At 40.1% G+C, this 60948-nt stretch overlaps 2 protein-coding genes across 5 annotated transcripts; both read right to left on the bottom strand.

Annotated features, from left to right (window-relative positions):
* Positions 1–3806: 3806 nt before the first annotated feature.
* LOC110147455 (cyclin-dependent kinase inhibitor 2A-like) lies at positions 3807–29267 on the bottom strand. Of its 4 annotated transcripts, none has more exons than XM_070480741.1 (3): positions 28865–28951; positions 6706–7012; positions 3807–4082 (listed from the first exon to the last, which is right to left on the bottom strand). In XM_070480741.1, the coding sequence occupies exons 2-3, from the start codon at positions 7007–7009 to the stop codon at positions 4057–4059; spliced, it is 330 nt and encodes a 109-aa protein (XP_070336842.1). In that variant the 5' UTR covers positions 7010–7012; positions 28865–28951; the 3' UTR covers positions 3807–4056. The 4 variants fall into 4 exon arrangements, with proteins under 4 accessions (XP_070336842.1, XP_070336843.1, XP_020764590.1 ...); XM_070480742.1 differs by lacking the exon at positions 28865–28951 and adding an exon at positions 28769–28858; XM_020908931.2 differs by lacking the exon at positions 28865–28951 and adding an exon at positions 10433–10593.
* A 9754-nt stretch (positions 29268–39021) lies between these two features.
* Positions 39022–43936, bottom strand: CDKN2B (cyclin dependent kinase inhibitor 2B). The gene is made up of 2 exons (XM_020908899.2): positions 43391–43936; positions 39022–41049 (listed from the first exon to the last, which is right to left on the bottom strand). Exons 1-2 carry the CDS (start codon positions 43523–43525, stop codon positions 40789–40791), a joined length of 396 nt encoding a protein of 131 aa, XP_020764558.1. The 5' UTR covers positions 43526–43936; the 3' UTR covers positions 39022–40788.
* Positions 43937–60948: the final 17012 nt, after the last annotated feature.

Genomic DNA, 60948 nt, shown 5'->3' with positions numbered 1-60948 from the left:
CCATGACCAGATGATATTTATCTCACAAGGGGTTCCACAAATAAGAACCAATTATAATATACCATATTAAAAGAATGAAAGAAAATATAATAATCTTCAATTGATGCAGAAAAAGAATTTTACAAAATCCATCACTTTTTCATGATAAAAACATTAAACAAGCTAGGAATAAAGAGAACTTCCTCAATCTGATTAAGAGCATTTGTGGAAACAAACAAACCCTACAACTGACATCAATAGTGAAAGACTGAAAGAGTCACCCCTAAGATCAGGAACAACAACAATGCCTACTTTCACTGCTTCTATTCAAAATTGTATAAGAAACATTGTCCTATAAGTTAAAACTTGAGCAATATGTCAAGAAAAAGGAAATAAGAGACATCCAAATTGAAAAGAAACAAGTAAAACTATCCCTCTTTGCAGATGACATGATCATATATGGAAAATAAAGAATACACACACACACACACACACACACACAAAAGAAAACTATTAGAGCTAATAAATTCAGCTGTATTTCTAAACACTAGCAACAATCCAGATAAGGAATTGAGAAAATTCAATTTTAAGTAGCACCAAAAAAAATAAAATATTTAGAAATAAATTTAGCCAAATAGGTGCAATTAAAGAAGACGTAAATGAATGGAAAGACACCCTGTGTTCATAAATTAGAAGACTTAATAGTGTCAAGATGGCAGTAGTACCTAAGGTAATCTACATATCCAGTGTATGGATAAATCTACATATCCAGTGGGATGAAAATCCCAATGTGCATCTTTCTTTTTTTGGTAGAAATGAAAAAGCTGATCCTGAAACATACATGGAATTGCAAGGGACCCCAGATACAAACTTGAAACAGATCAAGATACTTTTGAAAAGAAGAACAGAAATAGAATATTTATTTACTTCTCAATTTCAAAACATACTGCAAAGCTAAAGTAATAAAAACAGTGTGGAGCAGATATTAAAAATACATATATATCTCAGTAGAATATAATTGAGAATACAGAAATAAACCAATACATCTATACTCAGTGATTTTTTAAATTTACTTAAAAAATTTTTTTATTGCACTGGGTCATCATTGTTGTGCACAGGCCTTCTCTAGTTGTGGTTAGCAGAGGCTTCTCTTCATTGAAGTGTGCAGGCTCCTCAAAGTGGTGGAGAATGTTGCAGAGCACAGGTTCTAGGGACACAGGCTTCAGTAGTTGCAGTCAATTGATTTTTGACAAGAATCCCAGACCATTCAATTGACAAATAACAGTCTCATTAACAAATGGTGTCAGACAATTGGATATCCACTTGAAAGGGAAGATAGAACCGTACATTACACCACATGCAAAAAAAAAAAAAAAACACATCAAAATGCATCAAAGACTTAAGTAAGAGATATAAAACTCTAAAAGTCATAGAAGAAAGTATAAAGGTAAGTCTTCAATAAGGACCTACTGTATAGTAAAGGGAACTCTGCTCAATATTATGCAGTAATCTAAATGGGAGAAGACTTTGAAAAAGAATAGAGTTATGTATATGTATAACTAAATCACTTTGGTGTACACCTGAAACTAATACAACAACTGTAATCAACTATACTTCAATATGAAATAAAAAGTAAAAAAGAAAACATAGAGGTAAATCTTTGTCACCTTGGATTTGGTAATGGAATCTTAGATATGACACCAAAAGCATAAACAGCAAACATAAAGCAAAATTAATTAGACCTCATCAAAACTAAAATGTTTTGTGCATGGGAACACTATTAAGAAAGTCATATGACTGCAGATAGAATGAAAGAAAATATTTATAAATCACATATTTGATAAGAATCTAGTATCTATAATATACAAAGAGTTCTTACAACTTCACAGCAAAAAGAAAAGTAACCCAATTTTAACATGGGCAAAGGACTTGAAAAGACATTTCTCCTTTGAAAACATACAAGCAATCAATAAACACATGAAAAGATACTCAACATCTGCACTCATTAAGGAAATATAAATCAAACCCACAATGAGTTATATTTAATGCTCAATAGGATGCCTTCTTAAAACACACACAGACACACACAGAGAGAAAATAAGGAGGATGTGGAGGTGTTGGAATTCTTGTACATTGCTGGTAGGAATATCTAATGGTGCAGTTGCTGTGGATAACAGTTTGGCAGTTCCACAAAAGGTTAAGTAGTATAACCTAGCAATTCCACTCCTAGGCATATACCCCAAAGAATTGAAAACAAGTATTCAAAACAAATACTTGTATACAAATGTTCACAGCACTATTCACAAAAGCCAAAATGTGGAAACAACGCAAATGTTCATTACCATATGACCAGATAAACAATGGACTATTATTCAACCATGAAAAGGAGTGAAGTACTGACACATGCTGCAACATGGATGAACCTCAAAAGCATTATGCTAAGTGAAAGACAGACACAAAGGACAACATATTGTATGACCTCACTTATCACCAAGTGTCCAGAATAGGTAAATCCACAAAGACGACAAGAGGTTAGCGGTTGCTAAGGGTCTGGGAACAGGGAGAGTCTAGGAACAGGGAGGGTCTAGTGAATGTGCTTATTGGGTATGGGGGTCTCCTATGGAGATGATGAAAATATTTTGGAACTGGATAAATGGTGATGCTGCACAACATTGTGAGTGTACTAATACCACGTTAGTGGATTATAAAATTTATAATTGTTGATCTTGTGTGAATTGCACCTCAATAAAAAGTGAATAAGCCAGGGAGGCCAAGGCAGCCCTAGCTGAAGTTGGAGCCACGTTCCTGCAGAACCCTTGCTCTGGCAGAGAAGGCCGAGCCGGTTTTGGCTTGGGTGGCGCTCGGAGCAACAGATTCACGCCCCAGCCCCGCCAATCCCAGAGCACTGGGCGGGCCCTGAGGGCCCTCTCACGCAGGTCCCCTGCCCGCTGTGAGTCACCTTCTGCTGGCTTCGCCACCTATTGGCTGTAACACTTTGTGCAAAATACCCAAAACCTTACCGGACTCGGATTCCGGGGCCGGGTAAGTAAGGGAACTCTCGATCTGAGGTCTCCCCTGGAGTTTCCATTTATCAATTTTTAACCCCATTTCATTAACCTAAATTTGCCGCTTTGGCGATTTCGTCATCCGAAATCCGGATTTTTTATTGATCTATGGTGTCATGGCAACCCACTCCAGTATTCGGTGCCAGGAAAAATGCTACGGACAGAGGAGTTCATGGGGTGGCCAAGGGTCCGACACGACTGAAGGGCCTGAGCGGTGCACACACACGTACACACACACTATTAACTGCAGCGGTGCGTGAAACAATGGTGAATGTCGGAAACAATGCTGTATCTACGATTCAATGAAATAGGCCTTAAAATTTCTAGTTATGTCTTGTGTGCTTATTATCTGATGTCTGTCTCGCCTCCCTTCCCATCTATACGCCTGGCAAGGTGCCATAATAGGTGCTTAATAAATGTTGGCTGAACTGAAAGAACATATTTGTTTTTTTTTTTTTTTTTTTAATCCTTGGCTCCACCCCTCACAGGCAGTTTGACACAAGTGGAGTCATGTAATCCATTTAAGCTTCGTTTTCCTAGTTCACTAAATGGCCGTAATAAACCCAGAGCCTGGCGAGTGCGAGGTTTGAAAGAGGAAGTGTCCTTTTTAGACGTATTCCCAGCTCACGAGTACTCCCACCATAAAACTCCAACCCGATAAAAAGACAAGAACGGTGTCAGTTTTTTTTTTAAGAAAACTTTTATAGCAAAATGTATATGAGAAATTTAAGGGAAGGTAAAGGAAAATCGAAGCCGTTCCAATTTTTTTTTTTTTTAAAAGCTTTATTTGATGCATGTCTGCTAAGTCGCTTCAGTCTTGTCCGACTCTTTGCGACCCCATGGACCGTAGCCCGCGAGACTACTCAGTCCATGGGGATTCTCTAGGCAAGCAAGGATACTGGAGTGGACTGCAATGCCCTCTTCCAGGGGATCTTCCCAACCGAGGGAACTGGCATTAAGACAGCTGGGAAGAATTGGGGGTGGGTGATTTCTTTCTCTTATTCCAATGATTTCAATGATTCTTTAGGTCCGAGCTGTCTGTAGATGGCAGAGAGAGAGAGAGAGAAAAGACGTTAGAAAACGGAAGTCAAAGACTGTAACACCTCCCTCCTCCTCTCTGCCCCCACTCCCCACCCCCGGCAATGCTGACGCCGTATCCAACCCTCAGTACAGGGTCTGTCTAGGGCGTTTGGACGGGCCCAGCCGCCGCGGCACTCACTAGCCTCCGAATTTCGCAGCGCGTCCGCTGCCAGGCTGGGCTGCTCCCGCTCCCGACGCGCCCCACGAAGGCAGGGAGACAGCGGTGGAACAGCCCGCGGGGTTGAGAGAACAAAGAGGGTCTATTACCAGTGCCAAGTTGTTTACCACACATAACTCCAGGCGCCTGGAGGCGAAAGTGTCGCCGCCTTGCCCTTCGAACGTCCCCAGGTATCTCTTGCATCTAACTCAGAGCGATTCGGCCAACTGGCATAACCAGAGAGGTCAGGGGTTCTCGGGCTCAGGGGTGCTCGGGCTCAGGGGTGCTCCGCAGTATGAGAAACTTCGGTTCCAGTCCCTTTGTCTTTTTTTCCCAGACACCCCTTTCCCTAAGCGGCTAATCGCTTCCTAACGTTTCTAGAATAAAATCTGTGTGTGTGTTTTAATATTTATTTGGTGCCCAGGGTCTTAGCTGTGACGTGTGGGATCTTTCATCTTCACTGTGGCATGCGAACTCAGTTGTGGCATATGGAATATAGTTCCCTGACCAGGGATGGATCAAACTCGGGTGTCTTGCATTAGGAGTAAGAAGTCTCAGCCAATGGAAGACCAGGTTGATCTAATAACCTTTTTTGGACTTACTGGGCCACTACCTTATCTGGTCTCTACCCTTCTCTTTGATCTCTGCGTGCTTTCCCCACCCGGCCTTTCCATCTTCTTAACCTGCCAGGTTCTTTTTGGAGTAAGTCTTTGCACTTGAGAGTTTCTCTGCCTCCAGTGGCTAATCTCTTCTCATAAGTCTGGTTATCTGACCACTCTTAAGATAGCCTCGCCTCCTACTCACTGTTCGAAATACCCTGTTATGTTGCTTAAAAGTCTAGTTCCCCGGAATATAAGCTCAATGAGGGCAAGACTCTTGTTTTGTTCATTTCTGTGTCCGACCTAGAATGGGGCTGATCACACACTAGGAACTTTGAAAAAGAAAAGAAAGAAGGCTGGGAAGAAGGGGTCGTGGAAGGGAGAGAGGAAGGAAGCATCATTCGTACTTGGGTTAAATATCTTAGGTTTGATTATTCATTTGCCTGTGGCCCAATTTCTTCGCCTAAACCCTTCTCCTCTTCAGCTCCTCCCAGTTCTTGCTCCGCCCAACTGCCCTCTGATTGGCTCCTGATCCTATGCCTTCCCTGGACTCCCCTGGTGGCTCAGACGGTAAAGCGTCTGCCTACAATGCTGGAGACCCGGGTTCAATCATCCAGATCTCCTGGAGAAGGAAATGGCAATCCACTTCGTGCTCTTGCTTGGAATGGAAATCCCATGAATGGAGGAGACTGGTAGGCTTGGAAATCCCACGAACAGAGGAGCCTGGTAGGCTACAGTCCATGGGGTCACAAAGAGTCAGACAAGACTAAGCGACTTCACTTTCTATTCACTTTCCTATGCCACCGCCTTCCGCAAGCTTAAATTCCAGGAGAGAGAGAGTGGCAGACTAAAGATGTGCGTGCCTCTCATACCCAAGGCGCAGCGCTCAAGACATCTCCCCAAAATCCAGAGCTAGCCTCTCCACTCCGTCCTCCTAAGCTCCCCTAGTGCATGAGGAGCCTAGTACCCCAGTTCTGAGCCAAAACAGGATAGGTTTCAGTCTCTTTGAAGTTACGGTTTACCTTAAATTTTCGTGTAATTTCGTATTGGTATATGCTTTTTAGATAGATAAAACAATTCTGTCTTCAGAAAACTAAGAGTAAAGTTGATATATTAGGCAGGTAGGAATGAGGCGGGGGAAAGGGGGCCAAGGGAAAAGAAGTTCTTGTGGTTGTAGAAAAAGGCAAGAAGGACCACATTCCCATCATAACAGAATGCTCAAGGGAGGGAAAAGCTTAAGAGAGTGTTTCTCATAGACTGCAGCAAATCCCAGTGTGCAGACTGCGAGAGTTGGGGAGGTCTCCGCTCCAGTTGCCCTGAGAACCCATTGGGGGAGCTCCGGAAAACTCCACCGCATTTGGCAACAGTCGGGAATGACAGGTCTCTGTCAGATGATGCCACGCGAAGCTGACTTTGGAAATCCCAGGGTGGTTCAGCGATCTTGGTAAACTAACGGGAAAACTGAGAGCCACTGAATGGATGCGGCTGCAGCTCATGTGCAGGAAGAGGGGCCACTAGACCTGTAGCCTCCGGAGTGTTCAGTTCTACTCAATCTAGTCTAGTTGTGCAGTGAGTGTTTAGGGGAAGGGCGGCACGGTTTCTGCGTTGGGCGACGGGCTTTATCGTGCAGAAATCCATCTTGAGATATCCCCGTCCGCAACCCTAACGTGGTGGCGCGATCAGAGACTGGGGTTGTCCCACGGGTTGGCAGGGTGAGCTAACACCAAATAGCCTACTATCCTGAGTCCAACTTTCTCTTCTGAAAAGTGAATACTCTGGGATGCGGAAGTTCTCTGAGTTCAAACTCGTGGATCCACCACCTCACCTGCCGGACCTTCCGCGGGGTCTGCGCGGGCCTGACTACCGCCTTCCGTGCCCTCTGCGGCCGCGCGCAGGTACCCGGCGATGTCGCGGTGGCCTCGCTCTTCAGCCAGGTCCACGGGCAGGCGGCCCCACGCATCGCGCACATCCAGCCGCGCCCCGGCTCGGTGCAGGGCCACCAGCGTGTCCAGGAAGCCCTCCCTGGCGGCGTCGTGCACCGGTCGGGTGAGCGTGGCGGGGTCCGCGCAGTTGGGGTCCGCGCCGTGGAGCAGCAGCAGCTCGGCTACTCGGGCGCTGCCCATCATCATCACCTGCCGGAGAGAGCAGAGTGGTCAGGACAGGTGGGATCAGGGGCAGGATTAAAGAAACTACTTGTACAACCCCTACTTCCTGCAGATGCGCTTACAATCCACAACTGTGTAGTTACTACTTTTTTTTCAGTTACCGACTTCCTTAGCCAGTTCTCCTACCTATTCCTTTTTTTTTTCTGTACACACTGTTATATTCTTCAACATTTTGCGGGGTTCCAGCCACGAACAGAACACTATCAAGAGTCATCAGTTCAGTTCAGTTCAGTCGCTCAGTCGTGTCCGACTCTTTGGGACCCCATGAACCTCAGCACGCCAGGCCTCCCTGTCCATCACCAACTCCCGGAGTTTACTCAAACTCATGTCCATCGAGCCGGTGATGCCATCCAGCCATCTCATCCTCTGTCGTCCCCTTCTCCTCCTGCCCCCAATCCCTCCCAGCATCAGGGTCTTTTCCAATGACTCAACTCTTCGCATGAGGTGGCCAGAGTCATAGATAACAGCAAAAGGGTGAGGAACAAACTGACTTCTACTACAGCCTAACCTCCTGTATTTTCTTATTTTGATATGAAATTATGCCAGGCCCAGAGACTTTGTATGGTTCACTGCTTTATGTCCAAGCCCAGAACGTGGTAATAGCAAAAATGAAAAAACAAACACAAAAACTTATTTCTTGTAAAACTTTAAGCTACCCTTGATTTCCCTGAACGTTAAACTTCAATTTCTTGAAGAATAAAATGAAAAAATTTGTCTAACCAGTCCTAAAATTCCTTCTTCTTGTAAGCTAAATAATGTCCCCCAAAGATGTCCACTTCCTGATACTCAAAAGCTGTTAACATATCACCTTTTATGAAAAAAGGGACTTTGCAGATGTGATTAAATTAAGGATTTTGAGGGCAATCACCATGTATTGTCAGGGTGGGCACAATTTAATTACAAGTTTCCTTATAAAAAGATCACAGTCAGAGAGAAGATATAAGAATGGAAGCGGAGGTTAGAGAGAAAATGCCAGGGCCAACAGCCAAGGAATGTTGACTGTCACTAAATGTTGGGAGAGGCAAGGAAATGGATTCTTCCTTAGAGCTCCCAAAGGGAATGCAACCCTGTGGACCCATTTTAGAATTCTGATTTACAGAACCATAAGATAATAAATTTATGTTGATACTAAATTTGTAGTAATTTGTTATAGCAGAAATAGGAAGGCACTTTCCAAGATCACACTCTGAGACTTCATTAAAGAGGAACCTCATTTGGTTCCTAAATAATCATTGATGATACAAGACCATTACCAAAGGGGAATTTTGAAATACTGTTCACAATCACAGCAACTTTACAATTTGAGTGTTATATGGTGGATGGTGGTGATAGACCATACTTTTTAGGGTAACCATTATTTGGTTACATTAGCTACACCATATTGAGGAATTATTTATTTTCAGTTGAATTATGTATTAAACTCGAATTAATTTGTCAAAACCAAGGTATCTTAACAAGTTATACTATGCTTGTTGAGTTCAGTCCTGGAGAAAGTGAAACTGATTTAATTTTCATAAAAACACAGAGAAAATTTAAGTGAACCAACTTGCAGCTACAAAAAGAAAGAAAAACTAACAGTACATTAGAAGAAAGAATTGTTTTAAAAAACGGCAAATTTACACTATTAGATTTCTAATGGATTATGAATTAATTTCCAAAACAAAGGGGCCACACCCAAGGATACCATAATCTTTTGGAAGCTCTACTACAAGTGCCAGAGCTCATAGTATGTCTACTTCCATGCTTGTATATAACACAGGTGAAAATATATTAGATGAGTTGGATAAATGAAGTCCTTGGTCTTAATCATAAAATTGGTTAAAGGTTTTATTATATGCTACAGTATTAAAGTGTGAAAAGTAACATAATATTTAAATATTTAAATCATAGTAGCAATCCAAAGCAAAAAGAAAATTAATCATTCAAATGAATATTTCTAGGGTACTTAAGTCAAATTGAAGATATAAATTTAATTTAGTAATTAAAATTTTTCTATAAGCTAAGTATTTTTAAACACAAATTTGGTTAGGGTTCAAAACTAAAATCATATCCCTTTTGTCGATGCCCTTATCCTATTTAAAAATAATTTAAAATTAATTATCTAATTTTCTTTTTGTATTTAAACAATAAGGTCTACTATAACATCTTCCAGAACTAGAAGGCTGTAATGCCCAGTCTGCAAACTGCTGGCAAAACTTTTGAGATATCAAATTATGAATCATGCATACATTTTTTAAAAAAGAACTCATGCTTCTCTTCTACAACCATTCAACCTTTTTATCTCCAAATTTCTCTACATTTCAAAACCCAAATAATTTCAAATTTGAGGATATTTTATTTTTATTTTTGTATCTAAAAGTATATAAAATATATCTCTTCTATGTAGCATAGTTTGAGGAGAGGAGGATTCACTTGTGAAACTTATGAAGTTCCAAGTTGAGTTACTTTTCCTTTGTCTTTTTATGCTGGAGTTTTTGCAGTGTGCATTTCATATAAATTTTATTTTTCAGGATCAGAAATCACTGTCGAAACCTGGAGTAAAACTGGAGTGACGGCCAGGAAGAATTCATTTTTAGCCTCAGATTCAGGAAGTTACTGAAGGCAAAAACAAAAAACAACAGAAAAACGAACTCACAACGCATCCTCACACATACAAAACTGCAGTGGGGAGAGGAGAAATGACATTTTTAAACTATGAAGAACTGAAAACTCCCCAATAAATTAATCTATACCAAGTAAGTTTAAAATATCCCAAAAGGTAAGAGACACTCAAGTGGTAACTAAATTGGCAGCATTATTTCAGGCATAATTGCACTAATTTTTTCCCCCATATATGTCTATTTCCTAAACAATCATATATGTTCCTTACTCGGTTAAAAAAAATAATAAACACGATATGTAGTTGCTTCTGAATAATTTCAATCGACCTTTATTCCAACTTACACAGCAGTAGATTTCCACTGAAATCTCCCTTCCCACACCGCCCCCCCCCCCCCCCCCCACAAAGAAGTCGGTCAGCTGCATTCACAATTCTTTAAGTTCGGGGGTAAGAGGTCCAGCAAGTCTTACATGTCTTTATGCTCGTAGTCCAGACGTTCGTCGATTTCTCATCTCGGTCTATATTAACATACATAAGTTCTCCCCCTCTAGATCTTCACACCATTTTAGAGATCTGAACCCCACGCGCCTTCTCAGCCAACTCCGCGGGGTGGGGGGGCTTAGTCCCCTGAGAGGTCTCCGATCCCGAACTCGGTCTGAAAAGTCTCCCCTTCACCAAGAAACCCTTACCTGGTTCCGACTCACTGGCGGACCTCGTCCTCCAAAGCCTCTCGCCATCCTCCGCGCCCCCCACCCGCCCACCTTTCCGCCGCAGACCTGCTGACCCACCTGAATCGCGCTTCGACCGTAACGGTTCGGCGCGTTGGCCGACACCCCCGCCTCAAGCAGCGCCCGCACCTCGTCAGCCCGGCCCCGCGCGGCGGCGGCGGCCAGCGAGTCGGCCGAGGTCTCCATGCTGCTCCCCAACGCGCGCCCCTCTCTCCCTCCCTTCCTCCCGCCTGCGTCGAGCGCGGGCGGCCCGCCCAGGCAGCTCGTGAGCAGCCAGCCCCTCCTCTCTCCTCCTCCCGGGCTGGCGGAAGCGGCCCCCAGACTCGGCCCCTCGACTCCTCCCGAGGAGTCTTTCCACCCGCGGAGCGCCCTCCACGCGCTGTTCCAGGAGGCGCCCTTTGCTCCCAACCAATGAAACATCTCTGAAGTCCTCCCGCGCCGCGCCTCCTCGGTACAGGTCCGCCGCCCACGCGACCCGAGGCACCGGCCGGAAGCTCTCAGCTCCGGGAGCGCGGCGGGACCGCGAAAGGAGGGCGCCCTGGGCCCTCCTCCCTGCCCCCTCCCCGCGTCCTCGCGGCGGGTCTCTGCGCGCAGCGGGCCCCGACTCCCTTCTGAGGCGCAGGCGCGGCTCCGAGCGAGTTCACTCCAGCCAAGTGAAAATTCCTCGCGTATACACCCTGCGTGGCAGGAGACAACTGCACAGGACTCCTAACTGCCAAGTTCGAACCACTGTGTTTGGTGTCATAGGCGAAGTGTTGCTTCCTCTTTTAATCAGAAGCAGCAGCCAGCTTGTCCTGGCGCTGAGAGCCCAGGATAGGTATCAGCCATTCCACCATGAGGCTTTCCTTCTCGGAGAGGACACATTCCCCCTCCAACGCTCAGCACCTGGTTTTCGAGCGCGGGCTCAATTGTGCCAGAAATTCTGGCTCAGACGTCCCTTCTGGAGAGCTGGCTCACACGCCAGCCTGTGCCTCCCTCCCTCCACGCACATGTAAAACGGATGTCGGGGAGAGCGTTTCCTAGGCTTGCACAATGCCTGGTACTAGTGCCCAGCATACGGGCTGGCTCCAAGCAGATGAGGTCAATTTAAAAGGGATGGTGGAGATTTCCACCTAAAAACAGATAGGAAAGTGGCAAGGGTGTCCCTGGGCTTAACAGGCTCTGTTCTCAATAATTCCTCCTACACCAGAAAACATGCTCATTACGCTAGGGACTGGGCTGCATTCAGAGATGATTCAGAAAGCAGGCTCACACACTGTCTTGGTGCCACTTCTGTCCACCTTTGCTTCCTATTAGAAAAACCTTACACTTTTCTTAGTTATAAAATGGGGAGTGGGGGGGGTAAGAGTCGTCCCTACTTCCTAGGACTGTTTTGAGTTTTAAATGAATTGATACACACATAAGCATTTAGAACAGTATCACACATCCTAAGTTAATGCCTGTTAGCTCTTAAATTATTCATTTTGAAGATTTTCTTGCAATCTAGGAGACAAAGAAGGAAATGGTTTGGGTAGAATTATCAATATTACATATAAAAGGACAGACAAGAAAACCTTAATCACTGGAACAATGATGGCCATCTTCCAACAACTGACATATTTAATGAAAAGTTAATGCTTAATCTGTCTGCTAGATAACCCAGCTCTGTTTTAAAAGTTATATTTCAATTCCTACTTGACTCCTGTTGAAGATCCAGAAAAACTGACTATACTTTCAGTGTTAGCTTAGGCAACACGAAGTTTTAAATAATGCCAATTAAAACACTTATGGGATGTCAAATCCATTATAAAATCCACAATGCATCACTGTGTTATTTATATTTTCCTCCAGGCATGGCTCAATTACTAGAGCAACAATGATGTGGAAAATTCAAACTGTGGTAGCACATAATGTAAAAAGTCTTCTAATGTAGCTTAAGGTATTGTATGATGGGGGAGGGGAAAACAGCGGTTGTGGTAATGAGATGGAGGGGACAGATTTCCCTTGTAACATATCTGGCTTTTAAAATTAGTTCTCATCATTAAAATAATGGTTCTTAGTCTTAGGGCAGGGAGAATAGGCCCTTTGGAGAACCTGTTGAAAGCTATATATACCTTCTGCTCCAAAAATAAAATATGCAATTTTATTTAAAAAGTGTGTTCGCTGGGACATATAACTTTTAGGGAATTCAGAAATTCCTCTAAAATTCAACTATAGATTCCTACATCAGGAACTCTTTAAACTCTCATGCAACATATCAGACTATTGATGAAGGAAATGGGCGATAGAACAGTATAAAAAAATCCACTGGATGCATTATGTATAGACATAGAAGTTGATTTTCTTCAAGAGCAGGCTGTAGACATGGATGCACTAGCTTCAACACTTACAGTAGAGTTGGCTAAAGACTATGGCATCCTTGAGTGTGGCCCCTTTGTTCTAAAAATCGACCCCACACTCAGTCAGAAATCTTGTATAAATCACTTAGTCATTTCCAACTCTTTGCAACCCCATGGACTGTACCTACCAGGCTCCTCCAGCAATGGAATTCTCCAGGCAAGAATACTGGAGTGGGTTGCCATTTCCTTCTCCAGGGGATCTTCCTGACTCAGGGATCGAACCTGGGTCTCCCACACTGCAGGCAGGGGCTTTAACCGCTGAGCCACCAGGGAAGCCCATAATAGTACGAAAGATTGCCTAGTTTTCTTTTAAAGAACCACCAAACTCTCAGTTTACTCATGTATATTAGATCAGACATGAGGGGAAAAATCTCAGAAGAAATAAATATAAAACCCAGGGTCCTGGTGCTGGTTATGCTAGTCTCAGATTCCCCATGTGTAAAATGGAGTCATATTTTATGGATTGATAAAATAAGATGATACATGTCAAAGAGCTTCAGAAATTCTAAAGTTTGTTGGTTGCTGTTATTACCCTTCTCAAACTTCCTTCTCTTCCCTAAGAATGACATGGCTTTCTTTAGGTTTGCGCTGTTGGCAGTTTTGAAAATCTACACTATGAAATAAAAATTCTGTCTCAATTCTGATCATTTTTTTTTTCTTCATGATTACTCATCTCTAAAAATGAATGCTCATTCAACAAGCTCAGAGGTTAAGGGTAGAGCAGTGAGTGTGGCAGGAGGAGGAAAGATGTTAAATATATGGGGCTTGAGTTAGAATGCCTGGGTTCAAACCTAGACTTTTCACTTAATCGCTCTATAACAAAGTAACTTAATGTACTCGGAGCTCAGTTGTTTCATGTGTATAACTGGAATAATAGTACTTGCCTCAAACAGTTGGAGGGATTAAATGAGGTACTATATGTAATATGTGTAGAAGAGCAAAGAGAAGCAGAGGATGACACAAGAAAATGAAAACAGAACCAAGCTCATTCTGTGGCTTAAGCAAAGATTCCATGGATGCTGAAAGCTCATCTGAGTCTTAAAACATGTGAGTATAAAGGTATAAAAGTATAAGGGACTTCCCTTAGTCCAGTGGCTAAGACTGTGCTCCCCATACAGGTAGCCCAGGTTCAATCCCTGGTCAGGGAACTAGATCCCACATGCTGTAACTAAGACCTGGCACAGCCAAACAAGTAAATAAATAAGATAAATATTTTTTAAAAAAAGATATAAAAGTATAAAGATGTTCCAGGCAGAAGTGAATGCAAAGAGGTTTGGGAAAACTGAGAGTAATTTACTGGGGTGCATGTGGGAAGCTGGAAAAATAAACTCCTGAAAGAAAAGCCTGCAAAGGAGTCTGCTAAGTGCTGCTTACATGGATCAGAAGGAAAACCAAGAGTGAACGGGATGTCAAGGAAGTGGGGACACTGTGTGTAGGCTACTCTGTCACAGGTTAGCTGTGATAGTTCCAGGCAACGCGTGGTAAGATGAGGCAGAAGGAAGGTGGAAGAGGCCTGCGCACACATGTACCCTAAAGGAAAAGGGCCAGGTGACAGGAAGAAGTGTTAGAAGGAAAAAAGAGACAGAGAGAGAGAAATTGAGGACACAGGCAAGATAGGGTATTTCTGAGGACCTGAGGCACCTAAAAAGTCAGGCAGAAATGGAGAACAAGGCACAGGGAGTGGTCATAAATTTGATGCAGGAGATTCAGCTAGATGTGGAAAGGGAGAAAAGGTCAGGGCAGGGAGGAAGTTGAAACACTTCCTTCGGGTGAACAAAGAAGCCTGGCTTGCTTACAGTGGTGATAAGATGGTGGGTTAGGAAGTGAGAGTGGTGAAGATTTAGGATATCTGTTAGGAAGAAAAGAGGGATGGGCTAAGACAGACTTAGAAACTGAGAAGCCTTTCCTTCAGCCTGGAGAACCCAGCTGAGGGTAGGTAACACTACTAGAGGAGTATGTGACTCTTTTATTTTAATTAAAGGAAGCCTTGTGATGATGGTGCTCCTATGACCCTACAAATCAAAGAATAGTAATTCTAGATATGAATATTAATTCAACACATCACCAGAAAGAGAAAGAAAGACATTTGAGAAGGTGTTAATAGTATTCTGAAATTAGGTTCTGGTTCTTACAAGCCACTCCAGGATTCACAGGGTATGATATGCATGATATGCAAACTCATCATTTGAAATCATTATTTTATCAGGAAAATAGAGGGTACTGGATACATAACTCTGACTTGGTGACAGGACTGTCTGATAACTGACAGTCTTGATTTCACTATCTGACATGTTTTTAAAAATTATTTTTAATTGGGGGATAATTGCTTTATAATATTGTATTGGTTTTTGCCATTTAACAACATGAATCAGCCATAGGTATACATATGTACCCTCCCTCTTGAACTTACTTCCCACCTCCCACCCCAACCCACCCCTCTAGGTCACAGAGCACCTGATTTGAGCTCCCTGTATCATATAGCAAATTTTCACTGGCTACCTAATTTTACATATGGTAATCTATGTTTCAATGCTCCTCTCTCAATTCATCCCACCGTCTCCTTCCCCTACTGTGTCCACAAGTCTGTTCTCTATGTCTATGTAATAACATGCTTTTCCACTGTGAAATCTTTTGAGACTACTCTTAGCTTCAACGTCCACATTTTTAAAATGGATTCTATCTTGCTCTACCTTTCTATCTCATGAGATTGTTATATCAAGTGAGGCAATATACATGAAAGCATACACCTCTTTACTGTATTTAATATTAGTATTGTTATAAAAGAACCATTCAATATATAGCTTGAGGTTAAAAATTAAAAATATATAGAATACCTCTGGACAGAAACAAAGAAGCCTGTTAACTGTGGGGAGAAGAAAAGGGGTATGAGGATAGGCATGTGATTTTCTTTTCATATTCTATGACTTATATAGAGTTGGAATTTTGTACTATACCCATATATTAACCATCTAATTAAGTAAACAGTATATTTTATTAGACAAATAAAAGTTGTTTTTCTGAAAGCCATCATTCATAATGTTATTTGACAAAGATTAACTGAGTTCATACAATATGCCAGGCACTTGGCTTTAAATTGTAGATACAAAAAAAAGAAGGGTCCTTAGTCAAGAGGGTAAATTGGTAACAACCATCAACATGTTTGATTCTCTGGAGGAGAAAGGTGGTCTGGAATTGGGATGTACCCTTTAAAGGAGCCTACATTAACAGTATAGAAGGAAGACACACTCTGATCTGTGCACGTCAGGGTACACACTTTAGCGTGGTAATACACTTCAGACCTGTGTCATCAGGAAAAAGACGTTGTGTTTCAGGGCCTGGAGAGGTTCCAATAATTAAGGGGATCTCCTTAGGAAACAGCTTATCAGAACAGGTATGCTCAGTCAACAGTGCTTCTAGACATATCTGGGTTGAGCCTGAATAAATGGGCTCTAGGGTTGAACGAATGCAGATGGTGACTGCAGCCATGAAATTAAAAGACGCTTACTCCTTGGAAGTAGAGTTATGACCAACCTAGACAGCATATTAAAAAGCAAAGACATTACTTTGCCAACAAAGGTCCACTTTGCCAACAAAGGTCCATCTAGTCAAGGCTACAGTTTTTCCAGTAGTCATGTATGGATGTGAGAGTTGGACTATAAAGAAAGCTGAGCACCGAAGAATTGATGCTTTTGAACTGTGGTGTTGGAGAGGACTCTTGAGAGTCCCTTGCAATGCATGGAAATCCAACCAATCCATCCTAAAGGAGATCAGTCCTGAGTGTTCATTGGAACAACTAATGCTGAAGTTGAAATTCCAATACTTTGGCCACCTGATGCGAGTAACTGACTCACTTGAAAAGACCCTGATGCTGGGAAAGATTGAAGGTAGGAGGAGAAGGGGACGACAGAGGATGAGATGGTTGGATGGCATCACCGACTCAATGAACATGAGTTTGAGTAAACGCCGGGAGTTGGTGATGGACAGGGAGGCCTGGCATGCTGTGGTTCATGGGCTCACAAAGAGTCGGACACGACTGAGTGACTGAACTGAACCGAACTGAAAGCAATGGAAGAATACTTTCAGGCACCCCTTTAAATACAGAAAGAGATCGTAAAGTAAAGAAGAGTCCAGGCCTAGCTCCATCACCAACTTTATCACCTTGAGAAGGTAATACTTTATTCTGGCTTCGATATCTTCAAAGTGGGCACAGTAACAGTTGTACCTCAAGAGACTTGTTCAGCCAAGAAAACTGCCCCTCAAAGTGCCCCTGAGTAAGAATTCTAAGAGCTTAGTGCCCAAGCTTGGCATTTTAAATGGGAAAGAAGAACTTTCTTGGGTAAAAAATGACAAAGAACACAAGGTTTTCCTTTAATTATTTATTGATTTTCCCACAGGGAAAAAAGGTAACTTTAGTAGAAGGGGCAATCTCTGAGAAACAAAGCAGATCTATGTAACAGGTTATTTAAAAAAGGGGACTGTGCCCCCAGAAATTATATCTTTGGAAAATTTAAGATGGAGGCATGTTTTCTCCACCCCCCCTTTATTAAACTATTCTCTAATTAAATTCAATATAGCACAATTACTGAGTATCTGTTATGAATAGGGCACTCTTTCAGGGACTCTATGATTTTTCACTTGCACCCCGAATTATTGTAAAATTTATCTTCCTGTTCAAACAGGATGTGGGCAAAGAGCACAAAACAAATTCTTTTTAACTTATTATAAACCCGATGCATAATTACAGATAAGTCCCAATTTCTCAGTCTTGGTTTTCAAAGTATTAATTGGGTGTAGAATATGCAGTACCTATCATCATCTTCCCAAGATGATTTTGAGGATAACTTGTAAGTATATGTTATACAGCAGCTGTCTTTTCCAAAGTGTGTGCAAAACATATGTGATTTAAAATCTATGTAAAGAGTTTACTACTAAAACTATTTTGAGGGGACTCTTGTGAAATAAGGACTCTATAAATCATGCAAATGATTAATCTCTAACTAAATTGTTTTGTAAATGTCTGTTTTTGTTTGTTGATAAGTTTCTTCTGTTGAATTACTTATGCTTATCGGTGGCTACTTATCAAACTGAAAAAACTGAAAGGTAGCACTGTATGTGTATGTATGTGTGTCTCTTTATATATATAGTATGTGTATATATAAATATATAATATGTATTTGTGTGCATACATGAATAATTTGTTTATATGCACAGAATGGAGAATTAGAATTAGCCTCATCTTCAGGGACAAAATAAGTAAAGCATATAATCAGAAGACAGAGAAAGACAGAAGGAAATAGAAATGAGAAAATTTGTTCCAAGTTGCTAAGAAAATCATAATGGCTACCATTATTGAACCCCAACTATGTGATAAGCATTAAGCAGCTTTAGACACATCATTTCTAATCCCACCACTATCCTGTGGGATAGAGAGTATTATCCTTCCTTCATAAATCAGAAAAAAATAAACCCAGAGTGCCTAAGTGACAATGCACAAGGAGATGCAGTTCAAGCTCAAGGTTCCCAGTCTCATTGGAGAGGTGTACACTCTCCCCACTAGGTCTCCCCGCTGATTGAGTTGTACCGGATGTAGAGGACAGCTCAGCAGAGTGCTTTCTCTTCTTTGAGAACTGTGCCATCAGGCAGGTTGTGAATTCTGGACCAAGGTGACAGGATCTCCACTTTTGGGAATTACCATGCTTCTGTGTAATTATTCCTGGCTAATAATACACATGGTGACAGAAATTTGGATCTTGAAGTCCCCTCAAAGTCACTTAATCTAGTCCTCTCATTTTTGAATGACTTTTTCACATATGCAAAAAAAGTAAGAAATGAGCCTTATAAAGAAAATGAAAAATTATACTACGTAGAAACAAGAACACCATTTTGAAATATTTCCTTCCTGTCTTTTATTCTTGCTCAGTTCTTGTGGATATAACACAGTTTTGAAATGAGCTTTTCCTCTTACTCATCGTTAGAGCATTTTCCCAAATTCTCCAAAATCACTTTATAAACACTACTTTTAATTTGCTGCAACATACTCTACTTGGGGGAAAATGTTTACCTACTGATGCCCCTGTTGTCAGATATTTAAGGTGTTTCAAATTTTTGCAATAAATAGTATTGCAGGTTTTCAAAAAGTATAAGTCTTGTGACACATATTAAAAAATTGTTTTTCAAAAAGTTACCCCTTTGATTTATAAGTGGAGGGGTAGCGCACTGCCATGGTTACTCAGCAAGCAAATGTTTCCTGCAGATCTTAAACCCAATCCTCCTTCACGTTCTTTCTTGGGCCACAGTAACTTACTCTGACCGTGACAAATGTGGTTGGTGAGGATGTCAACCACACCCTTAAATAATGATTTTGGAGAAGACACAAATGCAACATGGGTAATGGGACAATCTTAGTCTTTATACTCAGGTAGCCGTCATCTCTCATTGACCAGTTCTGTGGACTTGAATTAATGACATAAACTTTCTGAGCCTCTATTTCCTTACCTCCCAAAGTGGGGAATAAAACATATCTCACAGGGTTATTATAAAGAATATATAATGTCAGATATAGAAAAATCCAGGTACACAGTAGGTTCTCAAAAAATGGAACTTATTTTCTTTTTTTTTTTTAAAGGATACATTTACTATCATCTTATTCATTTAGGCCATCTGTCAAATTATTTTTTTCTCATTACTGTACATTCTGGCAGGTATCTGGATTGAACAAGCAAACTCCTTTCCAAAAGGTGTGATTAATTCTGTCCTCTTTGAATTCTAATCCCATGAAAACAGAGCTTCTTTGTAATCATGTTGGCTGTATTATAGTAAAAGTACTTCCACAAAATCTTTCATTAAATCATGGGAAGTAACAAAGGAGTGTGTCACTATGTTCATTCAATGTTTTCTCTGCATTCATTGCCACCCACCACCATTCCTTGAATTGCAGTTCAAGTAGAAAGTACAATGGAGAAACTATAGGCAAAATTGTAAAGTTTACCTTCTCTAAGCTTCTATTCCCAACCTCCCTCTATTTCCTCCTTGATGGGTTAGATTTTCTCCTTTCAAACATGTGTTGCTGTCTTAATTGCTAACCTTGAAGACATATAGTACACTGATGCCTGTATGTGCTAGTATCAACTTGAGAAAGTGAAACTCACAGAGAAGTAACATTGTGTTTAGTTTTTACTCTTGATGGAAGTTGAGTGTTCATGGTTGATCAATAGGGTTTAACGATGATTTAGGATACGCTAATTTCCAGTAGCCTAATACTTGAGTATTCTAATACATCTATATTGAAGCTTTCCTCTTCAAAGGGAGACCTAGTTACCACCCTCCCCACAACTATCCTTTAAGAGCAGACTCTCTTCTTGGGGCTCTAGAGTCTGTTATCTTCATTTTTTTTTTCCCCCTTTGCTGGACTTCTGAAAATTCTGAAGCCAAACTATCTGCTGATATTGTAAAAGATCATAAGAAAATTTTCTGTGTTGGATCACTCTTCCTGGAGTCACATTCTTTACTGACTATGGGATTAAACTCCTCTGGAAGGAATCAACTTCATGATCACACACGTCAATTCCGAATAAATCATAAAATGCTTTCTATTCATGTTTTAGCACCTTTAACTTACAGATTTAACATTCCCACTTATGTTTTTCCCTTGAGACTCTAGATTGAAGGTATACTTTTATTGTTCTCTATCTTATGGTTAAGATGATAACTCTCAGACTTCATTTTTCAAAAAAAATGATAACAGAATATTTTTTATGTTTACTCTGCACTAATTTTATATACCTACATCAATTTTTCCCAAGGAGGTATATTCAATATATTTTGTCTCTTTGATATCCTACTAAATGTGAATAAGAATAGTTGGAGGTTATCTTCTAAGGCAGACATTTTGAAGGTTTTGAGGATGGCTTTAATGCTTCTTCCCCACTTTCCGTCTAGCACACACACAACGTCCCCCCCACACACACACACAGATATGCTCAAATACACACACACACTCACACACACAACCCTATTCATGCACATTTTTTACCAAAGAACTTTTAGGAAAATCTGTGCAAAAATTATTGATTCAGATACACTGCAGCAACCTTTCCAAAGGAATCAAGAACCCATTATGTGTGTTCCCTCCAAAAATTATTATTTGGGGTTATTGAATTTTTTGATAAGTTAAAGGTAAGTTAATAACTTTTTTCAATTTTCTAAAACCAATTTAATTCCTTATTTTAGAAAAAATAATTATGAGTACTAGAAAAGTTTGGGATCACACTACAAAGGACATCATGTAGGGCTTCTGTAAAACTTTATACTGATTTTCTGCACAAACTTACCTGACACTTTGGAATACATCAGGGATTTGAATAAATAAATATATGTTTATTATGATAGGCATATTCTTTAAAATGGAGTTCAGGAATCCCTATCTACTCTAAATACTTATAGTTAAGAAGGCATTTACTGTAGAAGTAAACTAATGTGCTTTTAAGGATGTAGTTTAATTAGGCACTTTAATAATAACTGACAAATGTATGTGATGGGCTGAAAGTTTACAATGCCTCTTTACAGATGCTATGTGTGTATGTACTACTTCTTACTGGATGGCTACTAGAGGGTACCACCTCAGGGTTACAGATGAGAAAATGGAAGCGCTGAGAGCTTTAAGTATTTAGTTCTAATACCACACAGCTAGTAAGTGAAAGAAATGGAAACTAATCACAGACCACATATTCCAAGAAAGTGACATTTCTACTTTGTGCTTCAAGTGATCCCTATGCTGGTGCATAGGTTTCCTATTTACTGATCTTAACACTAAAGTGGAAGTGAGTAATTTAATTTATAAGGAAGTTTTGAGTTAGTTTATTCTGGGCAAGATTCAAATTTCTAAAACAAGTTAATCTTCTTGTTTTATTATGAGATTCAATGGCTTTTAAAGCCTAGAAGGGACTTCAGTTATTAAACTGCCTTATTTTTCAGAGCTTTTTCATTCACCTAATCAATATATATTTGCTAGAATATATGTAGCTGATGCTGAATAAAATGTAGATCCAAGAGAGTTAAGCAATTTACAAAATAACAACTAACTATGAGATGGAACTGAAACTACATGTATACATTTATATATAATTATAATATATAATTACATGTATTACAGTACTACATGTATTATATTACATGTATTATAATTACATGTATTTTCTATATATAATACATATAATTATATATAATACACATATATAGTTATATATAACATGTATATATATATAAAACATGTATTCACTCAAGAGGCAGTTACAAAGGGCTAAGTTAGGGCATTTGGGGCTAGAAGCACACCTAGTTGAATTTGGCATGTTACTAGTCAATGACTTTTGACAGACCATTTGCAACCCAGTCTATGAAATGAGAGAATAAAACCCCCAAAACAAAAGGAAAATGTGACAATTAAATAAAATAATATAAGTTGATGTGCTCTATTACTGTTAATAATCTCCTTATAATTATTATGAGGGAAAAGGGAAAGCAAACTTGACCATATACTTTTAGAAGAAAGTTTCAACAAGTTTCTTTTCAAAAATTACATTACATAATATAAATTCAGTTTCAACTATTCAGTATGTAAATTGAATGGAGTAAAATTCAAAGAGTCCATGTTGCATGTACATGTAGCAATTATTTTAGAGTTAAAATATACTGCCAATTCTATAGGTTGGTAAAGATTTACAACTGGGGGATACACTGTTTTGGGATAGTTGCTGTTTCTTTAAATTGGGTGAAAGAGTTGTACAATTGCTGAGTCAGATGATCTGGCAGCCTGAGAGATTCAGAGCAAGAAAATGGTGGCACTCAAAAAAAGAAAGTAAAACGTAAGTTTCCCCCCCACCCCAATAAACCAGCAAACTAATAGGTGTAACATTAGAAAAATGTAGTTTAAAAGCAGAAAAATTACTACTACAATTGGGAAAGCATAATATTGTAGTTTTACTTATAATTGCTAATTCTTTTTAAGCTTACATTATTTTATAAATATATTTTCTCCTCACCAAAGTGTTTTTACAGACACAAAGACCCATCATTTTATCTATAAGTGCTTTATTCTGTTATGTGTACATTTTACTGTAATTTGCCTTGATCATAAATAAATATAATTTAAACCTGTAAAATACTTCTATGTTTTCTTTTCCTTCTCTTACATAATTTTAGTGTGTTATGTTTACTGCTTGGTTTCTGATTTGGAAAATAAAATAAAATGAAAAAAAAATCCCTTATTACTTATTACTCTATCTAGCACTATCCAACCTATGTAAACAACAGTAAGTGTATATAGTGCTTCAAAAAGATATCATTAATGTCTTTTGTGGAAATTTTCTGTCTAGTGCTACAAAATTTAATGCACACGTATATCTTATTACACCCTTTGCCCCCAAATGTGTTCTGATTGTAGAGACCTGGCATCTAAGAGTCGATCTTTTCCAAGTCATATGAAGAATCACATAATACTAATAAAGGGTCCCCTTCATGTGGTAAAATAGCTCCTCCAATGATTTATTCAGATTCTCAGTGTCCTACCTGGGACCCAAAGTGTGATTCTAAAGTTTTAAATCTTATCTAAAAGCTTGCATCTCAATTTAAAAGTAAATAACCAAAAATAAGTTAAAAAAAAATGTTGGCCATATTTGTCCCAAGGAGCCATCTTTTAACAGAATCCCCCCTAAATGCTTTAAAATGCAGGTTCTTGGGACTCCACCGCAAATCTGCTCAGTTAGACATTCTGAGAGTGAGCTCCAGAAATATGTATTTTAAAGAGCAGTCCAGGTAATGATGCTGCTGATAACTTCTGCCTTACTTCTTTAACTTCCCTGATTATTCTCATGCTTAATTGAAGAAAAGGCATATTTATTTACACCACTCTGATGGCATAGATTTGTTAGTTTCAATTTGTTTAAGAGATTACATATCTTTGTTCATACAGTTCTGAACCTCTACAATCTACAAAACTTCTCTTCGTTGAGGAAAAGACACTTACTGGCTTTGCAACCATTTAAATAAATTCTGAGATTTTCTTTTTAAAGGTAAAGGGGGAAACTGAGAGCTAGTTGAAGAAGAATTAAAAAGTCATTTGTAATAAAAAATTTTAAATCAACTTATTCTTTTCCAAAGGACCTCTGAGGCACTGTAATTTTAAATCTTGTAGTTGACACTTTAATTCTTTCTTTTCTATTACTTCTTTCTGATTATGTAGTCCTGCCCAACTGCAACGATCACTCAGGTTTTATGAAATATAAAACTGCACTGAGAAGCAGAGATTATCTTCAATCCTTCTTTCTTTAAAAAGCAAATGTTATTGACATATAGTTAAGTTCAACAATTGTCAATGCACATGGGATTGCTAAGCAAACACTGAAAGACCAGGAATTAGGATTCGGAACCTCTGCGGAGGCCCCCAGTTGGTGGACATTTTCTAAGGTGGAGTAGTCTTTAAAAAGAACTCCCTTCTCCTACTAAACAAAATATTTATTACTAAGGCTGTCTCCATCAGTTGGCTTGCTGACATAGAAGTTGACCTTATTTTCAAACTTACTTTTTTTTTCATTCTGATATATGATATCTTTTTAATGTTTTAACTGAAGGAGAAAAGTTTTCAAATATGAGGAAAGCTTCAGTAGAAGAAGAAACCTATTGCGAGACAGTATCACTAGAAGAATATTACGGACCGTTCTTTATATCACCTTGCATCCCAGACAGAGAAACAAAGAAATCGAGGCCTGTCAACACCCTGGCCGCCCCCTAGCCTGGAAGGTAAAGGAGTAGTCCCCAAAACTTGGAAGCGCACCTCGGAGGGAACCTGTCCCACCCCGCTCCCACTCTCGGCGGTGGGGGGAGGCCTAGTCAGTTTCCAGCTGGAGAGGTGACCCAGAGATGTCCCGTGTCACACGTTCACCCCTCTGAAAGCAAGGAAGCCCACTCAGACGCCACCTGCCCCCCGCCTCTCTCACCCTTGTCAGCCCGCGTCCTGCTCTGCGTTTAACCCTTGCGCTGCTCTGTTTGATGAAATATTACCTGCGGAAATAGCTGTGGCGAGGGGAGCGAGGCCCAGGGAAGGCTGAGAGTAGAAAGGGTGCGTCCGCGGAGCTGGGTGATAAATGGGTCAGCGTCTAGCTCTGGGTGGAGGGTCCTACCCCAGCGGCCAATAAAACCTCCGGCATCCGAAGCATCTCTAAGAATTGATTCGGTGGGGATATGAGTCAAGGAGGGTGGCTGGGGTTGAGAAGTGAAGGGGCCGGTTCAGAGTCTCACTTCCTTTTAGACCTCACCTTGAGATCCTGGCGACAACCGTGGCGACCCCAGCCCAGCTTTGGGAAGTGGCAAGCCCCACCTTGAAGTCGTCTAGACAGGACTTGGGAGAAGGGATCCCGAGAAGGGGGCAAGTGCTAGAACCGGAGAGGCCTAACACCCAGGCACCTTGAAAACACGTAGAGCCACCCATTTGTCAATTATTTTAAAACGAACTACATTGTGAATAGTGATAGCGTGCCCTAGAGTCAGAACCCTTGCAGACTCTCCCCAGACCTTAAAGTCACGTTCTTATATAGAATACTTGTGCAATTTCCTCATCCTTTCTCAGCAAGGTCTTAGTTCACTGTACTGTAGGAAAATAAGGTTTTTTTAATCTTTTCTTTCTTTTTTAACTGGTGATGGTCATAGCATTTTGGAAAACTCAAAAGTATAACGAAAAAATAAAAGACTACCAATCATCTTGAGGAAGCCACTATAAATATTTTGTTACTGGGTGTGTGTGTGTGTGTGTGTGGAGAGAGAGAAGCAAGAATAAGAATTGTTTCCTGTTACTACTTTAAATCTTGCTTTTAAAAAAATCACTTAACTTTATAATATAATAATTTTACATTCTATTAAATATTCTTCAAAAACATGATTGCCTATAATGATCCAGATCTGAAATATTTCGGACCCAATTCCAGAGTATAATTCAAAATAATTGAACAATGTGATTGCTAGAATTTTAGGCAATTTTCAATTTCTTGCTACTATTTATTTGTATCAATTTTTGTCATAATTTTTCTTTCCCTAAGATGATGTCTACTTATAGAAAAGCTAAATAAGAGTGTATGGATATTTAGAAGCTCTTGATATACAATGTAAAAAATGTTCTTGCCAGTGAGGTGTTTAGGAAAGTGCATTTATCTTCAGACAGTAAACAGACACAGTAGTAGTCATCAGGTATGTGAAAATCAGAATCTAGAGAGCTGTAGGATTTTTTTTAAGCTATTAAATATTAGAATTTTACGTTTAGAAGATGAAACTATATCCATTGTTTACATAATTTAAATGACAGAAAGAAAACACCACTAAAACTTTTTATCAGGTTGGATTTTGGAGCAGAGAGGATTCTCTGGCCTAGAGTGTTTTAGGATGGAGTAGGGCAAGTGAGGTTGTTATGCTTTTCAAAAAGGACTAAAGGTTTTAGAAGCAAAAACACTGGGCCAAATGGTCAGCCTTCCTTTAAGAAAGTATTTTTTGAGATGATATAGATCACTTTATTATCAGGAGTCACTCACATGTTGGGAAAATGGTTTAACTTAACTCTATCATGGTAGTTACTAGTGATAAACTAATGCGTAATTAGCAGACCTGTAAAATATTGTGGCCGCAGACAGCAATAGGCTGGGTTGAGAATGGATGTTTGAAAATTCGAGTCCCCAAAGAAGTAAATGAATATCGTCTTATTTCTGATAGCTAGAGATAATGTACACATTGGGAATAAAGGTTTAAGCTAACTATATAGTGTTTACCGTAAGAGAACACTATGCCGTTAAAGGAGGGGAAAACCCCTAAGAGTTCCCAGATAGCAGTAAACAAATAAATATTTAATTTCAGAAAAGTATGACTATTTTATAAATACACCAAGGAAGAGGTAACAAGGCAATTAGTGTAATTCATCAGGCATGTGTGGATAAGAAACCAGTAACATGAAATTTTATTATATACAATTTCCAGTCATATAAAAAAGTCATAATGAATATATTTGCAAAACTATAAAACTATGTTAAACTAACAACACCATACAGGTCAGCATTAATGTTAAATAATTCATACAAGTTAGATTTTTAGCACTGTGGCTCTCAAGGAATTGTATGAGTCCCAACATAATTACCATCCACATATATTCTTAAATCAGCACAACCATAGACATAATATATATAATTGTGAAATATAGAATTACATGCCATTTATAATGAACACTTCCAGATGTTTATATATGTGTAAAATTTCATATATGAAGTTGGAGAATTGCACATATTTTCAAAATATTCTATTTTATCTAAGCCATGTGTTCTGACATCAGATATTTGCTGAAAATTGGGCTTTTCATACGATCACTGCATTTTTAAATCACTTTCATTCCTGAAAATTGACTTATACCTAAATAGCAAGAAATAAATGGCTATTTTCAATGAACCTATCATTTTTGTATTTTAACACTTTATACAACAAATATGTTATAAAATGAATATTTCTCTAACTTAAAATAATCACATTATTATCCTATGTACTCCTAAAATAGAAATCAAGTAATTACAGTATTTACATAGGTTAAAAATTTCTACTTCATTACTATAGGTTTTGGATGCAACTTAATAATTTAAATAAAATAGCTTTATATAGAGAATAATGTTAAAAATGAAGATATTAAAAAACATATCATAGTGGCTAAATGCTTGCTGGTAGGGATAAAGCACCGTTTAAAATATGGGATCCTGTTAGTGTTTTAAAATGAACTGAAATCAAATCCAGCAACACCCCTTGAAATTTTTTACAAGCTACTTCTACTAGTACTCAAAAATAACTGAACTTTAATAAAAATATGAAAAAGAAAATGTGTACTTTCCCTATCAATTGTTTGTAGATTTTCGCCAATAGAATTGAGGCACCTAATTAAACACGGGTAGTGTTAACAGTTTTACATTTACATGTAAAAAAATCTACTAACGTTAAAATAAAAAAATAATTCCCCCCTATGCTGGCCTTTGCTTTTTTCAAAACACATATTCCCAGGGAAATAACACCACAAGGAAGGCCACAAAAATGAAGCCTCATTAAATTGTTTTTGGATTTTTCATCCTGGTTCTAATTAGGACTCTATATATTGTAACTATATATATATATTTCAACTATTCTGGTCATAGGAAATTATATCGACTGTGTAAAGAATTATCTGATATGAGGACACAACTACCTAGATTTCTGATTTTCAAGAAGTAGGCCTCATTTTGGGCCTTTTAGTTGGGGCCTGAGATGATTAAAATATGATTGGTGTCATCCTTGGGCTCCGCACTGCAGTTCTGGCTTCTTCTAAACGTATGGGCATTGTCCCGACTCCTTTAGATAACACCAGGCCGCTAAAGAAGAAATCTCCATCTCACTACGAAAGTCAGTTTCTCCTTTGACTTGAAAAAGCAAGTGATTGCTCCTCTTAGAAGTTACTGATCCTGCGATCAATATTACTATTTCGAGAGTAATAGTAATATTTGAGGGTGCGAGCCCCCACCCTCAAACCTCCTCCACTACCGCAAGGAGAGAGGGTTGACCCGGCAGGAAGAAAAAAAGGCGGCCTCTAGAAATCTAAGACCGTTAGTAATACTTTCCTTCAGGGCACAATAAAGTGCTTTTGAAATACACCTTGTGTGTGGATGTGTGTGTTTGTTTACTGATTCCCGGTAAGGAAATTCAGGAGTGACTGACTTCTATTTAGAATCTCCCGGTTTCCCCCAGAGTTTCAGGAACTTAAGGAGCTGTGTGAAGGGGGCTCCGGGCTCAACATGTTGGGAGAACTGCACCTCGGAGAAACTGTAACCCGTATGGGGTGAAAGTGGAAGGAGCCTCCAACCCCTGTAACAGCCTCCTCCAACCTCGTCCGGAGGTGACTTATCTGTGCACTAGATTACATCAAACAGAAATCACCCAAGGGCCAACTGCGCCCCGGGATTTTCGAGGCCTTTCCTACCTGGTCTAGGATGCGGTCGCTGCGCTCTGCGCTGGCTCCTCACTAGCATCAGCACGAGGGCCGCAGCGGCCCGCACACTCGGCGCTGCCCACTCACCCGCTGGCCGCGCGATGTGCACCACGAAAGCCCTGACTCGCGGTGGGCCGTCCGCACGCCGAATCCTCACTGTAATCAAGAGCCGGCGCACCATGTTCTCGCCGCCTCGGAGCTCGGCGACCGCTGCGCCGCCTTTTGACTTCAGAGGTAGGCAGCTCGGCGCCCGCCCCCCGAGGATCACAAACGGAGACCCACGCGCAGCCGCCCGCCCATCCCCGCCCCGCAGGCGCGCCCCCGCCCGGGCCGGCGCGCGCTCGCTCGCCCCCAACCTCCTGGAAGCCCAGAACCGTTCTGCGCTCTGCGCGCGCGGGAAAGGCGGGCTGAGGCGCCGGGCGGCGCGCGCGCGGGAGGCTTAGCTTCCTAGGTTCCTCTCTCGCCCGCGCACCTCTCCTTTCCCGCCTTGTCCACGCTGCCCCCCTCCCCTGCCCCGCCACCTTCCCACCCAGCGCGCGGGAGCGCCACGCGGTGACAGCTCCGGGTCCTGACGCCACAACGCATCTCCAGGCAGCCCGCCCCCCTCGCAACATCCGTCACCTGACCCGGCCATATCAGGAACCGCCACGGTCCGGCTCGCGTCCCTGCTTCCCTGTCCCCCTCCCTTTATTCCTCGCGCCCCTCGCTGGCGAGGGGGGCGGGGGGTCCTCCCTTTCTTCAAACCGGATTATTTATAAAACAAAAAGAAAGGGGGAAAAAAAACGCGAAGTCATCTCCTGGCTCTATCCGCCATTCAGGAGGCTGGATGTCAGTTTTTGAAAGAAATGGCGCTACGCTCCACTTCTAGATTTGGGAAACGAGCGGAATTAAAGGAAACTGCTGCGACATCTGGACACTGCGTGGCGCTGGCGCCGCTGGAGCGGCGGGCCCCGCGCCGGACCAGGTAGGCGGAGCCGAACCCCGACTCTCGCTGGGTCGGGGCGCCCCTTCCCCTCCCAGCTCCACGCGCTGCGGAGGGTTCTGGGTTAGGCCAAGAGTCCATTCACCGGGCGATTTTTATTTTCGGTTTTGACATCCCGCTCAGCGAAGCATCTGAACGCTTCTTCCTCTTTCCTCCTCCCGCCGTGCTCCCCTCCCCCACGGCTGCTCCCCGCTCTCCGGGTGTCCCTGCGTCCTCTGGCCCTTCCTCCCGCAGCCGTACCCCCCTCCTCCTCCGGCCCCACGCTGGACACGCTTCCCTCTCGCTGCCCGACTCCCCAGCATGGTCCCTCTTCTCTCTCCTCGCCTCCCTCCCCACCTCCCCCCTCTTTTCTTCCACATCACTGATCCTTTCTTTCTGGACACCCCCACCCACTCCCTGTGCTGCTTTGGTCCACCCGGCACAGGAAAGCGGGGGAAGGAAAGGAAAGAGCCGCATAAAGGAGGTGGGGGGGAGGAGGTTGAGTCGAGGACACCGAGGCGGCCTGAGGACACTCAAGAGCCGGGATCCGGAGCGCAATCGGGCTGGTCCCCGCTCCCGGGCTGGAAAGAGCTTTGACGCGGGCTCGCCGGCTCCCCGAAGGCGAGTGGTCCAGCCCAGGACGCCGCTTGCAGGCGGGCGGCGCTGACCCGATGTCCCCAGCTCCTCGGCTCCGAAGTCGGTCTCGATCGGCCCAGAGCCTCGCGGGCTGGAGGCGCGGCCTGGCCGTTCGGCGTGGAAGAGAGGGTGTGGGACTAGGCCCAGCCTTCGGAGCCTGAAAGGTGGACCACATTGAAGTGGCTTCTTTTGCTTGTGCCCGAGCCTAGTGGCCAAGCTGCAGAAGTGGATCCCTAGCGAGACAGCCGACAGGTCCTCTGGCGCGAACGCCGAGCTCCTCACTATCTGGAGGAGGCAAGTGGGACTCGGATGCTGCGAGCCACACCGCGCTGTAACGGTGAGGCCAGGTCCAGCTGCACTCGGGCGGCTTCCACTCCCCATCCCTCACTTCCGCACAGGACGCAGCCTCCTGACCGGCCGGTTGAAGTGAGACTCAGGGGCCAGGCTTAAATGTTTTTGTTTAGTTGCTAAGTCACGTCTGACAGTTTGCTTGGACTGGTGTCTGCCAAGCTCTTCTGTCCATGGGATTTACGAGGCAAGAATACCGTAGAGGGTTACCATTTCCTTCTCCAGGGGATCTTCCCGACGCAGGGATCCAACCGGTGTCGGCGTCTCCTGCATTGGCAGGAGGACTCTTTGGGATTGAGCCACCAGGGAAGCCCCAGGCTCCAATAGCCACTGTAAATAAATTACAAATGCACCTCTCCTCTCTCCTGTAGGGCTCCCTCAGACTTTCCTGACCATCCAGGCTCCATGCTGAGGCTGCTTGCCACCCTTGTGTGACAATGAATGCGCTTTCTCGTTCTTCACAAGGTTAGCTCGTTCTTCTTCAGGTCTCTTGTCAGGTATCCGCCCTCAGAAACTCCTCTAGGCACTGTATTCCCCCCACCCCCACCCCCACCCCTAAAGCGCTTACCCTGCAGAAGTTACTGTAAGTAATTATTTGTCTCTCAGTAGTTAGTATGTAACCTCCATGGAAGACGGATCTTGCTCTGGTTTTCACTATTCCCAAGATCCCCTCCTTCACTTCTCTCCTCCCCCCACCCCCACCCCCAAAAAAACTTCATAGGAGAGATGGGCTTGTAAAAACTTACGATTATAATGAGGGAATTTTCGTTTTCTGGCAAACAGAGGAAAGGTGTTTTAGGAGATGGGGGATAAGAGAAAGAATCCTGGAGGAGAAATACTGCCCAATTGCAGCTTAGTATCATTTAAGCACCCTGGAGAAGTGGAAGAGTGAACCCAGGCAGTGTTATTAGCTGTGGCAGTAAACTATGATGGGTGAGGATGAGAAGACCTGTGTTACACATTTCTGTATTATCATTTCTTGAAATTATTAGTCAGGGTTCTCTAGAGAGACAGAACCAAATGTGTGTGTTTCTATGATTTATTTTAAGGAATTGGCTTACCCCAGTTTTGGGGGCTGGCAAAACTTGAAGTCCGCATGACAAATAGGCAGGCTGGAGACTGAGAGAAGAGTTGATGTTGCAATTTTGAGTCAGAAGGCAGCAGCCTGGAGACTGAATTCTTTCTTCTTTGGGCAACCTCTCTTTCACCTAAGGCCTTCAACTAACCGGATGAGGCCCACACACATTATGGAGGATAATCTGCTATACTTAAAGTCTGTGGATTTAAATGTTAATTATATATTAAAAATAGCTTTATAGCAATAGCTTTATAGCAATATCTTAACTGGTGTTTGACAAAACAATTGGATATCATAGCCTTGCCAAGCTGACACATAAAATTAAACCTCACATTATCCTATTATTCCTAAAAGGTCTGCTGAGCTTCAGTTTCCCAAATGAAGTTTTAAACTTCATTTAAACTTCCCCAAGTTTAAATTCGGGGATCTGTCTGTATTGATTTGGCCTGTATAGCTTCACCTGTAACCATTTCCTCTCCACCTAAACTTGTTCTGGGAATAAAGGGAGTTACCCACTTCAGAAGAGTGCCATTTGAATGACAGCACAGAATAAAACGACTATACAATAAGCTCTATATAGTAGTGAATGAACAGTTCAATGAGTATAAAAGACTCAAACTTAAATTCCATCTTGGTTTTCCCTTGCTGCCCAGCACCTGTGTTTTTTGAGTTGTGGTATACAGGGGAATTCTATCTCATTTTAATATTAGACTAAGCAAAATATAATTATGAAGATGAATCTTTACCAACACAACTAACTTGTGGCATTCCAAAGCCATTTGGAGTTTCACATGACTTGAGCTATGTGTTCTTCAAAAACAGTATGACCAAGAGCTGGGCAGTATTATTTGTATGCACTTTGGCTTCTGTTACTTATTTTATCCTCACTGTGGCCCTTTGAATTTGGAATTACTACCCTGTCTTACAGGTGAGAAGACTGAGGCCTAGACGGACTAAAATCTTGGATACTTTATGACCTGCAAGTGCCAAGGCTGGAATCATTAAGAAAGTCTTTGGACTAAAATCCTTGTGCCCTTTCTGTTGTTCTACAGGCTAGAGTCAACAGGAAGTGAGCTTTTGATGGGTCATTTTTGGCCTAAAAATGAACTTTGTAGATTTGAGTGTTTGAATGGAGGAAAATGATTTTTTACTTTTAAAAATGATTTCTATTTTGGATCAGCAAATTCATTCCACAGGCAGAGATAGGAGTGGGCATTTTACTAATGATTTGTCTGTACCATCCAACTCTACTACCTCCAGCCATGATGTCCTAGAGACAGCTAGCTTTTTCCCTCAGGTATCTCTTAATATCAAAATTCTGTAAGAAATTTTCCTAATATTGCACATGCTCAAACTAAAAATCCCAAAGGTGTAAGACACAGGATACTATAAGTAAGATTTTAAAACTATTATTTGAACATATATACAAAAGATTAACTCTTAGAATATATGAATACATAAGTGAGTTAGAAAAATAACCCAGTAAGAATGGTAGCAAATAATATAATGGGCAGTTTAGAAGATATTGAAATAGTCAAATGGTAAAAAACTATGAAAATATATTCAGCTTTACTGATTAGTAAAGAAATGTAGCAAAAACACTGACATATACCTATAGGTATGGCAGAAATAAAAGGAGTGATAATATTGGGAAAGTTGTCAGAAAACAATCATCTTTACATACTATTGCAACTTGGTACATTCATTTTGGAAAGCAACTTTATAGTCTCTATTAAAACTGCATACATATACATACCCTTTGATTCAGCAATCCCACTGAGTTTATGTATGCACGTATACACATACGTAAATATAGGTATGGAAATATTTATACTATTTGTGTAGAGTTTATATGTGTATGAAAGAAATGCATATTACATATATATGTATACATGTACTACCCTTTGACTTTGCAATTCTACTCCTATAACTCATCTAAGTATGAGAAGTATATATGTATATATATGTGTATATATTATTGAAGATATACACCTACACACATATATACAAACATAAGTATGGAAAGATTTTATACACACATATGTGCAGACATATACTGTATGCATGTGTGTTTGTGTGTGTGAGAGGAAAGAGATGTACCTTTAACCTTAGCAATATCACTTCTATAAATGCTACAGATTGCTCATATAGGGATGAAAAAAAAGGTTCTTTATAGCAGCATATGTAGTAGCAAAAAAAAAATAAGGAAACAGTTTACATGTTTGTCAATAAGAAACTGATTTTTAAAAATTTGGGTTTATCCATAAAATATAAACTATGCAACTATACAAAAAATGAAGTGCATCTTTATTTCCTAATGCAGGTTGTCAAAGATCTACTACCAAAGAAAACAAGTTGCAGAATGGTTTTCTAAATGTGTGTGTTGGGAAGGGGTGTTTACAATTATATGTACTTATATTTCTGGAAAGTTGATTAATTTTAAAAAAAAGCAGTTACTCATGGATAGTGAGAATGGTGGGTAGGGAAGTTTCAGGAGGTATTTACTTAATTCTGTTTATTTTCTGAACTGTTTGAGTTTACTATGAACCAGAATTTTAAAATAACAACTACAGAAATTTTCATCTTCAGAACTAGAGATTCTAATTTTGTAGTCCTGAAGTGGTCAGTGACTTCAAAATTTGAAACACAAATGATTAAGAGCCAGGGCTGAGAATCACTTCCCTACATGTTGGTCTCAAATGACTGATGGGGAAAGCACCATCATTTATACAGATGTAATAAATACCTGGGGCACATATAAAATGAAATGTCATGTAACTTTTCCCTAGAAAGGGGATGGCATATTCTTCTGTTCAAGATAGAATTTAAACAGATCAAAAGGCTCCTGAAGCTCTGGAATAGATCCATATATAATATCTGTAACTATCAAAGGCAGTCCAGAGATTAGAGAGTAATAGAGAATGACAAAATATTTTAGGGAAGGTTATAGCTTATAATTCTAAATTGGCATGTTGGAAGCAGATACAGAAGACTGTACAGGGTACGGTACTTACTTTTGTGTCCTAGGAAAGGTGATAGAGTTTAGTAACTCATAACCCACAGACAGAATGAGAAGCCAATTTCCCAGAATTCACAGAAGAAAACTCTGTGTGTTATTGATAATCTGTTGACCTACCTGTGGCTTTGTTAATAGAAAAAGTGCTTACTATTTTGTTTATATGTTATCTCTTATAAACATATTATTAAATATGTAATGACACATACTAAAATTATTTACAGCTTAATCTGATAAAGAAAACAAAATGCAATTATGTATATTAAGAGATGAGTGAAAACTGAAGAGCAATGAATAATTTTTACCTATCTGGTTTAGGGCTATTTTGAAAACCACTCAAACAGCAGACACTCATGACTGACTCCCACTCTTAGCCACACCTTTCTTCTTGTCAGAAGAAAGTGGAATTCTCAGTGAAATGCAGTTTTCAACTAAAGCAAAGGGATGAAGAAATTTGTGATGAGATAGGGAAGTGGAGTGGAGTTTGGTTGAAATGAAATGGAGACCCAGAAGTCACACAAGAAAAGAGTTCAAAGGCAGTAGCTCCAATCCTGCCAGAGTATAGAGTATTCCAAAGGAAAACAGATTATGCATTTTGGGAGAAGGCCAAATTTGAAATGGAAACAAGGCATGTTTTAATTACTGTAATTGGTCTTAAAAGTTTTCACCTTAACTCTGAGGTAAAACATTTTATGTGCCAGCACTGACTGTATAGATCTACTGGAGGTCTAATGTCAGGGCTTCTGAATGGGAAGGGGATTAACAGGTGTTTGGAGTTCTCTGTAAACTTCAAAGAAAATGTAGATGTCTATGAGACAGTCATTGTATCATCTTTGTACGTCTCTCCATTTTTTTTTAACCTCCAGAAAAACATTTGGTTTATATTGATTTAAAACTTCAAATTAGAAAATCAGAATTGGGTGCTCAGTTGGGAAATACATAATTTATATTACTGTGCTTAATATGTAATCCATGCCAGTTATGTGTTATTTCATCAGTAGTACTGGCTTCAAAGCAAAATTTTCTATATTACATAATTAACAAAGTGGTGATACGTACAAGTTATTTACATAGAGTAAAAAGGACTCCTACCCTGGTGGCTTAGACGGTAGAGAATCCATCTACCAATGCAGGAGACCTGGGTTTGATTCCTGTGTCAGAAAGATACCCTGAAGAACGAAATGGCAACCCACTCCTTGGAGTGAGGAGCCTGGCAGGCTACAGCCCATGGGGTTGCAAGGAGTTGGACACGACGGAGGGACTAACACATGCACACATACCATTTATAAAAGCTGATCCTGAGAAAAGCTTTATAGAAAATCCAGACAGTAGGGAATGAGCAGACTCCCATTATTTTAGGCCTGGAGATATTTCACAAACCCTACCAGTGTGTAGATCATATACAGTTAGTTTTGGTTTGATTTGATTAATTCTGTTGAGCTACTCACTGATCCATCTTCTACAAAACACCACATGTCTCTCCTCCTTCTATTCCTTTCTTTTCATCTCATTCTCCACCCTCCTGAAATGGCTGACTCATACATATTCAAAACAAAGATCATGGCATCTGGTCCCATCACTTCATGGCAAATAGATGGGAAAACAATGGAAACAGTGACAGACTTTATTTTCTTGGGCTCCAAAATGACTGCAGATGGTGACTGCAGCCATGAAATTAAAAGATGCTTGCTCCTTGGAAGAAAAGCTATGACCAACCTAGACAGCACATTAAAAAGCAGAGACATTACTTTGCTGACAAAGGTCCATCTAGTCAAAGTTATCATTTTCCAGTAGTTACGTATGGTTGTGAGAGTTGGACCATAAAGCAAGCTGAGCTCCTAAGAATTGATGCTTTTGAACTGTGGTATTGGAGAAGACTTGAGAGTCCGTTGGACTGCAAGGAGATCCAACCAGTCAATCCTAAAGGAGATCAGTCCTGAATATTCACTGGAAGGATTGATGCTGAAGGTCCAATACTTTGGCCACCTGATGTGAAGAACTGACTCACTGGCAAAGACCCTGATGCTGGGAAAGATTAAAGGCAGAAGGGGAAGGGGACAGAGGATGGACATGAGTTTGAGCAAGCTCTGGGAGTTGGTGATGGACAGGGAAGCCTGGCGTGCTGCAGTCATGAGATCGAAAAGAGTGGGACAGGACTGAATGACTGAACTGAACTGTACTTATTCAGGTGATACTAAGCTCTTCCCAGACCAGCTGGTTCCTACCATCACCTAACACTTAGGGACCTAAAACTTCATAATCCAATGGAAACAAATGAGAAAGTGCAGACCTTTAGAAATGGGTCCTTAAAATCCATTATTTTACAGAGTTATTTTACAGAGCTATTTACAGAGTTATTCATCTTCTAATGACATTTCTACATATTTTAGCATTCTCATGCTTCGCACTTTCTATTCCTTCCAAAATCCCCAACCTTTTTTCTTGGTTTTAACTCTTATACCAACTCCTTTTAGGTCAGAATCACTTGTAATAAGTGTACTTAAAAAACATCATTCCTTTCAGAGCATTTCGTTGGTAGATACCTACTTAAGCATTATTTTAATAAATTTATTGGGTTTACCTGCTTATCTCACTTAAAGAACTGAGTTCTGAGTGACATGAGATAAATGCAAAACACGACAACAAAAAATCAGGTAAGATGGAGTAAGAAAGTGCTTAAAATTAAACTACATATTTATTTTACAAAGCATCTTTTTTGTGCTAGTTCTCACAGACTTGTCTCTAACTTTTCAATTAACTGGTAGAGGTGGTACTTATAAAGATCTCCCATTCCCCAGGGCTCCAGAATTTTAAAATGTATCACTTCTCTCTCTTCCTTTATATAGCTTTTCTTGGCTCAGACAGACCATGGCAAAATAATTACTAATAAAATATAAGACCAAATTACAGTCATGTATATGACAAACTTATAAAGGGATAAAATGTTAGTGATAGTTGGGAGCTTAAGAATAATCTAGTACCACTCCCATTTTTTATAGATGAGGAAATTGGGGCTAATTATGTCATTTGATTTAGTAGATCATATATTGAATTATTTGAAGAACCAATACCAGATTCCAGGTCTCCTACCTTCCATTCAAGTCCTAATTTCTCTTTCCTTCATTCCCTCATTCTTCCCTGGAATTTTAAATTGAACAGGAAGAGATGTTGAAAGTATTGTGCTCTTGTTGCTCTCTCCAAGTAATTTAAAAAATTAAAATGTTCTTATTTTCTTAGGTATTTACACCTCCCCTCCCCATCTTTTTAAACCTGGTAATTAAATGCAATGAAATTACACCAACCTAGGTTTTCACAAGTAATGGGATAGTTTGTTAATAGTGAAACCCTAGTATTCATATCAGATTTTGGTTATGATTAGTTGCTGACATTATGTTATGATTATAATGGTTATGATTAGCTGTCATCTGATACTGTAGATGACACCAGCTTTTCCATTTGTTTCAGAAAGTAGTCCACAAGAGTGTTTCTAAGGTTTTAGAATCACTGATTCTAATTGCTCTTTTTTTTGTTTTTGTTAGAGTGCCAACATCTTGAACTTTGGAAAAGAAAAATAAGCATGTCTTGGTTTTTAAAATAATTGATAATTATGGAGGTAGTTAAAAAAAATCCCTATTGACTATTACATATTAGCACACAAATAATTTGTTTTTTAACATTTCCCATAAAGGAAGGGCAATATAGAATCTCAATGTGATTGGTGTAAGTTAAGTTAGTTTTATTTATTTGCTGAAGGTCAGTTACCTAGCTTTATAAAATGAACTTATTTGGTCCTGGACACCATATTCATATTGTTTTTCTCATAACACAGAAATAAAATTTTAAGGCATTCCTATGAACACACTTTCCCAAAGCCGTTAGGAGCTGTATGAATCTTGAGCTCTCAGAATTTATTTCATACCTTATATTTGAAATTACTAATTTTAGCCATTAGAACATAGGAAATTTTAAATAGATTTTGCTTTCATAGTAAATCATCCTTATTCTCATCCATTCCCTCAGCTGAAAAAATATAAAAATGAGGCCAAATGAATACATTATTGAATTATAAATTTATTTTACTTCCAGATCTTGCAGTGAAGGTCAGGTGATAAGATTTTTACAAACCTTGGTAATATTTTAGATTTAGATACAGAAATTAACATGTATATTTTTCTGTAATTGTAAAATAGAGCCAGAAGCAGGGCTCATGTATATAGAGCTATGTTTATTTGCATGTATCCTTCAAAGTAAAATCTTAAACAGATTTAACATATGTATTTCTTGTGTGGCTGATAAAACACATTGGCCATACCTGCCTACCAGGTGGATTTGAAATCTGAATTTACTTTTAAATGCATCATAAATATTTCAGTGCCACCAGGTGGTACTTGATTTCCCAATAATGTATGATGTTTTGGCATATATATATATGTGTATATATATATATGAATCTCACAGTACCCTGTAGTACCCAACCATATTTTCTTGATTTACTTTCCATTAATATAAGGTTGTCACCAGATTCCACAACTCCCTTAAATTAGGAATGGAATTCACAGCCAAAACCTTGGTGTCCAATCTCAACTTTTCTTTTTAACATTAAAACAGTGAAATATCAGTTATTCCAATGCTGTAATGAATCAAGCAACACTGGAAATTAAATCCCCAAACAGTACACCTTTAGTTTGTTCAGCAGATAGTAAGACATTTCACGAGCCATCATTACGTAGTTTCAACAGTTTCACACTGTCTACTCCTTCAGCAACCCTTTGGGAGATATCCTGAGATCATTTACTGGGTAAGTGCATGGATCTTCTAAAAAACGTTTGTAATATTTCATAGTTTGACCCTGGAGACACTCCAGTAAAGGAAACAAACTTTAACAAAGAAATAAATAGGTTAAGGACTGAAGTAATCTGGGAGGTGGCACGGTGCCATAGCTTCGCATAAAAGCTGTCGTTCTTCCTCACTTCCTTCCCAAGGGCCGCGAGTTACTTTGTTATTTAAAGTCTCCGAATTAAGACTGCTACTGAAGAACAACCCAGAAGTACAAAATATCACGAAATCTTTTCAAGTGGCAATTTACAGGGGGCTTTCTGAATCCTATCGTATAGAGATCAAACAAATCGTTAACAGTTAATGGCCTACCTACAATCGCTCTTGCTACAACCCGGACCTGTCTGTCCGAGGACGGAACACCGCAGGAATCTCGCCTTAGCAACAGCAAATGAGCGCCCCTTTCGGAGAGCCGTTCAGCATCACCTAGACCTGGGGACTTTAGAATTAGCGGGCAAATCGAGGTGACTTCCGGGTCCTCTCTTCCCCATCGCTATCTGATGGGACTGGACAAGAGGCCCCAAGGCTTCCAGTCGGTAGCTTTTTGCTCGCGACCCGCCCCGCTCCGCAATCCTGTAAAGGAGGCTTTGGTCGCCTACTGAGCCCGGGTCGATCTTCGTCCTCGTCATTGTCTGGTCCTCCAGCTCCAGATTTTCCCTCAGGGCCCGACGCCTGAAGTGGGGACTTACAGGGGGGTCCTTCAAGGTCAGTGGGGCGATCGTTATCACCTGCCTGCGACCTGAAGGCTAGCTGCCACCGCCTCCCACTCCGCCCCAGCACCTTCTGTGTGAAGATTCACAGCACTTGGGTTTGTTCATGGACTTGCTCACGTGCCGCTTTTCACCAGAAAACCCTGAAAAACAAACGCGGGAGTTCCACATTCGGCTCCTACTGGAAATCCATGTGCCCCACCTCTCTTCATTTTGCTTCACGGTGAGTGCCAAGGGCGATATCCAGAGGGGGTGGGGGGGGGGCGGAGAAAAAATTATTTCCAGTCAGCTCCTCCTTCGCTGCCGGGAATCCAGTCGCCCAGGAAGACTTCCGCTATTCCAGGTTTGCAGCCCTCTTTGAACTAAGTTGGGGTGGCGAACTGGAGAGAAAAAACAGTCGTTGTGGGCGGCTATGTACGCGTGCCCTCAGTCTCCCGCGGCCGCGCGCAGGTACCCGGCGACGTCGCGGTGGCCCCGCTCTTCAGCCAGGTCCACGGGCTGGCGGCCCCAGGCATCGCGCACATCCAGCCGCGCCCCGGCTCGGTGCAGGGCCACCAGCGTGTCCAGGAAGCCCTCCCGGGCGGCGTCGTGCACCGGTCGGGTGAGCGTGGCGGGGTCCGCGCAGTTGGGGTCCGCGCCGTGGAGCAGCAGCAGCTCGGCTACTCGGGCGCTGCCCATCATCATCACCTGCCGGAGAGAGCAGAGTGGTCAGGACAGGTGGGGGCAAGTAGAGTCTTTTCAAAAAAAGACCTATTCATGATCCCCAGGCCCTTACAAGCCTCGGAAGTCTAGTTAAGCTTAATTTACTGACGCAAATCCCCCCTCTCGCCCCCCCCCCCACCGCTCCCCGACACCTAGCAGCCCCAGTTTATACTCTACTCAGACCTAATTAATTAGTTCAGTTTTATTCTCCAAACGTGGGAAGACAAGGAAAGAGCTGATAACAAAGTGCTTATCGCCGTTGTGGGAAAAGTTTTTAAAAATGTCCATTGAAACGGTAATCTATGTTGTTAAATGATGTTAAGTTTAAGGACTTAAAGGACTTAAGTTTAAGGCAGAGTTAAGTTTAAGGACTTTTACAATCTTAAATTTATTTCCCTTGCTCTCCCCTCCCCCACCCAGCCATAATCCCCATCTAAAAAATTTACTAGGCAGTCAGCTGATATATTTATTTTAGACATTAGAGTAATGCTTTAGGAGAGAAAATAAGAAACTACGTTTAAAACAAGGTTTACTTTGTTTATTTCTTGTGGTAAATCCCCTGTGGGAAGGCTTTTACTTTTCACTGTTATATGTCTCTGCTCATAAAGGGCGTATATATAGTCCCATAATTTGAGCCACAGTGGGAGATAGAGGGGGGGAAAGTAAAGTCGTGCATAGTTTTATAAGACGATGAAAACAAACTATTTGTTTTCAATCAATGATTCACCACTTTTAATATTTAACATTATAGATAAGGGCTAAAGTTTAGAGGATAATATATTTGATGTAACATAAAATAGACACTATATTTGCATTGTACAGGATTTTATAATGTGCTAGGATTTTATATTGTTAAACAGTAAACATTTTGCTATCTAAAAAGGAGCTTGGATTTTAGCAGTCAAATCAGAGCAATGCATAACTTAGAAAAACGATGTTTTGAAGCAGTAATCCTACAGTATCCCTTTGTGTACATGTACATTATGCCAGCATTTACTTTCTTATTTTAACAATTGATAATTAAATATTCAAAATGAAATTATATGTTCTTGTGAGTTTATGCTTTAATATGTACCATGGAATCAAAATATAGTATGCTAATTTTTTTCGTTGTTCCATGGTTATTGAAAACATCCATCTCCTCCCTTAAAAACCATGATATATTTTCTATTAGTGATGTAAAGTGCATCTCATATATAGAGGAGAAAAAGTGGCTCTTAATATCTCAGAATATGGTGAATTAAAATGACAAAAGCCCCCTTGTACAGTTACTAATATAAGTTGAAGTCTTTAAGGACTACTTTAAAATATTTTTGCTGCTTTAAATAATCCCTCACTTCTTCCAACATTTTCTATAAATTCAAAATGAATGAATACATATTTAAAAACTGCATGATTAACAAGATTTCTTACTAATGACTTGGTTCTGGAAGATGATTGTGAGGTGAATACTAATTTTTAGTACTTAATACTGCTGACTACATGATCAACAGTAAAACACAAAGTACTACCTTAGATTTTAAAGAAATTAAAAAAATATATATCAGCACTAATTAAAGTGGGATTAATAGTTAAACATATCGAATAAATGAATTTTAACAAGGAAGAGGCTAATTATTCATAAAGACCCTTTGCCATTTAACAAAGCTGCAGGGATGTTTATGTAATCCAAGCATTCAGTATGATAAAAATCTATAGAAGCATATTTTCTCTTATGTAACACTCAAGAAACACTGCTAACGTAAAATAAAAGGAATTAAATACTGTGGTTGACGAATCCTGACATTACTTTGTATTCAATTCACCTTTGTATTTATTCAATTCAATGAGGAAAGAATATAACATTTCATATCGCAGCTTAAAAATTCAGGATGATTTTTATGTGCTGTGATGTAGAATTCCTTAAATCCAATCCAAATTGCGTAACTTGTAATCTAATTATCTCTATCGTTGAAAACTGATCGCTATTTGTTGAAAGACAAACAGATGAGACAAAGCAGTTCTCCCCAAATAGCCTCTCCTTCCCTTTCCTGCCCAGGTGAACCTATCTCTTGCATCTGCTATGAGATGGGACAGGGAATACTGGCCTTGCCCCCACCCCCACCACCACCCCCCATTAAAAAGAAAAGCAAACTGAAGTAGCGGGGTTTCCAGTCCCTTCCTTTAGAATTTCTGATGAGTGAAAACCTGCTTTACACCTGAGCTCCATACTCCAGCAAAGAGACACAGGTCTGTTCGTGGAGATCTCAGTTCCAGCCGCGTCCACGGAGGCGGCGGCCCCGTGTTCGTGCGCCCCCTGCCGGCGAGGCCCGGGGCCCCCAACTACCTGGATCGGGCGTCTCCCGAAGCGGTTGAGTCTGTTGGGATCCACACCGGCTTCGAGGAGCTGCCGCACGGCCTCCACTTGGCCCCGCGCCGCGGCGTTGGCCAGGTCCGCATCACCGCCACCACCACTGAGCATGCCCTTGTCCTCTTCGCTGACTTCGCAGCCCCCAGGCGCAAACTGTCCTGGATAATCCACCGCTGGCCGTGAACTTCGCAACACCCTACCCTCCCTTCCCACCTCGCCCTGGAGGGCTCTCCCCACTCGGGAAGAGCTCAGCTCAGCTTCAGCCCCCCTTTGCCGTCCTTCTGCGGCTAGAGGGGTCGGTACAATGGCCGAACGGCCCGTAGTTAAAGCCGGGATTTCCCCGGATGGTTCCCAGGAAAATGCGCCTCGCGCAGCAGCAACCTTGCGCGAACCCGCTCTGGTTGCACTGTGCGGGCGCGTCACAGAGTCCGCACCGCGGAGCTTCCCTCCGGCGGAGCGGAGAGCCGGCCGGGACTGAACCCGTTCCCAGCTGGGCTGTCGGGAGGCGCTCTCCCACCTCCTTAGGCTCCGCCCGCTGCGGGTCCGGGCACGTCCCACCGTGTCAGCGCGGAGGCCAGGCCCGCGGCTGACGTTTCAGCCTAAGAGGGTAGGGGCGGGGGAGAGCAGGCCAGATGGTGCCCGGCCGCATGCGCCGGACAACGCCGAGCTGGGCCCGCTGTGCTGATGCCTGTGGGGTATCCCGCAATTCTAGGTTAAGTTTTTTGGAGCAACTGAAGCAGTGTACTCAGCTCCTGATCTCCTCCTTCCAGCAGGCGGAGCAGAGGATTTCTAGTTCTTCAGTCCCGGCCCAGCCGCTCTCACTTGGAGATGTTAGTCGCTCCCTGTGTAATCAAAAGGCCGGGCATTTGAAATAACCTTGTCTCAAGATGTCTTAAACGGACAGCTCTGCCCCTCTCCGGCAGGTTACATTCATCCCAGGTTGTACTTGAATTTCACTTGCTTCACATCTTGCATCAAATTTAGCAGTTGGGAAGAGAGTGTCTATTTGACTCAGCAAAAAATGGGTCTGACTGAAAAATCCCGCGAGTCGTATTTTGAATGTGTTTTTTATTCTTTTCATCTTTAAATTATGGATGCAATACTACAAAGTAAAAACAACCCACAAAAACAAACAAAAAACTTAGCCAGCTACCCCCCCCCCCCCCCCAACACACCTAGTTTGAGAGTTGTAGAGCTTGGTACGTCGGACACTTAAAAAATATTAATATACATTTTAAGAACTTGAGATCTCAGTTTCATGATATTTGAACTATTTTTGTTTGCACTCTTACCTATTTAAACCCACCTCAGCAAGTATTTGATTTCCATTTATCATGGGTAGTAAAGGAAATTATGCAGTAATAATGAAACATAATAAAACAGGGGTGGGGCGCTGGGGCCTGTCATTAAACAGGCTGAACCTGTCATTAAACCCACTTCTGAAGATTTAAAGACCAAGTGCTTTGCTTTTCTTCCTAATCTTCGTGAGTTTGTATTAACAGATGCATTGCTTTAAAGGTTAAAAAAGCTACAGCTGATGCGCTATTGAAATAAGAGAACCACAAGTTATGTATTTGTATTTCCTCACAGAAAACTTTGGTGAGGAGCTTCATTATAATGCCCCTAACATTTACAGTTCTTATCTTGAACATCCTTTTTGGTTTATAGTGCTGAGAAACACAAAGGGAGGACAATTGAAGTAAGAAACTTCACATGTTTCCTCTATAGTGTATCTTATTTTGGACTCTTGGTTCCAATCCACTGTAGAATAAAGAAGAGCTCTTTATGGACAGGGTGGGGAGGTCTGGAAGTGTGGTGGTTAGGGCTATAGATTTGCTGACTGAGTCTCAACAGGGTTGAAATTCACCTGGATGGGGAAGGGAAGGGGGCAACATCAATAACATATTTTTTCTCTCTCACCACACCTTCATTTCTTAGTTTTCATAGTTTATTTCCTCTCTCACTCTTATTTGAACCTCTACTCTTATCTATGGAAAAAAAAAAAACCAAAACACCTTGTCCTTTTATTTGTTGGTGATGATTCTATTCCTAGTCTGGCCAGAAGAACAGAAGTCTGCTGCTGGATGAAAAACATGAATAACTCTTTTTGTCTTAGAGGCCAGTTCTCATGCACAGTGTATTTGAGATTACAGGTGTGCTGGTTGAATGGGAGAAGGAAGAGAAAAGATGAACAGTAGGAAGCTAGAGACTTTGAAATGAATGGCATTGGGTCTCTCCAAGTTACCCTGCGGAGCTGAATCACTAGACTGATATTGGCAGATATGGTGGCAAATGGGCTCAGACAAAAATATCTTCATCAGAGCAGCCTGATTACTCTGAAACTTAGTGCACAGCCAGATGCAACACGGCATTAGAGGGAAAATTCTTGGATCTTCCCTCTAATGAATTCAGCAATTAAATTTAGTTCAAGAATACTTAGTTCAGCATATGTTATACTACATTTCACAGTTGAACAAGATATTGGTCCTAGATTTTAAACCAACAAATAGAGAGTTTGAGAATAAATGAAATCCCTATCAAAATCCCAATGGCATTTTTCAAAGAAATAGAACAAATAATACTAAAATTTATATGGAACCACAAAAATTCCAAATAGCCAAAGCCATCTTGAGAAAGAACAGCAAAGCAAGAGGTATCACACTTTCCTGATTTCAAACTATATTACAAAGCTACAGTTATTAAAACAGAATGGCATTGGCATAAATAAGGAAATAAAGATCAATGAGATAGAATTGGAAGCCTAGAAATAAATCCATAGTTATCTGGTCAATTAATTTATGACAAGGGAGCCAAGACTATACAATGTGGAAAGGAAAGTTTCTTCAAAAAATGCTGTGCAGAAAACTGGAAAGCCACATGAATAATAATGAACCTTGACAGCTATCTTACACCATACCCCAAGATTGACTCAAGATAATTAAAGACTTGAATGTAAGACCTTAAACCATAAAACTCCTAGAAGTGGTAAGAAGTGGTAAAACTCATAGGTAGTAAGCTCCTCGACATAGGACTTGGCAATGATTTTTTGACTCTGACAACAAAAGCAAAGATAACTAAGTGGGACTACATCATACTAAAAAACTTCTTCACAGAAAAGTAAATCATCAACAAAATGAAAGGCACCCTATGATTGGGAGACAATATTTCTAAACTATATATCTGATAAGGGACTAACATCCAAAATATATAAAGATCTCATACAACTCAATAGCAAAACCCCAAACAATCCAACTAGAAAATGGGCAGAAAGTCTGAATAGACATTTTCCCAAAGAAGACATACAGATGGCCAGCAGGTACATGAAATGATGTATAACATCACTAATCACCAGGAAAATGCAAATCAAAACCACAGTGAGATATCATCTCAAACTTGTTAAAATCACTATTATCAGAAAGACAAGAAATAACAAGTGTTGGCAAGGATGTGGAGAAAAGGCAACCCCAGTACATAGTTCATGGGATATAAATTGATGCAGCCACTGTGAAAAACAGTATGGAGCTTCCTCAAAAAAGTGAAAATAGAACCACCATATGATCCAGAAATTCTACTTCTGTATATTTATCTGAAGAAAATGAAACTACTAACTCAAAAAGATACATAAATCCCCATGTTCACTGCAGAATTATTTACAACAGCCAAGATGTGGAAACAACCTGTGTGTCCACTGATGGATATATGGATAAGCAACTTGTCGAATATATATTTTAGCTACAAGGAGATTTAAATCTTGACATTTGTGATAATATAAATGTAACTTGAGGGCATTATGATAAGTGAAATAAGTCAGACAAAGACAAATACTGTATGATCTCTTTTATATGTAGAGTCTAAAATGAAACAAAATCCCTCCCTCAAAAAACAAAAGTAAACTCATTAATACAGAAAACAGATTGTTGGTTGCAAGAGACAGGGAGTGCAGGCTGTGTGAAAAATGGGTGAACTTTTTTTTTAGGGTGAATAAATTGTTTTAATAAATGTAAAAATGTATTCCCACTTTTATTGTAACAGCAGTCTCATCTTTGTCAGCTCTACAATTTCTCCTTTGGTATAGTCTCTTGTTTGAAGTCTTGTTCACCCCTACAGCAAGTTAGAATACTTGTGAAGTTAGGGGGACGAAATCCAGCCCTTCTTGCTGCAGCTGTTTGCCCAGCCACTACTAATAATCCTTGTCTCCCTCTTCAAGTATCCATTCTAGATTCCCTCCCTCTTAGCACATCTGGTGATCTAGGTGTCTAACTTAGCAAGTCAGGTAGACCCCCCATTCCTGAGAGCTGTGACTAGTCTGCATGCTCTTTTCAGATCATGGTTGGTATATTTGTATATTTACTGTCACAACTGGGCAGATAAATATCAAGAGATATTCCAGTGGATCATCTGAATATCAAATGCTTTTTTCCTTTTCTTAGATTCAGAGGTCCCATCTTCTCCTGATAAACATGATCAATTATCCCCTGTACTAAAGATGAGTCCTTTACATCCTAACTGGTCTCTTAGCATGAAGGGTCTGAAGTGATTGGGCAGCGTCTAGAGCTTAAATGGGACTCTTCCAACATCTCATGGTGAAATTGTTCTCTCTCTCTGAACCTAGATTTCCAGGCCACAGGTATTAGAATTGTAAGGGTGGAAAATATAAATTTCTCATGTGGGTTACAATATGTGATAAGCCACTCCTGGCAATGGTCAGAGAGGTAGCAATGTCTAGGTTTCAGAGGAGGGCCATCCAGGATGAAATAGAATCCTAGTTCATGAATAGAACAATAGAGGAAACCAATGCAAAGTTTTAGGGTTCCCAATGAAAATGAGTTCAGGATAGAATCTATTCTCATGAGAGCTTGTCTTATGACACAGAACTGTGCAAGAAGCATTGGGATTGAGGAATTGAAGGAAATGCTACTAGTGGTGGATATGATTATTCAGGTACTTAAGAACTCAGATGTAGAACAACAGATTGTTTGCAGATTTCCTTTTTGAAAAGGTAGATGTAGGGATGGATGACAATAGTGCTTGAATATACTACTATGACTATCACTACTATTGTATAAGTATACAATTTTAACTCTATTCTAAAATGAATGCTAGTATGATTGCATGAAAACATGGTGCAAAATTACAAACCCAGGTGACCATGATAGCTAAGTTCATAAATTTTTCTTAAACTGGATAAACTTTCTTAGTCTAGTCTTCTGAAATTGCATGCTTCATCAGCATAGGTAGATATGACATGTGGAGAAGAGAGGAAGAGTGAAGTGGGTACAAGATGGCCAGAGCTTGAAAAAATTAAAAAAGGCTCCTAGATTTTAAGAAACTCTTTCTAGTGACACTCAAAACTAACAAAGAGTTTCCATTTAATGTGATAACTTTACTGAGAGATGCATCTATAAGGTACCCTGGGAGTTAGGAATAGGGGAACTTAAGAAGTACAGGCAATTTTCTTAGAGATGTTGCAGCTGAAGAGAGTCTTTAAAAATGCATTGGAAGTTGATTGTTTCCTGCATTCTGGCTTCAAGCCTTGGATTTCTCTAAAACGTAACAAAATATTAGTAAAATATGGCCAAAATATTAGTGAAATATGGCCTGAGCCAATTTTTGAGCTATCTTCTTAAATGGTAAGGCACGGTCAAAGTGTCTAAAAAATAAAAAATATTTGAAGTTGATAAGATGGAAGAGAATTGTTGTTGTTGTTGTTGAAGGAGATGTAGATAAAGAATGTTAAGACAGGAAAAGTCCAAAGAGCAGAATGACTGATAATCTTGCGATAAGCAGATATGTGCACTAAACAAATTGACTGGAAAAGAACTTTGGACAGGGACGATATTGCCAGGGTTATGCGTGGTTACTAGCACCATGGACAGCACTTCTCTAGTCAGCAAAATCTGGGTGGTCCTAACCCACTCCAGACTAAGAATTCCTGACGAAGCTGCAAACTTGGTTTTCCAAGTTTTCAAACTTGCTCCCCTGAAATTTAAAGGAAACCAATGGAAGCTCAATGGACGTCTTTTGCAAAACCAAACTGCTCAGCCTGGTTTCCAAGTATTATTGGATAATCTACACAGAGAATTCTATGTAGATGATATTAAATATCCTCTATACTTGAGAGATGAGAAGAGAAATTACACTTATTGTGTACTATGTTGCAAATGTTTTATGAGTATTATTTTATTCAATCCTCATAAAATTCCTATGCAACATGCACTTGTATCTCACTTTTACAGGCAAGACAAAAGAGAAGTTAAGTCACTTGCATACTAGCTAATCATTGGAGGTATGGTTTAACCTGTGTGGCTTCAGAGCCTCTACCATTTACACTACATAGGGTTTTTTTGCAGCTGTCATGATAGGCTTAACTGGAAAGAAAGCACAACAAACTGGTTTATAATTATTTTTCAGTCTACACTGTGTTTTCCAGATGGCTCACCTCATAACACATCCTTAATAGACTTCAAAGCTATTTCACACATAATACAGTAGCACATTTGTCTTGGGCAATAGAGGGAGATAATGAAACATTTTACCTCTTCCTGAAACCCAGCTGTCTCTAGGATGAAATATAACCTGTTGTTAATGCTTTGAACACATTTAAGAGATGAAATGGATGGGAACAGAGTGGGCAACTGAAATTGGGAATTGAAATAGCTCTGCCTTTTAATAGAGTGGATTATTCACAAGTGAGAAGGGAGAGAAAGTAAACAGTAAATTGGCATAGAATTTGGGAGGTAAATAGAAGGGAACAAGTAGAATAGGAAGAGAGAGAAAGTAAACAGTAAATTAGCATAGAATTTTGGAAGTTAATAGAAGGGAAGGAGTAGAATCAGTTCCAATATTATAAATAATTCAGATCCCTGGTGAAGATGTTTGTATTCTAGTTCGTGAAACTACAGGGCTTTGCAGGTGGAGCTAATGGTAAATTACCCGCCTCCAGTGCAAGTTAGACATAAGTGATGCAGGTTCGATCCCTGGGTGATAAAATCCTCTGGAGGAGGGCATGGCGACTCACTCCAGTATTCTTGCCTGGAGAATCCCACGGACAAAGGAGCCAGGCAGGCTGCAGTCCACAGGGTCCCACAGAGTTGGACACAATTGAAGCAACACTATATATGAACTCACTTTAGAAGTATGAATAAAATCAGTTGAGTGACCAAGAGAAGTAGTGACATAATCATGCCGTCATGACTGTCTCTTTTTTTAATCTAAGACAGTGGTTCTAAGTTGGGAGAGAAAGAAATTCAGAATCATATTCATGACTTTTTCAAGCTACTGTGTATATGACCCACGTCTCACCAGGAGACTTAGTTCTCTGCATTTCACCAGCTGAGATTTATTTCCTCAGGACCCACAGTACAGCTCCTTCTATATCCCCATATATGGTTATAAGTTTAATTGAATGATGGATATATATATATATATATATATATATATATATATATATAATTTTAGCATCAGTATTAGTTTTCTGGGGCTGTGTGTGCATTCTAAGTTGCTTCAGTCGTGTCTGACTCTCTGTGACCCTGTGGACTTATAGCCCACCAGGCTCCTCTGTCCAAGGGATTCTCCAGGCAAGAATACAGAAATGGGCCGCCATGCCCTCTTCCAGGGGATATTCCTGACTCAGGGATCGAACCTGCATCTCTTATGTTTCCTGCATTGACAGACAAGTTCTTTACTGCTAGCACCACCACAGACAAGGTAGCTTTAACAACAGGATTTTAGTTTTTTAGTTTTGGTTCACTCTTCTTGCCTTGCAGATGGTCTCTTTCCTACTACTGCTTTACATAGTCACCCTGTGTGCATGCAAGTTCCTGGTATCTCTTTTGTGTGTCCAAAAATCCTCTCCTTATAAAGATACTAGTCAGATTGGATTATAGCCCACCCCGGGAGCCTGGTTTTAACTTAATCACTTTAATGCGCTGTTGCTATCTTCAAATACAGTCATTCTGAGATACTAGGGGTTAGAGATTTAACATATAAACTATTCAGTTCATATGGAGTCTCTTCCAAGTTTTACACATATCACTTTTCATTGCTTTTTAAAAAACTGTTGTCATTAATTTATTTATTTGAATAAGGATGAAAATAAAATCAACACTTTGAAATTGGTTGACGTTTTTACTAGTCTCTTTTGTCTCTTCTAATTTATCAGCTCCCCTCTTTCTTTCTTTCTTCTTTCTTTCCTCTTTCAATTTATTTATTGCAGGAATTGGGTTGCTAATTTTGTAGTTTTCTAAAGTCTGGGCTTTGCAGAATGCTTCTTCATGATGACATTTAACATTTTTCTCTGTCACTTGTATTTCTTATCATTTGTTATTGAGATCCAGAGTTTGGGTGTAATTCAGGCTTGATATTTTGGCAAAAATACTTCATAAGTAGAATTATAAACTTCCACCAAGAGGCAAATAATCTGATTGTCTCTTTTTCTACAACTTCGACAGTCATTAATAATTATTTCTTAGATCTGTCATTTCCTTAGGGGTTGCAAAATGGTGATCTTTTAATCCTTTCAATACTTCTTCATCTACTAGCTGGGCTACTTCTATAAAGAGACATTTTTCTTTATTATCTACTTGGTTGCCCTCAGGTACATATAAGAGACAGAATGAATACTTTATTTTCAAGTTTTCAAAATGATGAGTTGAGTCCCTAACCTCTTTCAAAGGTGATTACTGATTTTTAAATTATTGTAGATGTAGGCATTTAAAAATAATTGGTATGTTTCAGTTTATTATAATTATCATTCCTACTGATGCTCAAGCCCTATCTTTGGCTAATGGGAACTCCTGAGAGTTGGCTCCTGAGTCTTTCTAACATGACTTCAGTAGTCTTTGACAGAATCCTTTATTTCTGGCATGATAATATATTCCACTTTTATCTTGTATATTTCTCTCACTATAAATGGTATCAACCATTTCTCAAAGGAGCACTGATTATTTTTTAGGGTAAATGGAATTTTAAAATCACAGTCTGAATGCTGGAGATTTTATTGCTATCCAGCCAGTGATTATATTTTTAGGCCTTTGTGTTTATACATTAAACAGAGTTTAATCAGAATATTTACATACATTTGCACCAACATGGATTTACAGAGGACTTACTGCTCAAGTTAGACATGATGAATAATACAGCAGTGTAGGAGTCAGTAATTATTTGTGACATGAAGTCCTCTCTCTTTCTTTTCTATTGACTGTCTGGTTTTAATGTTAGTATCTAGTGAATTTCACAGCTCTTACTATTGTAGATGGAATATTAGGAAAGGGAATGAAAGGTTGAGTTACCCGAAAAACATTTTCTCAAAGTAGAGATAGTTGCTACATTTCTTGAAATATGCTAAAAAAAAAAATCATTGAACTGAGAATTTTACTTTATCTGCATTTTCTCTTGAATGTTGTTGTTTAGCATAAATTACATATTTAACTTTTTTTTTTCTCAGAAATTTACTTCCGAGCTATGTGTAGTACTAATTTTCATTAGGGATAATTATACGTTTCTGATAAAGTATATTTTTTCTTTATATATATTTGGCAGGTATATATAAAGGACTCTTTATAATGTAAAGGGGTAAAACTTTATAGTGATTTTTTAAATCTTAAAATGTAGTGATTTTTTAGAACTTAAAAAAAATTACAAAGCTTATTTGATTAAAAAATGCAAGTGCATGTACAAGCACATGTACACATATCTTAGCAGAATGAATTGGCTTGAAGATTTTATTAAACTGATATGTGGTGGATCCAGCTCTACATTCAAGTCTCCATCTTTATGAAAAGTGGATCTTTTTCTCATCTACAAGAGCAAGAAAATGTTGCTCTTGTAGATCTAGTACAGACACAGTCAAATCATTACACTTTACATTGCTAGAGAAGCTACTTATTCAGAATGTAAGATCTTTGGAAGAGGAATGTTATTTCTCTTTCAATTCACTCTCAATCTTCTGCAATCTGGCTTTCATTCAGAATCTAGGTAACCATTTATGAAAGTAATCAGTGATTTTCTTGTCACTTAATTCAATACTCTGACTATAATTTCTTATAATCTTCATTTGACTATACTTTCTTCCTACAGCTTTGTATCCTGATTAACTCTCTTTTCTTGTGGCTTTTAAATTTCTTGCCTCTCACAAAACCATCCTCTCATATATTTACAATATGTCATGTGTGTGATTAAATAATACCAACATGTTCACATCTTTCTACAAATATATGTGTGTGTATATATATATTTTATATATATACACATGTGTATGTATATATTTTATATATATACACATGTGTATATATATATTTTATATACATACACATGTGTATATATATATTTTATATATATACACATATATTTTGTGTATATATGTATACATATATATATACACACACATATATATTTTGTTTGTTTGTTTGTTTGTGCCTTGTGGCATGTGGGATCTTAAGTCCCTGACAAAGGATCGAACCCATGGTCCCTGCATTGAGAGCATGGGGTCTTAACAACTGGACTGCTGGGGAAGTCCCCTAAAATATATTCTTATTTCACATTTAATCCACCATATTTTTAGTGACAACGCCAAAATGAAATCTTGAATTATTAGCTATCTGTAAAATATCTACTTATCCATTAAGAAATTTTATATTGAGTCCCTACTAAATGTCAGATACTACGGGCTCAGTATAATTGATGAGCAAATCAGAGAGTATTAACTACAAAACTTGGTAACTGCCATTATGTAAAAGTCCTGGATGCTATCTGAATGCATAATGAGGGAATTGATCTGGTCTGGTGGTCAAGAAAATTAAGGGATATTTGGGTTGAGATCTGTAGGATAATGTTGGTATTAATTAATCAAAGGAATGGAGCAGTAGTTGCAAGGAGGAACATTCCAGGCTGAAAGAACTGCATATGGCAAGCTCTGAGGTGAGGGTAAGTATGGACATACTGAATGAGTTATGGTTAAGCACATAAGCATAGCATCATTAACTCAATAGACATAAATTTGAGCAAACTCCAGGAGATTGTAAAGGACTGTGTGCTGCAGTCCTTGGGGTCGCAGAGAAGGACATGATTTAGCAACTGAACAATAACAATAGTTAAGCATAGGGATGGAGGAGAAGAGTATGGCTAACTGTGGTTGGAAAATTAAGTACAGCAAAATCTTGTAAGGGCAGTATAGACCATGTTAAGAATTTTTTCTTTGTATTAAGAAAAGGAGAAGCCATTGATGTGTTTAAGCAGAGAAGTGATGTGATCAGATTTTCAGTTAAATAAAAGAGGAAAAAATTAGGTTCACAGTGGAGAATGGTTTGGAGAAGAAGCAAGAGTGGATACCCGTGGGCTGGCAGTTCAGCAGATAGATTATGATAGCTTGAACTAAAGTGTTTGTACCCAACATAGAAAGAAATAGAATGCTGTAAGGTATATTTAATATTTAAGGATTAACTTCAACAGAATTTAGCAATAACTTTGAGATAGCAGATAAGAGAGAGGAAGATATTATGCAGATTTGTAGAACTAAAGAAGTTGGTAATCATGCTCATAGGAACACTGGAGGAGGATGCAGTTTGAGATAAAGATCACAAGTTTGCATTCAGAGAGTTTGAACTTGAGACATGGTGATGTATCCAGAATGGAGATGTCCAATATTAGAAAGATGGGTCTGGAGTTCAGAGAGGAGTGCAAATTCTAAATGCAAACTAATTTATACTGACAAATGTAGAAATGAAATTTTATGTCACAATTTTAGCATGGAAGGTTTATTTTTCAGAAAAAAATAGGAAAAGTTACAGCAAATAATTCTGAAACATTTCCAGCAAAAAAGTTGATAAAATACGTTGAAACCACATCTTCCAACTTTAAATTTGCTTGATCATTCTGAAGACATTTTTTATGCTTCTTTACATTGATAATGTTTTTTGTTTATTTTTACAAATTTAGGCTTAACTTTTTTTTGATTGTTTATATATAAGGACTAGTTCCCAAGATATGAATGCACAGGCATACTTTGGAAATTTCAGTTCAGTTCCAGACCATGGCAATAAAACAAATATCACAATAAAGCATTTGCACAAATTTTTTTGTTTCCTAGTGCATATAAAAGTTATATTTATGCTATAGTCTGTGTGTGCATGCATGCTCAGTCTCTCGGTTGTGTCCGACTCTTTGCAGCCCCATAGACTCTAATCCATCAGCTTCTCTGTCCATAGAATTTTCCAAGTAAGAATACTGGAGTGGGCTGCCATTTCCTACTCCTGGGGATCTTCCCTGACCCAGGGACCGAACTCATGTCTCCTGCATTTTCTGCATTGGCAGGAGGATTCTCTACTACTGTGCCACCCGGAAATCATACTTAGTCTGAAAGTGAAGTGAAAGTGTTAGTTGCTCAGTCGTGTCTGACCTTTGCGACCCTGTGTACTGTAGCCTGCTAGGCTCCTCTGTCCCTGAAATTATCCAGGCAAGAATACTAGAGTGGACCGCCATTCCCTTCTCCAGGGGATCTTCCCTGACCTAGGGATTGAACCCGGGTCTTCTGCATTGGAGGCAGGTTCTTTACCATCTGAGCCACCAGGGAAACCCCTATGTAGTCTATTAAGTGCTAAATTGCCTTACGTCTTAAAAAAAAAGTGCATACCTTAATTAAAAATAGTTTGTTACTAAAAAATGCTAAACATTGTCTGATTCTTCAACAAGTCATAATCTTTTTGCTCATGGAAGGTCTGAGCTCCATGTTGATGGCTTTTGACTAATCAGGGTGGTGTTTTCTGAAGATTGGTGAGAGTGTGGCGGTTCTGTAAAATAAGATAAAATGAAGTTTGCTGCATTCATTAAATCTTCCTTTCATGGAAGATCTTTCTGTAGATGCAATGCAGTTTGATAACATTTTACCCACTGTAGAATTTTTTTCAAAATTGGAGTCAATCCTCTCAAATCCTGATGCTGCTTTATTAACTGCTGCTGCTACTAAGTCACTTCAGTCGTATCTGACTCTGTGCGACCCCATAGATGGCAGCCCACCAGGCTTTATTAACTAAGTTTATGTAATACTCCAAATTCTTTGTTGTCTTTTTAACAGTGTTCACAGCATCTTCATCAGGAGTAGATTCCATTTCAAGAAACTTTCTTTGCCCATCCATAAAAAGTGACTCTTCGTTTGTTAAAGTTTTATCATGAGATCACAGCAATTCAATTACATCTTCAGGCTGCACTTCTAATTCTAATTCTCTTGCTCTTTCTATCACATCTGCAGTTCCTTCCTCCACTGAAGTCTCGAATCCCTCAAAGTCATCTGTGAGGATTGAAATCAATTTCTTCCAAACTCTTGTTAATGTTGATATTTTGCCCTCTTTCATAAACCATGGATACTCTTAATGGCATCTAGAATACTGAATCCTTTCCAGAAGATTTTCAGTTGACTTTGCCCTGAAGAATGACTATCTATGGTAGCTGTAGCCTTATGAAATGTATTTCTTAAATAATAAGACTTGAAAGTCAAAATTACTCCTTGATGCATGAGCTGCAGAATAAATGTTGTGTTAGCAGGCATGTAAACAATATTAATCTCATTGTACATCTCTATCAGAGCTCTTGGGTGACCAGTTGCATTGTCAGTGAGCAGTCATATTTTGAAACGAATCTTTTTTTTTCCTCCTGAGCAGTAGGTCTCAGTAACAGGCTTAAAACATTTAGTAAACCATGTGTAGACAGATGTACTGTCATACAGATTCTGTTGTTTCATTTATATAGCTGAGACAGAGTAGATGTAGCATGATTTTTAAGGCCATGCTGTATGGGGCCACCCAAGACGGACCAGTCATGGTCTGGCAGAATGTGGTCCACTGGAGATGGGAATGGCAAACCACTTCAGTATTCTTGCCTTGAGAACCCCATGAACAGTATGAAAAGGCAAAAGGATAGGACACTGAAAGATGAACTCCCCAGGTCGGTAGGTGCCCAATATGCTACTGGAGATCAGTGGAGAAATAACTCCAGAGAGAATGAAGGGATGGAGCCAAAGCAAAAACAACACCCAGCTGTGGATGGGACTGGTGATAGAAGCAAGGTTTGATGCTGTAAAGAGTAATATTGCATAGGATCCTGGAATGTTAGGTCCATGAATCAAGGCAAATTGGAAGTGGTCAAACAGGAGACAAGAGTGAACATTGACATTTTAGGAATCAGTGAACTAAGATGGACTAGAATGGGTGAATTTAACTCAGATGACCAGTATATCTACTACTGTGGGCAGGAATCCCTTAGAAGAAATGGAGTAGCCATCATAGTCAACAAAAGAGTTGTTGTACAGTATAGTACAATGCAGTACTTGGATGCAATCTCACAAACGACAGAATGATCTCTGTTCATTTCCAAGGCAAACCATTCAATATCATGGTAATTCAAGTCTATGCCCCGACCAGTAACGCTGAAGAAGCTAAAAAAGTTGAAAAGTTCTATGAAGATCTATAAGATTCAGAATTAACACCCAAAAAGGATGTCCTTCTCATTTTAGGGGACTGGAATGCAAAAGTAGGAAGTCAAGAAACACCTGGAGTAACAGGCAAATTTGGCCTTGGAGTACAGAATGAAGCAGGGCAAAGGCTAATAGAGTTCTGCCAAGAGAATGCACTGGTCATAGCAGACACCCTCTTCCAACAACACAAGAGAAGACTCTACACATGGACATCACCAGATGGTCAACACCGAAATCAGATTGATTATATTCTTTGCAGCCAAAGATGGAGAAAGCTCTATACAGTCAGCAAAAATAAGACCGGGAGCTGACTGTGGCTCAGATCATGAACTCCTTACTGCAAAATTCAGACTGAAATTGAAGAAAGTGGAGAAAACCACTAGACCATTCAGGTATGACCTAAATCAAATCCATTATGATTATACAGTGGAAGTGAGAAATAGATTTAAGGGACTAGATCTGATGACAGAGTGCCTGATGAACTATTGACGGAGGTTTGTGACATTGTACAAGAGACAGGAATCAAGACCATCCCCATGAAAAAGAAATGCAAAAAAGCAAAATGGCTGTCTGAGGAGGCCTTACAAATAGCTGTGAAAAGAAGGGAAGTGAAAGGCAAAGGAGAATAGGAAAGATATACCCATTTGAATGCAGAGCTCCAAAGAATAGCAAGGAGAGATAAGAAAGCCTTCCTCAGAGATCAATGCAAAGAAATAGAGGAAAACAATAGAATGGGAAAGACTAGAGATCTCTTCAAGAAAATTAGAGATACCAAGGGAACATTTCATGCAAAGATGGGATCGATAAAGGACAGAAATGGTATGGACCTAACAGAAGCAGAAGATATTAAGAAGAGGTGACAAGAATACACAGAAGAACTGTACAAAAAAGATCTTCATGACCCAGATAATCACGATGGTGTGATTGCTCAACCTAGAGCCAGACGTCCTGGAATGTGAAGTCAAGTGGGCCTTAGGAAGCATCACTATGAACAAAGCTAGTGGAGGTGATGGAGTTCCAGTTGAGCTATTTCAAATCCTAAAAGATGATGTCGTGAAAGTGCTGCACTCAATAGGCCAGCAAATTTGGAAAACTCAGCAGTGGCCACAGGACTGGAAAAGGTCAGTTTTCATTCTAATCCCAAAGAAAGGAATGCCAAAGAATGCTCAAACTACTGCACAATTGCACTCATCTCACACGCTAGTAAAGTAATGCTCAAAATTCTCCAAGCCAGGCTTCAGCAACACGTGAACGGTGAACTTCCAGATGTTCAAGCTGGTTTTAGAAAAGGCAGAGGAACCAGAGATCAAATTGCCAACATCTGCTGGATCATGGAAAAAGCAAGAGAGTTTCAGAAAAACATCTATTTCTGCTTTATTGACTATGCCAAAGCCTTTGACTATGTGGATCACAATAAACTGTGGAAAATTCTTCAAGGGATGGGAATACCAGACCACCTGACCTGCCTTGTGAGAAACCTGTATGCAGGTCAGGAAGCAACAGTTAGAATTGGACATGGACCAACAGACTGGTTCCAAATAGGAAAAGGAGTACATCAAGGCTGTATACTGTCACCCTGCTTATTTGACTTATATGCAGAGTACATCATGAGAAATACTGGGCTGGAGGAAGCACAAGCTGGAATCAAGATTGCTGGGAGAAATATCAATAACCTCAGATATGCAGATGACACCATCCTTATGACAGAAAGTGACGAGGAACTAAAAAGCCTCTTGATGAAAGTGAAAGAGGAGAGTGAAAAAGTTGGCTTAAAGCTCAACATTCAGAAAACTAAGATCATGGCATCTGGTCCCATCACTTCATGGCAAATAGATGGGGAAACAGTGGGAACAGTGGCTGACTTTATTTTTCTGGGCTCCAGAATCACTGCAGATGGTGATTGCAGCAGTGAAATTAAAAGATGCTTACTCCTTGGAAGGAAAGTTATGACCAACCTAGACAGCATAATAAAAAGCAGAGATATTACTTTGTCAACAAAGGTCTGCCTAGTCAAGGCTATGATTTTTCCAGTAGTCATGTACAGATGTGAGAGTTGGACTGTAAAGAAAGCTGAGTGCTGAAGAATTGATGCTTTTGAACTGTGGTGTTGGAGACGACCATTGAGAGTCCCTTGGACTGCAATGAGACCCAACCAGTCCATCCTGAAGGAGATCAGTCCTGGGTGTCCACTGGAAGAACTGATGTTGAAGCTGAAACTCCAATACTTTGGCCACCTCATGCGAAGAGCTGACTTATTGGAAAAGACCCTGATGCTGGGAAAGATTGAGGCAGGAGGAGAAGGGGATGACAGAGGATGAGATGGTTGGATGGCATCACCGACTAGATGGACATGTTTGGGTAAACTCCGGGAGTTGGTGATGGATAGGGAGGCCTGGCATGCTGCAATTCATGTGGTTGCAAAGAGTCAGACATGATTGAGCGACTGACCTGTCTGAACTGAAGATTTCTGGAATGGTGATGAGCACTGGACTCAATTTAAAAGTCATCGCTGCATTAGCCCCAGGCTTTCAATTTTGACTTCTGCTCTCTAGCTGTGAAAGTCCAGGATGGAATCTTGGTATCTTCTTCTAATACAAGGCTTTATGTATAAATGAAAATCTGCATTTAATAGAGTCACCTTTGTTAATTATCTTAGCCAGATCTCTGGATATCTTGCTGTAGCTCCCACATCAATACTTGATGCTTCACCTTGCACTTTACGGAGACGTAAACCTCATGAACCAACTTCTGCTACCTTCAAGGTTTTTTCCTCACCTCTCTCAGCCACAAAATTGCAGACAGTTAGGGCTTTCTTTTGGTTAGGCGTCTTAAGGGAATGCTGTACCTGGTTTGATCTTACATTCAGACCGCTGAAACTTTCCATATGAGCAATGAGCCTCTTTTACTTTCTTATCACTCATGTGTTCAGTGGAGTAGCAATTTTAATTTCAAGAACTTTCCCTTTTCATCCAAAAATTAACTGTTTGTTGCACAAGGCTTCCCTGGTGGCTCAGATGGTAAAGAATCTGCCTGCAATGTGGGAGACCCAGGTTTGATTCCTGTGTTGGGA

This window comes from Odocoileus virginianus, chromosome 18, assembly GCF_023699985.2.
Source record: "Odocoileus virginianus isolate 20LAN1187 ecotype Illinois chromosome 18, Ovbor_1.2, whole genome shotgun sequence".
Taxonomy (NCBI): domain Eukaryota; kingdom Metazoa; phylum Chordata; class Mammalia; order Artiodactyla; family Cervidae; genus Odocoileus; species Odocoileus virginianus.
The sequence above is the reverse complement of the archived record's forward strand: the minus strand, read 5'-3'. Positions and strand labels throughout refer to the sequence as shown.

What these genes read in the sequence shown, in the direction of transcription:
- LOC110147455 (XM_020908931.2), bottom strand. Translation starts at nt 10,558, where the DNA reads ATGGAGACCTCGGCCGACTCGCTGGCCGCCGCCGCCGCGCGGGGCCGG. An exon ending in ACGGTCGAAGCGCGATTCAG is followed by an intron (nt 7,013 to 10,432) that starts GTGGGTCAGCAG and finishes TCTCTCCGGCAG; the next exon opens with GTGATGATGATGGGCAGCGC. An exon ending in CCCCGCGGAAGGTCCGGCAG is followed by an intron (nt 4,083 to 6,705) that starts GTGAGGTGGTGG and finishes TGCCATCTACAG; the next exon opens with ACAGCTCGGACCTAAAGAAT.
- CDKN2B (XM_020908899.2), bottom strand. Translation starts at nt 43,525, where the DNA reads ATGCTCAGTGGTGGTGGCGGTGATGCGGACCTGGCCAACGCCGCGGCG. An exon ending in TCGGGAGACGCCCGATCCAG is followed by an intron (nt 41,050 to 43,390) that starts GTAGTTGGGGGC and finishes TCTCTCCGGCAG; the next exon opens with GTGATGATGATGGGCAGCGC.